This window comes from Dendropsophus ebraccatus, chromosome 12, assembly GCF_027789765.1.
Source record: "Dendropsophus ebraccatus isolate aDenEbr1 chromosome 12, aDenEbr1.pat, whole genome shotgun sequence".
NCBI classification, from domain to species: Eukaryota; Metazoa; Chordata; class Amphibia; order Anura; family Hylidae; genus Dendropsophus; species Dendropsophus ebraccatus.
This window is the reverse complement of record NC_091465.1, coordinates 74,819,353-74,891,441: the sequence shown is the minus strand read 5'-3', so window position 1 is coordinate 74,891,441 and position 72,089 is coordinate 74,819,353. Positions and strand designations below refer to the sequence as shown.

The 72,089-nt window shown below is 43.6% G+C and overlaps 2 protein-coding genes across 2 annotated transcripts in view; both read right to left on the bottom strand.

Annotated features, from left to right (window-relative positions):
* The window catches only part of LOC138769386 (cornifelin homolog), an 11,147-nt gene extending 2,672 nt beyond the window's left edge, over nt 1-8,475 (bottom strand). Inside the window, exons 1-4 of the mRNA XM_069947810.1 lie at nt 8,418-8,475; nt 8,142-8,243; nt 507-627; nt 1-91 (exon numbers count right to left, since the gene is read on the bottom strand). The exon at nt 1-91 is cut by the window's left edge and continues 46 nt beyond it. Of these exons, the coding sequence (XP_069803911.1) occupies nt 1-91; nt 507-627; nt 8,142-8,162 (233 nt within the window). The 5' untranslated portion in view covers nt 8,163-8,243; nt 8,418-8,475. The remainder of the gene's footprint in view (nt 92-506; nt 628-8,141; nt 8,244-8,417) is intronic.
* Nucleotides 8,476-27,268: 18,793 nt separating this feature from the next.
* LOC138768547 (cornifelin homolog) lies at nt 27,269-32,542 on the bottom strand. Its single transcript, XM_069946448.1, has 4 exons — nt 32,478-32,542; nt 29,450-29,561; nt 29,042-29,178; nt 27,269-27,964 (listed from the first exon to the last, which is right to left on the bottom strand). Exons 2-4 carry the CDS (start codon nt 29,553-29,555, stop codon nt 27,872-27,874), a joined length of 336 nt encoding a protein of 111 aa, XP_069802549.1. The 5' UTR covers nt 29,556-29,561; nt 32,478-32,542; the 3' UTR covers nt 27,269-27,871.
* Nucleotides 32,543-72,089: the final 39,547 nt, after the last annotated feature.

The following is a 72,089-nucleotide window of genomic DNA, read 5'->3' as shown; positions in this document are numbered from 1 at the left end:
GTGCCCCCTACCATCGGCAGACAGAAGCACTCCCCAAATTCCGAAGCCACTCTGCAAGCCAAGATCATAGGGCAAAATGTTCCACAAAGACCTGAAGCAGATGGAGACAAAAATATCAACCCAGGATTATATACTGGAGTACATGCACAATATCTAGATACAACTATTTCCTTTCTGCAAATGTAAGATAAGTTGTCATGCTTTAGATAGGCGTTTTGGTATACTTACACAAGGCGGCCATATTGCTATTTTTAGAAATCATGTAAAAAGACTATTATTTAGTATAGCAGGTAGTCTAACAGACTTGCCCTGTCGGATATGGTGTACTTCTTATTCATTATAACCATGATCCAGCTCAGAATAGACATTTTTAGGGGTATTGGGCCTACCCAAATATTGAGTTAATTTAGTTATGTGATGGATTAGAGGTAAATATTTGATACCTTTTTTTAAGAAAAGGTTGGCGCATGGAAGAGGTTGGTGAGTCAGACACTGGTAATACTTACAGATATTTGTATCCTTAAAACAGTCCATGACAGTAGAAGTCCACTGACTGGCTAGAGGGCTGGAGTTGGTGAATACTTGCACCACTTGAGGTTGTGCGGTGACCGGGTAAGCCATTGGGATCTGCCAAGACATGGATGGAAACAGATGAATATGAAGTCTTCAGTACCAGAGTAACATAGAAACAGGTTGTTGTAAAAAAAAAGCCCCCCCTGGTCTGTCTAGTCTGTCCTTTTTAGTATTTCCCTTAACTAAGTATTTGTTATAACTATAGCACCAGTGAGATACTCTATAGCACATGGTGTCTGCCTCAGTGGGAGGAAGAAATTAAAACTAACCAATATCCCAGTTGCCTGGACTGTAGGCCTGGCCATATGCAGGGCATGCTGAACTACAGGCCTTGTTGGGTTTGGAATGACGTGCACGGTCCACAAGATATTAACAGTTTGAAATCTCCCGGCATCATTATAAATGATGATGCCGGAACCTCCAAACTCTGTTACACAGCACATCGTCCATATTTTTGGACTGTTCACAGAATATGCTAATGCCTCCCAAGCTGTACTCTCTCTATTATCTAAGTCGCAGTGTATGAAGATTTTCCAATCAGAATGTTCCAAAATAGTGCACATGGCATGTCTAAAAAAATGACAAACCTTCCATACTGCTCCACAGCTTCCTTGTGTATCTGGAGTAAGGGGGCTCCCTACAAATGCAGCACAAATAAAGCTACTGACTTGTTATTCGATCCCCATTTTGCCGGCTTGTTAGAACAGGTCCCAATTACAAGGTCTTTGTGACAGACTTCATACAATCGCCTGTTAACAGTGAAAGGATTAGAGAAGTTCGGGTAGAAATAACACGGAGTGGATGGAATGTCTTCTTATTATTTCAGCCTCGATCATTAAGAGAAACCAGGAGAAGGGTAATTATAGGAGACAATGGCCCAATTCACTGAGGTCTCTTCTGAAACATGGCTACCAGACTGTGTTCTGTATTCTCACAGTGGGTATTCTCATGATGCACTGCATTTATACATTTAAGTGATACTGTGCCCCCCCCCCATGTGCCGTTCTCTGCACCATCCACAAGCTTAGATGCTGCACATATGATATACACCTGTATAATATGTGTTTGTGTCTTCTTTCTGCCCTAAAATCTCTTTATTTCATTGGTGGACAGTGTCACCTAGGCGGGGGCTTCTCCCTTTGGTTCCCATTGACGTCCACTGGCTGTCATCTCTGCTGAAAACTGTGTACATCAGTGACCCGGCTCTTCTAGCTGCAACATCGCTTCCCGTCTGAACAATTGGTCGCCCAGCCAGTCAGTGGCTGAGCCGGTGTCCCGCTCCAGTCACTGATTGGCTCAGTGGGCAGTTACTCACCCAAGTACATGACGCTGCAGCTAGGAGAGCTGTCAATTGGACCTGGAATCGGCGCTACGGGGCACGAAGATAGATAAACGTACTTTGTTTATTATTTCCCCACACCCCCTGCCTGTCTGCATTTTTTCAGTTTCGGGGACTACTTTGAAAGTCATTGTCTGCCGCCCGCCCATTGCTCAAAGTAATAGGTGATGCCGACAGCTTATTAAAGTAAGGGCTGCATGGACATTGCTAATGATCTCTATGCAGCCCTTGCCGCCCGATTATCGATCCGCCTAATAGGCTCAGTAGGTAAGTGTTAATCTAGCAGTTCGGCTCTCGCTTACAGCACAAGTTGGCCATCTAATACGGCCTTAAAGGAGAATATTTAGAAAATCCAGCAGCCAGCAGGGGCAGGAGGGAATTTGATAACAAGTATGAACTTACCTCTCCCTGTGCCCCCGGGGTGTACATGTCAGCCAGTCAGTGATTGGGGTGGAACGGCGCTCCATTGGCTCAGTCCATCAGCCGGGACAGGCATTTTCCCCCTAGTCGTGACATCATCACAACTCGAAGGAAAATGCCTCCCCGAGGCTGGTCCTGACGTTCACCGCGGGCTTAAGGAGAGGTAAGTGCCTACTCATTATCAAATTCCCCTGCCGGCTGCTGGATTTTCAAAATCCCCAGACTTCTTCTTTGCAGTAATTCAGCGCGACCAATACACCGAGACATACATACACACATAGTGTATGTAAGCTGGAGCCGCAGATCAGCGAGCAGCTGATCTGTGGGAGTGCTGGGTGTTTGGACCCCACTCATGATATTAAGGACCTATCCTGAACATAGGCCATGAATAAGTTTTGGCTTGTTTCACACATGCATAGTAAAGCCACATTCACGTCCATATTATTGCCGCACGTCCCAGCCCCACCAAGTTTCTAGTGACATAATCAGACCGGGACTTAACGGGTGTAAAATGTGGCTGTGTGATGCTCATGTGAAACCAGCACAATGTAGGCCCTTGTTCAACAGAGTTAGCACCATGCTTTAAACATAAATATGCATAGTCCCTGCTTGCCCCTCCTCTTCCTAGCTCCTCCTATTAAACTTAAAGGGGTTATGCAGAATTAGAAAAACATGGCCACTTTTTTTTTCCAGAAACAGCATGACTCTGGTCTCCAGTTTGGGAGAGGTTCTAAAATTAAGCTCCATTCTCTTCAATGGAACTGACCACATCCAGACTGGAGACAAGAGGGGTGCTGCTTCTGGAAGAAAGCGACCATGTTTTTCCAATCCTAGATAACCCCTTTAATACAGTTCCCAATCTTACCCAATACATTGGACATTTGCAACTAAACTATAATGTTTCACCATAGTAGCCCCGAGGGACATCTCCACGTGAAGCTTTACAGCAGAACATAGTAGCCAGTGGTCAACAAAGGAGCCTTTCTATGATTTATGCCATATGGGTCTTGTGACCATGGACCATTTATGGTGCACAATGGAATTTACAGTAAACCACTTGTATCACAACTAGAAGGGTTTCTAAAAATACTGCCAGAGTCAACAGGCCGGGAATGGCTGCATCTCTCAGCAGAACGGCCAAAAGAGGCATCGTCTCTAAAGACCCGCGAAGCCCCCAGACTAATAACTGAACCTACAGAGCTGATCTTTGGCTATTAATACTATGGATCTTGCCACCTGCCAGTTGAAGGCATTACCCTTGTCTCCATACATAAAAATAGAATGTATTTTAGGAACATGTCTGAAGAAAATGACATTGGATGAAGTCCTTGAAGCTGGACACTGACTAACAGATTGAGGATCCTACTATAGAATTCCATTGGGAACATTGGATTCTCTGCTACAGCTGAAGTGATACCCCCGTACATAGTTACATATCTAATAGGGGTGAAAAAAAGACAAGAGTCCATCAAGTTCAACCTATACCCTATAGTGTTGATCCAGAAGAAGGCAATAACCCTCATGAGGCAGATGCTTATGAACATTACAGGGAGAAAACATTTCTTCTTAAATCCTGATATAGCAATCAGGATAATCCCTGGATCAACGTCCTAACCCTCTGTGGTTACAATCTATGGCACCATAGCTATAGTCGTTTAAGGAAACCCAGTAAGTGACAATGAATATATTCTAATGCTTTATGGGGCTTTATGGCAACTTTAGTTTAGAAACTGGTAGACAATCCTGCCAATGGAGCTTAACCACTCTAGAGCAAACAAACATGTTGGAGGGTAAAACAATCAATACCTAATTTATCCAAAAATTTTGGGGAAAAGATGCTTTAAATCCCTTTAAGGAAAACTTTTGGAAAAAGTACATGTGTTGTTCCTTTAATGTCTAATGTCTTGAGTAATGACACAAGTGGTGAAAAAACACTAAAGATCCCCATACACTTTAGATTTTAGATGGCCAAACCAACTGCTTATGTAAAATTCAGCAGCCATGAATCTAAGGTGTATGGGGCTCATCCAAACAACCACCGACAGATGATGTCCCATCCCCATGTGCAGCCATGCTGAACATTCCTGTGTATTGGGCCGACAGCTAGCCAGGAAGGGTGGACGCGTGTGTGTGTGTGGGGGGGAATACAACTGACAGCGAACCTCCAGTACTTATCAGCTGCTGTATGTCCTGCAGGGAGTGGTGTATCCTTTCCTGTCTGACTAAGTGTTCTCAGCTGCCACCTCTGTCCATGTCAGGAACTGTCCAGAGCAGGAAAGTTTTTCTATAGGGATTTGCTACTGCTCTGGACAGTTTCGGTCACGGACAGTGGCAGCAGAGAGCACTATGTCAGGTTGAAAAGAAAACAACATTTCCTGCAGGACATACAGCAGCTGATAAATACTTGAAGACTTGAGATTTTTAAATAGAAGTAAATTACAAATCTATATAACTTTCTAATACAGGGATACACGGTGGCTCAGTGGTTAGCACTGTAGCCTTGCAGCGCTAGAGGGCAACATCTGCAAAGAGTTTGTATGTTCTCTCCGTGTTTTCATGGGTTTCCTCCGGGTACTCCGGTTTCCTTCCACACCCAAAAACATACAGATAGGTGAAGTGCTGCGGAATCTGTGTGCGCTATATAAATAAATAATACCAGTTGATTTGAAAATTTTGCCGAAGTACCCCTTTAAGAGGCCACTCCGGCTACAACGATTTACTGATAAATTCTGAATTAATTTTAATTTTTTTAATGATTTAATGATGCTGATTCCTCATCTCTTTTATTCCCCATAAAGGTATAAACATTTCTGTGCAGGTTATATAATGGAGACTAAATAGACTACTTTAGGGTCATAATTTGGTGGAACTTTTTTTTAAAGCCCACATTCACTTCATTTTTCTCCGCCAAGCTTATTTTCTTTCAGTGACATTCATGCTAAGGCAGAGAAGGGGACGAATCCGGCACACATAACAAAGAGAGTGCCCCCCGACCGTAATACAAAAACATTCCAGACCTCTTACCAATACAAGAAACCAACCTGAAGTATCACTAGGCATATATTACCACACAGATGCCATCATGTATTCCCTGCTGAATTGGGAAAGCTGCACAAACCTACTACCATTTATTTCGATGTCACAACCTTGTGGGATGTTTTCGCACATGCAGAAACTATTAAGTGACGTCACTTGACTTGTGAAGGTGAATTCTAGACAGAAAAGCAGATGGTTTGTTGCATATGGTTCCACCCAGTGGCCTAGCTACCATAATGGCAGGGTAGGCAGCTGCTATGGGGCCCTTGCAGCAGGGGGGGCCCCCGGGAAGAAGGTAAGAGCCGTCCTCCCTCCCTCTCTCTCTATGTGTATATATACTGTGTGTATATATATATATATATATATATATATATGCACAGTGCTTTGTGTTGTGGGGAGGGGGGCCCTTACAGTTTTTTGCTATGGGGCCCTAGCTACACCCCTGGTTCCACCCAATTAAATTAAGATATTTAAAATCTGTAGTGTGAACAAGCACATAGAATGTTAGGAACTCCGTTACTTAGATACGGCATGTCATGACATGTAATGTCATTGAAAGGTGGGAAATATTCTTTCAAGTTGAGTAAGACCATAACACAGTCACATTTTTGTATCCTGGCCTGACCATATATCTAGACACCAAGACTGATAGCTTTGTGGATGTCTATAATGCCATCAGTTCTGGTCATGAGACTCAGCGACTAGGAAATAGACCTTAATATCCTATGAACCCAAAACATTCGGGGGTATTAAAACCGGGCTTGCTCCATATAGGCGTTATGTTAAAGTGGTAATCAAGGGATAGAAAAAAAAAAGAGCGCCACTCCTGTCCTCGCTGAGGAAAAAAGCAGCCATGTTTTTCTAAGCCTGTATAACCCATTTAATCATCTTGTACTTATAAAGAGGTATTTCCATCTTATGAAGTTATCTCCAAGCTGATTGGTGGGGTCCAACCTCTCTGGTCATTCTGGAGGCAGTTTTTTCCCTATTCTCAGGATTAGTGGAATACCGAGTTTTTCGACCCCCGCTGACCGGCTGATAATCCCCAGCTGCTGTATACCTGGTGTTTGTAGTGCCGGTCTTCTTTTTGCTGTGAGCAAATCAAATATGCTAATCCGCTCCCTAGGAGCACTGGGGGCGTTCCTCGGCACCGCTGAACAGCCCCTCAACCCGCCCATTGCTTCTTTTGGTGACGCCTACTATGCATAATTATTAGGGGTGGCCGAGAGTTCCTGCGGGGCGGGTGCTGGATCAGCGAAGGCCATGTGGGCATGCTGGGGGAGGTGTCACCAAGCTGTGGGAGAATAGCGGTAGCGAGGCAGGAGCAGCATCTGTTTAAACTAGGTGCCAGCTGCCATGCGTAGTAGGCATCACTGAAAAAAGCAGTGGGTGGGCCCAGAGGGGTGCTCGGCATCGCCCCCAGTGCTCCTAAGGAGCCGAATAGCATATTTGATCTTAATCAAATTGCTCAAAAACTGTGTGAACAAAAGGAAAAAGAAGACCAGCACTGCAAACATCGGCTACACAGCAGCAGAGGGATATCGGCAGGTTCGCTTGCATGAACCTGCTGACAGTTCCCCTTTAAGGCTATGTTTCCACTACTACGGGATCATAGCAGGGGAAGGCAGCTGTCTTTTAATACTGATGGCCGCAAATAATGATCATGATAATTGTTAACAGCCGCCTTTCCCCAATATAGGACGACACGTTCTCATAGTGGGAACATAACCTAAGGGTCTGAGTTAATTAATACAATGTATATACAGAGCAGGACAAGTTTTGCGCTGTTTTATCCTCAGGCTCCCTGAAAACAGGGTTAAAATTGTCCCTGAAATGCATGGAGCGGTTGATCCTCTACAAATCAGACTGTTATCCCCATCTGTGGATAGGCAATAAACTGTTGAGATGGCAATACTCCAAGCTTAATGTTTAAAAAAACACAAAATACAGCAGAATTGTGAATGCAGCTCTGGAGTAAACTACAGGCTGTAATTCAGGTAAATATATCTATTTTATCATACTGCTAACCTGTATTTGAGGACATAGAAGATTACTAGGGCAGTGCATGACATGTTCTTGGTGGCATTTCTGCATGGGCTTGGCAGGCATGACCTTGTATCCTAATCTTACATTCACACATCTATAATAAATTATTGGTCTTCCATTGGTGTAACAAAATCATGAAAATCCAACACAAGTGATGTGTATAGCGACAATAAGGATTGGTGGTAATGCGATCTTCCAGGAGGGTGGGGTGGGGACGCATTTAACAAGCTTAGCTATGGCACCACATCGCCCCTCTCCCCACCCAAGTGAACAACATCTTCCTCCTGGTTCCTTGTAATCTCCACATTCCATCAATCATCACAAAGCTCCCTAGGAGACCACTTTCCTTCCTCCGTACATACAAGAACCAAAGACCCCCATTGTTCCCCTATATTTGTATATATTTTTTGTCTCCTTTTCTCGTCAGCCTATCTCCCAGTGGAGTTTCCATTCTATTTTCCTATAGACGGTGGTCAATTTTACGGAAACGTCTATCAGTGGAGGAGGAGACCACACCAAGACCATGGGGATGACTTGTGCCTAGGATTAGACATATAGCGTAGAGTCTAGTGGAAAACAATTGAAACTCTATTTATAGGAGGTCTCCAAGCGAGGAAAGAGAGTCTCCTATGCACCAAAAGTGGTGGTCATTCCTATTAGTAGTTTAATTCCCAACCACAATCCCAACCTCAATACATTTACACGCAGAACCTTTTCCCGCACTTACTTGTTGTGGAGGTGCAGACATGTTTCCAGGTGAAGATGCTTTCTAAGAAGTGAGAAGAATGTATTGCCCTTGGTACTGCTGTAGGGAACCACTCAATAACATCTGGGAAGGAATCCAACAAAGATGCATCAGTAGTAAAGTTACCAGCCCCCTCACTCATGCCTACTCCCAGCTCCGGCCCCTTCACAACCCCCTACTCAATGCACGGCATCTGTTTTTCATCTCTCTCTCTTTACAACTCCCCTCCCCATACCTTTGACGTATTTTTTTTCTAACCTTGTTTGAAGCTGTTAAATGAAACCTTCACTGCTTGTTTTTCTTCCTCACATACCCTAGAGAGAGGAGGATGACGGTCAGTCTTTTTTTTTTTCCTCCGTGAATGTAAACAAAATTCTGTAGAATTTCATCAAATAAAGCAGGTCTGGTGGTAATTATTAGGAAATTACTGGGGAAATCTGGCTTGAAGGGTTCAGTTAGCCTGCAGCACCTCCGCAGGGGAAAGGAAGTATTACATGGTGTCCAATGAAATCAGTAGGGTGTCTGTGGAATGGATGAACATGCTGGGTCCTGCGGAGCAAGAACACTTTTTGTTGCTAAGTTTCAATTGGGCAAATTGATAAAGGCTCCTATACATATTAGAGAAAAGGTCAGCCAGCCCCTCCAATTTTGCATGACTGGGCATCTATCTAATGTGAATGGGACTTCACAAAAAAGACTTTAAAAAAAAGAGACAAAATACAGGAAGTCCCAGTCCTTTGCGCACTCACAGTCATGGCTTGGTATTGACTTTCCTGAGCATGCTTGAATTGGAGAAGTCTTCACTGCATATGTATACAGCTCAGCTGCTGCATGTCCACATTCAGTAGCAGAAAATCCTGCTCGTACTCTATGGTCAGCTCTCCTGTCACACAACACCAAAACCTCTGTAACCACACAGTGACATTATACTGACTGAATTGTTGCATAACAGAGATCATTGTCTCCTGGTAAGCTGCAGAGCTGATAATTTGATTAGCAAAAGTTAATAATATAATATTATATAATAGGTAAAGCAAATGTACCATCAGGTTCATCACTTTTTTTTTTTTTACATTACACGGTTGGCGCCAGCGCGGGGATCCCCAAGGGTGCAGTCCTTTTTTCAAAATGCCACCTGGTGCCAAAGTTCTTGTGCATCGGCAAGGCTCTATGCCCTGGAGGCGGGTCCAGCGTGACGATATCTCCTCCCCTCTGTGACGCACCTCCATTAGAATCAACGGAGGTGCAGCACAGAGGGGAGGGGATATTGTCATACTGGGGGGCACCGCTCCCGCCTCCATAGAGCCTGACTGGTGCAGACAGTGCAGAGTGTGGGAACCTTTGGGCTCTATTACACACACAGATTATCTGACAGATTTTTGTAGCCAAAGCCAGGAACAGACTATAAACAGAGAACAGGTCATAAAGGAAAGACTTTTCTCCTCTTCTCAAATCCATTCCTGGCTTTGGCTGCAAAAATCTGTCAGATCATTCTGTTGGTGTAATAGGGCCCTTAGAATGATTTAAAAAATGAGGGAAATGGATATGGTGCTATTGAATTCCTCTTTCCCTCTTTATGCCACGGAAACTATGGTTTGTGCATGATATCCCAGACTAGAGTAGACCCTTTAATCAATAGATTGCTATATATTTATGTAACTGAGTGAGCCTGCCATGTCACATCTCCAGACCAGGAAGAGGCTGGACACCGGGGGACCTGAATGATGGATTATGGGCAACTGAGCTGGAGAGAGGGGGGTAAGTGGATGTTATTTTTACCCATCCCCCTCCCTGGGCCTTGCTGAAAAAGGGGTCCTGGCCAGAGCACCCCTTTAACTGGTATTGATTATTGTGGAATATTTTGGCCTAAAGCTACGAAGAACATTTTCAAACCCTTCTTGTTTCCCATAGAATGAGCGCTGCAGTAACTCGTGACATGCTAGTAGTGTGTAGTATAAGGGGCCCTTGTCACTGAGTAACAGGCTTGTATTGAGGAATGAGTAACACAAATTGTTAGGATTGTTAGGCAGTAACAGATTAGCAATTGCATTTATCTGTACTATACCTCATTAGAAATAACCCCTATTGGTGATGGTACGAGCCCACTGTCATGAGATTGTTTGTTTGTTTGACAGCCATCTTTGCCAATTCCCCCCACCCCCCACCCAATATACCTTCATACTGGCTCTAGATGTTTTATTATTAAGGAATGGAGAGAAAGTCATGGCAAGACTCCTTTGGTGGTAGATTAGTGTACTATGAAAAAATTATTGGCATCCAACACACATCTTAACCATTGGTGAAGAGTTGGCAGGCCACCATACACAATATGGTCGTCTAGTCCTGCTAAATCACTGTGCCTTACTAACACCTATCAAATGCTTATGGCTAGGTTTAGATTTCTCATATCACTCATGTATAACTGGACCATTCTTTTCCCAGTAAGGGATCCCCTGATGATCCGACTGGGTGGGAAGAAGACTGGGTGGGACAGTAATCTGCTACTAAGTCTCTTCTGTGTGACCATCTAATATTACAGAGGGATGATTCCACTGCGGCTTAGCTGTACTACGTTACATTCATTAATATATAATATCCTTTTTTTTTTTTTTGTTTCGCAACAGCCACACGCACCATATGGGCCTTAACCACAGCGTCAATTGAACGTTCCTTTCTAAGTGGTTATCCAGGGCTTTAATATTGATGCCTAATCTATGGTAGGGACCTGCACCAGTCACGAAAACACATGGGCTGAGGCTGCTTAGGACTTTCCTGTACAGCGGCAACTCCCTTGCAGGTGCTGTGCTAGGGGTAAACATGTCTGGGATACGTGACGGCAGTCAGTCCTCCTATCCTCTGGGTAACCTTCATTCTACTGTACTATGTAAATGTAATTTCTTATCCTAGTTATCTGGTTATAACTAGGGATGGTCCGAACCTGCCGAGGTTCGGGTTCGTATGAACCTGAACTCTCAGCATCAGATTCCCGCTGTCTGGCCGCTCCGTGCAGTGGGTGGATACAGCGGGAGGACCGCCTGGAAAACTAGGATACAGCCTATGGCTATGGCTGTATCCCAGTTTTTCAGGCGGTCCTCCCGGTGTATCCGCCCTCTCCACGGAGCAGGCAGACAGCGTGAATCATTGCCGAGAGTTCGTACGAACCCGAACCTTGGCAGGTTCGGACCATCCCTAGTTATAACCATGATATATTACATTATACAGACTGTATTGAGCATGCCCAGACATCCCAGCATACAATGGAGGCTGACCTTTATGCCTAAAGGGCCCAAGATAAGTTATTTTTAAGTTTCTAATAAAGGAAATTTTGGGCATTGAAGATCTATATTGTACCTCCAACTGGTCTGTATTCTACAAGAGCATTGTTGTTGTACCCCCTGGCCTGGAAACTAAAACATTACCTGACGCAATAAGGCAATTATAGGTGTTGTTCTCCGAGGCCTGACACCACAAGGTGAAGACGGTCTCTCCATTACTGCTGCACGTCTCATGGGAGTCACTACACATGGGCGCTCTCTTTGTTTTTTTCTAGTTAAAGTAGAAGAGTATCAACTCCATAGTCCTTCATGAAGGAACACACCTTAGGTAAACCCTGCTCCAGACAAAGCCAAGCCTGCCTCGGCCTTCATTGTGTTATCATTAATATTGGGAACTTTGATTTCTTACTTTTTTCAGGCAACATGCACTCGGGGCAGTATCCCATAGAAGTACTAATACCGCCCTACCCAAGTGCGACCCCCTCATCACTGCCCTGGCCCAAGAAGACCTGGTGCAAGCATTGTGATCTAAACCATGACTGGCAGAGGACTACAACCCTCAGCATTCTAAGGCTCGTTCATCAGGAAACTGTCAAAATCACATGTCATTTTATTCCTTTTTAGACCAGCACAGGCCCTATTAATGTTAATGGCCCAAGTGTAGTCGACCAATCAGCACTTTCAGGCCATTTTCTGAGACTGAGACTTGTGGTTTGCACCACTTTTCGGTTTGAGCCAAAAGTCATGTGGTATGAACCCTGGTTGGGAATCTATGGGAGAAAACCCACACAGAAAAATCATACGGGGGAGATTTATCAAACATGGTGTAAAGTAGAATTGGCCCAGTTGCCCCTAGCAACCAATCAGATTCCACCTTTTATTTTTCAAGGGATCTGTGAAAAATGAAAAGTGGAATCTAATTGGTTGCTAGGGGCAACTGAGATAGCTCTGCTTTAAACCTCTTTGATAAATCTCCCCCCATATCTCCACACAGGCATTTAAACCCAGGACCCCAATGCAGGGGACAACACTAACCACTAAGCCACCATACACAGCTGTGAGGCAAATTCCGAGGCGGAACTCGGAAATTCCGCCTGCCTCAGTGTGTCATAGCATCTCTATGGGGGAGTGCGCGCTCCTCCGCTGCCGCCACTCTCCGCTCAAAGAAGTGACAAGTCACTTCTTTGAGCGGACAGCCGCGGCTGTGGAGGAGCGCGTGCTCTCCCATAGACGGGCTATGTTCACACTGAGTAAAATAGGCGGAAATCCTGCAGCAGAGAGTTTTACTCAGTATGAACATACCCTAAAGAGAGGGAGATTACAAAGAAACTCCAGAGAAGACACCAGAGAGGCCTCGAAGAGGAGAGACCCCAAGAGGAGAGGCGGCAGAGAGACCACCAAGAGGAGAGGCAGTAGAGAGACCATCAAAAGGAGAGGCAACAGAAAGACCACCAAGAGGAGAGGAAGCAGAGAGACCTTATGAGGGGAGAGCTTGCAGAGAGACCCCCAAGAGGAGAGGCGGCAGAGAGAGCCCCAAAAGGAGCGGTGGCAAAGAGACCACCAAAGAGAAGAGGCAGCAGAGAGACCACCAAGACGAGAGGTATCAGAGAGACCACAAAAGGTGAGAGGCAGCAGAAATACCACCAAGAGGAGAGGCAGCAGAGAGACCACCAAGAGGAGAGGCAACAGAGAGACCTTCTGAGGGAATAGCTTGCAGAGAGACCCCCGAGAGCAGAGACAGCATAGAGACTTTGGAGAGGAGAGGCTGCAGAGAGAGCACCAAGAGGAGAGGCAGCAAAGAGACCACCAAGATGAGAGGCAGCAGAGAGACCACCAAGATGAGGGGCAGTAGAGACACCACCAAGAGGAGAAGCAGCAGAGAAACCACCAAGAGGAAAGCCAACAGAAAGACCACCAAGAGGAGAGGCAGCAGAGAGACCTTATGAGGAGAGAGCTTGTAGAGAGACCCCCGACAGGAGAGGCGGCAGAGAGACCACCAAGAGGAGAAGCAGCAGAGAGACCACCAAAAGGAGAGGCAACAGAGAGACCACCAAGAGCAGAGGCAACAGAGAGACCACCAAGAGGAGAGGAAGCAGAAAGAACTTATGAGGGAAGAGCTTGCAGAGAGACCCCCAAGAGCAGAGGCATCATAGAGACTTTGGAGAGGAGAGGCTGCAGAGAGAGCACCAAGAGGGGAGGCGGCAAAGAGACCACCAAGACAAGAGGCAGCAGAGAAACCACCAAGATGAGGGGCAGTAGAGACACCACCAAGAGGAGAAGCAGCAGAGAAACCACCAAAAGGAGAGCCAACAGAAAGACCACCAAGAGGAGAGGCAGCAGAGAGACCTTATGAGGAGAGAGCTTGAAGAGAGACCCCTGAGAGGAGAGGCGGCAGAGAGACCATCAAGAGGAGAAGCAGCAGAGAGACCACCAAAAGGAGAGGCAACAGAGAGACCACCAAGAGGAGAGGCAACAGAGAGACCACCAAGAGTAGAGGCAGCAGAGAGACCTTATGAGGGGAGAGCTTGTAGAGAGACCCCAAAGAAGAGGGGCGGCATAGAGACTTCAGAGAGGAGAGGCTGCAGAGAGAGCCCCAAAAGGAGCGGTGGCAAAGAGACCACCAAAGAGAAGAGGCAGCAGAGAGACCACCAAGAGGAGAGGCAACAGAGAGACCTTCTGAAGGGAGAGCTTGCAGAGAGACCCCAAAGAGCAGAGGGGGCATAGAGACTTTAGAGAGGAGAGGCTGCAGAGAGAGTGCCAAAAGGAGAGGCTTCAGATAGACCTCCAGAGAGAAGAGGCAACAGAGAAAGCAGCATCTGGAGAATGCTTAGAAGACGAGAGTCTAGAGCTGGGCAGCTGTGGGAGAGAAGCCAGAACCTACTGGGACCTTTCTCCCTGGTGTGTGGCAGGTGTAAGCTAAGGAAAACCCTATGTCTGTGATCTGTAGATCTCCTTAGAGACTGGTCGTGTGTCTCTCGAAAACCCACAATTACTGCTGTCATTGCCGAAGTCAACTTGCATACAATCTGCCACCTGCCTTGTTCCAGTGCTCATGTATCTTGCTGGTTGAGCCACACACACACTCTGGGAACAACAACCTGGTGCTCTTTATGGGGATTTTTAAGGTGATTTTAGTGAGCACTTCACACCTGTATACAGATTTGTTCCCAGCCAACAGCAAACATGGGTCTTGGTGAAATAGTGATGTAGCCTAATTTACGGATGTTCCATCAATAAAAAGTCCTGGAAAACTCCTTCAAAGAAAGAAAAATTTCCCGTTATGCTCCACAATGGATAATTATACGCTAGAAGAATTTATGCTCATTTCCAGCCATAACATTATATCCAATTATATCCAAATCCAATATACAAAATGTTACCATGGGGCTGTACAATGTGCAACGTATGTTACTTTCCTCCCAATCCTATAGAGATGTGTGTGATGTCATGATGAAGCATTCGTTCGATAATACTATTACATTGCCTCTGGGTATTATGGGTTTGTCGGCATTACTCATTCTGTAACCTTATCTTCAATCTTCTTGTGGAAAATGGATAATTATTCTGAGAACAGGACTTTTCGCACTTATCCCCTTATTGTAACTCTGGAGCCGGGTCAGAAATCTACTGCTATGGTGCTGGGTGGATCCTGAGGATTCCTGGTAATTATCCTGTGGTGCAAATAATTGTAATGTTTTTTTTTGTGGTTGTTGATGTTTTTTTTAACTTTAGGGCCCATTTACATATACAGGATCTGCTGCAGATAAATCATTGAAGACATCTGCAGATGCTGAAGGTGTGAATGGAAATTCTAGGCAAAAGTCATCTTCTACTAAGTCAGTATAGGAAATCATAATATAACATGGGGGATTGAGGTTGTGGCTGTGTGAGTCCTGCTGATGGAATGGAGCCATAGAGCTTCAGGTACATATACTGAATGATGTGGTCTTTTTATTTTAAAATTTGTAACTCACTCAGGTTCTCACAGTGGGATGAAAGAGAAGTGTATTATGTGTTTTTTCCCACTAGGTGTCACTTTTGTATTTCTTTTAGGTCTTATATTATGCACAGCTGAAGGAAGCATTGGGTTAACTATATTTGTAACATTTTTTTTTTATCCTGTCACAGATGCAGGCTTGTTCTCCCTCTTTTTCTATCCTATCATCTCTCTCTATATCTCTCTTTCTTGCACACACACAGCCCCACCAATCACAGCCTAGCTAAAGTAAACCCTATAAAAAGGAGCTAGTTCCAGGTGGGAAGGTCTTTTTGTCAGTAGAAGTGGAGAAAGACACACACAGAGCAGTTCCTGCTGCAGTTAAGCCAGGACCTGGCTTAGGCCAGGACCTTTGTCAGGGACCAAGAGACTTAAACTGATTTCTTTATGCAAGTAACTACCGCTAGCATGCAGCGCTAGACCCCTCAGGAGGAAGAGACGTCCTCTGAGGAGAACCTTGTCCACATCAGGGATACCATCTACACTACACAGGGCAGTACACTTGAGGCTAGGTACTGACCCCAGTAGGACAAAGCAGCAGTTAACGCCTACGTATCCTACTGTAACACATGGCTATTCTGGGAAGTTTTTGAAAGTCTAGTCAACCCAGCACAGGGACCTAGGACCTCATACTACCCTAGCAGGACGTGTATCCTGACATTATAGGGAATAAGGTGGTCAGATCACAGATATCTAGTGAGTACAACTATCTTCTCTTCTCAACTATGCTATCCCGGCTGAGAATATTGCTACATTGGACAGGGTTCTTAAGATGCTCCTCTACTCCACGCTAATCTTTCTGCAAAGTCTATCCCAACTACTTCTTGCCTGCGACTGCATCCCAAAGTGTTTCATCTTGTATTGCACTGGAGTTCCTAAGTAAACAGAAGTTGTCCTGTCACACTTGGGCTATCCAAACCATGAACGCAGTGCCTGTTTTTCTGGGGTGGGTTCCAACGCCACTTCGGCCTACCGTGACAAGTGCCCAAGTGACCTTACACCCACAAAGCTGCCACAGCACTGCACAACGGCAGATCTACTTTACAAGTTAGGGCTCTTTACATGGACCGAGTGCTGATCAGCGAGATCGACACTCTTTTGTGGAGCCTTTAAAAGGCTCAATCGATGGTGCTGCTGAACTATCATAGAATTGTTTGTGCGGTCTATCAACTTAATCAGTCAGCTGCACACTGTTGTTTATGTGCAGGTGACAAGGAATGGTTTCAATGCCCGAACAAAAGTTGAGGGGCTACATAAGTTTCGGAAGCCTTCCCTAGCAGCCTCTGGCTTTCCAGTAGGCTTGAGCAGTGCTCAGAAGAAAACAGGGGTTTGTAGTGGTGATGTGGCAGAGAATAAAGAGTGGCTGATAACTAGAGATGAGCAAATTTACAGTAAGTTCAGGTTCGTGAAACCCCAAACGCTCAGCATTTGATTCCCAGTGGCTGGAGAAGATGAATGCAGCATTAGGGCTGCCTGGAAAAGATGGATACAGCCATAGTCTCTTCAGGAAGCTATAGTGCTGCTTCCATCTTCTCCGGCCAGCCAGGAGTCAAGTGCAGAGCGTTCAGGGTTTCACAAACATTAACTTACTGTAGTTTGATAGGAAACTAAGGCAATCTCTGCTTTTAATTAATTCTTATAGCTTCACAGACTTGAAGCAAGAAAATAACTTGATGTATTATAGGTATCATTATCCTTCTTCAATTCAGCCCCGTAGCGTACTTAAGTAGGCTCTTACACTTACAATAACTTTTAACATGTTATCAGACATGTCAAAACTTATTGATCAGAGCGGGTCTCACTTCTGACTCAAGATATACTGTAGCTGGGAAAGATCATGGCTACGCGATCCACTCCCCAGCTGACAGCTCTGAACGTCAAAATTTCCCATAGACTTCTATAGAGAATTTTGACGGATTGTATTGCTGGCCAGGGTGCTCATGGTGAGATTTTGTTTCATGATGCAATGCTCAAACTGTGGGGTGCAGATTATTGTGGTGTAGGCAATGCATGTGCAGGCCGTGGACTCTGCAAGTAGGTTTTTAATGGGGTTGAGAAGGACGAGGGAAAACAACAATTACCGCGCATGGGCAGAAAAACACACATGAATGCGGAGACCAATTGCAATGCAATGTCTGTAATTGATATAATTATTGTGCCCTATGTGTCTGGGAATTGCCATCAAGCTACTCTGTTATCATGGCCATGAAGGTAGCTCAGCACTGTAATTGGTCATCTTTATCTGATCTGTATGTAGTGTCCCACTACGTGTTTTCTTTTCTCTTCTTACACCTTGGTAAAACTGTATCACTCTAGTGTCACAGGTTAGGACAGGTGACCGCTGTTCCTTACTCCAACCACTAGATGTCACACTCTCACAGCACAGCTGCAGCACTAGGTTTTAGCTACACACGCCCTTTGGTCTCTGTAGTCTGCACTTCCTTGGGTTAGTCAGTCTAGTTCCAGACAGAGAGGTGAGCAAACCTGTTACCCAACCACTATGGGTTGCTAGACAAGACCCCCAGGGAAACCAGAGCTAAGGGAGTCTTCACCCTTTGCCTATACAGTGGACAGGCTAGCTAAAACATGACAGTCGACCACCTTAGAAAAAGGGATGGACAAACTCAAGACTGTACCTGCAGTAGAGCACAGTGCTAGTAAGCCGCTCTCTACTGTCAAGACACTCAGCTTTGTGGGAAGGTTACTAAAAGCCAGTTTCACTAGTGTGATATTACATGTGTGATATTACAATTAAACTGCATTTTAATGGAACTGACCTGCAAAACCACATCCAAATTGTGGTGCTATTTCTGCAAGAAAGCAGCCATGTTTTTCTGAGCCTAAATAACCCCTAAATAACATGGGTGCTAGTGGGTATTCCCTTAGCATGGACAGCACCAGCTCTTATCCGTCCCCACTGGTCATTATTATAGCCCATTGATTATAATCCATGAGAGACGTGCACCGCATCCCGTATTGATTATAATAATGTAGAGCATGTTGGCATAGTCACGTTCAATATCTATATCACATTATTTAAAAGCCTCGAAAAAAAGAAGACTGGATGAGAAGGAGGTAAAAAGGTTATAAACAATTTACTTATACCGCAAAGTACTACATCAGGAAAACATGAGACACAGACGGATGTTACATACATGGGATAAGAGCTTCACCTTTCTGTATTCTTTTCTTAAAGAGGATGTACCACCAGGTACGTCCTCTTTAAACTGACCCATGGATGAAACGGCGCCATCACGGGGAAGTCGGTGCCACCAGTGGCGGATTAAATGTATCCTGGGCCCCGGGCTGTCTACGCAACCTGACACCCCCCCCCCCGGTCAATCCGCCCACATTATAATCCACTACTGCCCCCCCCCATCCCTGCTGTCCCCAATAAACACTGCCTGCCTCCCCTCCCTGCTGGCCCCAGTAAACATAATGTTTGGTCCCTTGCTGCTACCCCCAGTAAGCATTGTCCACCCCACCTCCACTGCCCCCAATAAACATATTGCCAGTTGTTTACCCGCTGTTGCCCCCCCCCCCTCACGGTCACAGCTGCACTGAGGTTGTCAGGAGAGGAGGGGGCTGATATTATAGGGGAGGTCATAGGGTCACAGCAGCACAGAGGATGTCAGGAGAGGAGGGTGCTGATCTTATAGGGGAGGTCACAGCAGCACAGAGGATGTCAGGAGAGGAGGGTGCTAATCCTTTAGGAGAGGTCCCAGCAGCACAGAGGATGTCAGGAGAGGAGGGTGCTGATCTATAGGGGAGGTCACAGCAGCACAGAGGATGTCAGGAGAGGAGGGTGCTGATCTTATAGGAGAGGTCCCAGCAGCACAGAGGATGTCAGGAGAGGAGGGTGCTGATCTTATAGGGGAGGTCACAGCAGCACAGAGGATGTCAGGAGAGGAGGGTGCTAATCCTATAGGAGAGGTCCCAGCAGCACAGAGGATGTCAGGAGAGGAGGGTGCTCATCTATAGGGGAGGTCACAGCAGCACAGAGGATGTCAGAAGAGGAGGGTGCTAATCCTATAGGAGAGGTCCCAGCAGCACAGAGGATGTCAGGAGAGAAGGGTGCTGCTCTATAGGGGAGGTCACAGCAGCACAGAGGGTGTCAAGAGAGGAGGGTGCTGATCTATAGGAGAGGACCGAGCAGCACAGATGATGTCAGGAGAGGAGGGCGCTAATCTTATAGGGGAGGTCACAGAGTCAGAGCAGCACAAAGGATGTCAGGAGAGGAGAGTGCTGATCTTATAGAGGAGGTCGCAGGGTCCCAGCAGCACAGACAATGTCAGGAGAGGAGTGTGCTGATCTTATAGGGGAAGTCGCAGGGTCACAGCAGCACAGAGGATGTCAGGAGAGGAGGGTGCTGATCTTATAGGGGAGGTGACAGCAGCACATAGGATGTCAGGAGAGGAGGGTGCTAATCCTATAGGAGAGGTCCCAGCAGCACAGAGGATGTCAGGAAAGGAGGGTGCTGATCTATAGGGGAGGTCCCAGCAGCACAGAGGATGTCAGGAGAGGAGGGTGCTGATCTATAGGGGAGGTCACAGCAGCACAGAGGATGTTAGCTGGCCCCCTCTTCCCCCCTTATAGATGGTCCCCCTCTTCCCTATTCCCCCATTATAGATGGTCCCCCTCTTCCCCCCTTATAGATGGTACCCCTCTTCCCCCCCTTATAGATGGGCCCCCTCTTCCCCCTTATAGATGGGCCCCCTCTTCCCCCTTATAGATGGGCCCCCTCTTCCCCCTTAAAGATGGGCCCCCTCTTCCCCCCTTATAGATGGTCCCCCTCTGCCCCCCCTTATAAATGGTCCCCCTCTGCCCCCCCTTATAGATGGTCCCCCTCTGCCCCCCCCTTATAGATGGTCCCCCTATGCCCCCCTTATAGATGGTCCCCCTCTGCCCCCCTTATAGATGTTCCCTCTCTTCCCTCTTCTAACGGAGCCACGTGATACAGGGGAGGGAATTCCCTCCCACTGGGGGCGGTCCGGCCTACCTCCAGTGCTTGAGCACGGCCGGTAACCGTGGATAGAACGACGCCGTACACGGAAACTGGGCCGCAGTTTGAAAAACGGACCGTGGCACCGACTTCCCCGTGACGGCGCCGTTAGATCTGTGGGTCAGTTTAAAGAGGACATACCTGATGGTACATCCTCTTTGAGGCTATGTTCACACTACGTATATGTCCGGCCGCATATTTTTCGCGGCCAGACATATACATGTTAAACTCCGGCCGGGGATTTACGTAAGTTGCGGCCGGCAAAGTACGGTCCGCGAACTTACGCCCGTAGTCCACTTACGCTTCCCAAGCACCGTACGTAGCGATCTGACAGCGGTCTTTTACTTGGAAATCTTCGCCTAGCCCCGGACACCCCACAGAACCTTTTGGATCGGCAAAGAAAAGTGCAAAAATGAAGACATCACCACTACGTACGGGAGCGCATGTTACGCTACGGGCGTAAGTTACGGCATTTTCGTCCTCAAACAATGGTCTGGTTAATTTTTCATGGCGCCGCATACAATCCTGGCGTAAGTTCTTACGTAGTGTGAACTGTCGTATACTTTCCATTGTACGCAAACTACGTAAATCTCCGGCCGCTTATTCACGGAACATGCTACGGCCGGAAACTTACGTAGTGTGAACATAGCCTAAAGCTGCAGATCCGTTGAAATTACCCCAATCTAATCTATGACTAGTGTGTATGACTAATCCCCCCAAAAAAACATGGGTGCCAGAGGCACCGACTCCTTATATCTGTACTGGCCACAGAAGTCCCATATATCAGACACTAAATTCAAGCTACAGTTCCTATTTTCTTATTTGGTGTAAGTAGTGGCACAGTGATGGTAGCAGTGACTAGTAGAGATGAGCGAACCGGGTTCGGGTTCGAGTCCATCCGAACCCGAATTTCGGCATTTGATTAGCGGTGGCTGCTGAACTTGGATAAAGCCCTAAGGCTATGTGGAAAACATGGATATAGTCATTGGCTGTATCCATGTTTTCCAGACAACCTTAGAGCTTTATCCAAGTTCAGCAGACCCGGTTCGCTCATCTCTAGTGACTAGCCTTTGTTAGTACCACCTGTAGGCAGCATAACTGCACATGTATACACAAGGGGGGAGCTTTATTAAACATGGTGTAAAGTGAAACTGGCTCAGTTGCCCCTAGCAACCAATCAGATTCCACCTTTCATTTTCCAATTAGTCTGTGAGGAATGAAAGGTGGAATCTGATTGGTTGCTAGGGGCAACTGAGCCAGTTTCACTTTACACCATGTTTGATAAATCTCCCCCATGGTTCTCTGCCACAAGTCTTGTGGTGGAGGTCAGGGGGCTGGTACAATTATGTTCTGGACTGGGTCCCTGACCTCCTATAAAATCTATGTACATCTTATACTCTATGCTAGCTATTAGTCTCATCTGCGTGTGATAAGCGTTATCCTTGTTTTCCAGTATCTGGTTTATCTGAGCTCTTCTCTCATCCTCTTTGGATTCTGACTTTGTACCACGTTACCCATCTGGTTTGACCCCTTCCTGCACGACTATCTCTTAAGGGGACATTATCAACTTTGCCCCCTTGGGTATGCCAGGGAGAAGGCACAGATTTGCCCCCCCCTCCCTTTCTCCCTGGAATTTGCCAGCCTCCTACCGCACTCAGCCAATCGGGTGCAGCAAGGCGGGAAGGAGGTGTGGCCTTTTCCCACTCCTGATTGACCATGATTTACACCAGGCGCAGTTCTCGCCGGTCTTAAAAAGTATACAAAAATAATTATAAAAAAAAAAATGTAACAGAAATGTAACAGAACCCCTACTCTTTTTTTTTTTTTGTTTATTTTTTAAATAGTTTTTATTGCAAAATTTCATATATTTTCAAATACATACCAATAAGAAAAATACTTTCCATAAAAAGAACCCCTACTCTAATACTCTAATAAAAGTTTAAATCCTCCCCCTTTTTACATTTTTTTTCTAATAGAGAAATAAACCAGTTAAGATCAAGATCAAGGTCAATTTTAAGAAAATTCCTTTAAATAACATATATTAATTAAATAGTAAAATAAAACAATAGGGGGGGGGGGGCTAATGAGAATGAGGATCTGTATATGGAAAAATTAGAGGGGTTATCCAGCGAAAACCTTATTTCTTCAAATCAACGGTTTCAGAAAGTTATATAGATTTGTAATTTACTTCTATTTAAAGATCTTCAGTCTTCATATACTTATCAGCTGCTGTATGTCCTGCAGGAAGTGGTGTATTCTCTCTTTCTGACACAGTGCTCTCTGCTGCCAAACCCCCATAGAAAACCTCTCCTGCTCGGGACAGTTCCTGACATGGACAGAGGTGACAGCAGAGAGCACTGTGTCAGACAGAGAGAATACACCACTTCCTGCAGGACATACAGCAGCTGATATGTATAGGAAGACTGAAGATTTTTAGATGGAAGTAAATTACAAATCTATATAACTTTCTGACACCAGTTGATTTGAAATAAAGAGATTTCCGCTGGATAACCCCTTTAAAAGACATATAATGCGTTAAAGGGTTAAAAATGGTGAATAATCAATAAATAGATATATAGTAATTAAAAAAAATCAGATCAGTCTTCTGAATGAAACTTGGGACTCTCGACAATTAGGACAAACGATTGGGAGCTCTATGCTCTTTCTTGGTGTTCTTTGAGCTTTCCCACCGGCCATCTTTGAGTTTACGAACTTAATATGAGGAAGAGAGTTTTATTGCAGTGTTTTGGGATGTAGACTCGTAAAGAGGGAGCTGCTTTCTAAAAACCTCACTTCCCTCCGGGTTATACGTCAATTACCCATGTCCTGTGCATATGGATCCGATTTCCTGCTCCTCATACAGGGGCCACATGGTTTTACTTAACATCAATGAACTTCCAAGGGTATTGGGCCGTGTCAAGCATTCCCAGCTTCAGAGGAGGGGCATATATATATATATATATATATATATATATATATATAGTTGGTTAGAATTACTGATGGCTCATAGTTAAACTATCTCTATGCAATGAGTAGTTTAGGTGCCCAGACCCTTTAAGAAATCCCTAATCATTGCTTATAAGCGTGACCCTTAGCCCCCAATCATACCGTTCCCAGAGACCCTTATTCCTAACTTAGCCTGAGGACGTCTTTCAACTTAATTAAAAGAAAGAACTGATGGTATTGAGGATATAGTAGTAATGGAGACCATATGGGAGATACCATGAATATTGGCCTTAACTCTTCTAGAAATGCAAAAATCCGCCATAGCTCTTCCTAATCTCAATATTCCACTGTACCCAAAAGGGATCCAGGAAGCTGAGATATATGGAGATGTTTGTTGGCTTTCTTAGTTGCCCCTGTATGATGAAAGAGAGAGGTTTCCATGGTCAAAAGAATTTAGTACATGAAAAGTTACTGTAACTAGTCGCTTGGTGGGGGTCTGGCCACTGGGACCCTCACTAATTATAGGAGCAGAGGTCAATGCCCAGGAATGTGCCTGCTGGGCCAACGCTGCCATTCTCTATGGGACTTCTGTTCATTGCAGAACACAGAACTTATCTGTGGCCAATAGACAGAAGTCCTGATTTATCAACCAGAGACAAACACGTGTCTGTTTTTTTGTCTCGGACAGATAACAACCATTCCCAGCTCAGTTTTCCTTTCTCACAATGAGCCCTGCTTGGTTGCTATCAGACACAGATTGATAAATCTGGGCCTCTAAATTTGAGGCATGACCCCTCCTCTGGGGATCACCTCTGATTGGCTAGTTATGTGATGTGGACCCCTACAATAGGTTAGTTATCCCCGATCGGTTAGTTATGCCTTGTCCTGTAGCCCCCCACTGATCGGTTAGTTATGCCTTGTTCTGTGGACCCCCACCAATTGGTTAGTTGTGACATGTCTTTTGGATTCTCACTGATCTGCTGGTTATTATCTGTTTTCTGGCCTCCCACCCATCAACTAGTTGTGCCCTTTCCTGTGGACCCCCACCAATTGGGAGTCTTGTATAACCCAGTCCTGTCTCCCCCACTCCCATCCTATACTCTCATTAATTGGCTAGTTATGCTTTGTCCTGTAAATCACCACTGATCAGCTAGTTATGCCTTGTCCTCCTGTAGACCAGTGCTTCTCAATTCCAGTCCTCAGGCCTCACCAACAGGTCATGTTTTGAGGATTTCCTTAGTATTTCACAGGTGCTATGATTATAGTGAATCCGATACCATCACAGGTGATCTTTGTATGGGAAATCCTCAAAACATGAACTGTTGGGGAAGCCTGAGAACTGGAATTGAGAAGCTCTGCTGTAGACGACCACTGATCAGCTAGGTATGCTTTGTCCTGTAGATCACCACTGATCGGCTACTTATGCTTTGTCCTGTAGACCACCACTGATCGGTTACTTATGCTTTGTCCTGTAGATCACCACTGATCGGCTACTTATGCTTTGTCCTGTAGATCACCACTGATCGGCTACTTATGCTTTGTCCTGTAGATCACCACTGATCGGCTACTTATGCTTTGTCCTGTAGACCACCACTGATCGGTTACTTATGCTTTGTCCTGTAGATCACCACTGATCGGCTACTTATGCTTTGTCCTGTAGATCACCACTGATCGGCTACTTATGCTTTGTCCTGTAGATCACCACTGATCGGCTAGTTATGCCTTGTCCTTTAGATCACCACTGATCGGCTAGTTATGCTTTGTCCTGTAGATCACCACTGATCGGCTAGTTATGCTTTGTCCTGTAGATCACCACTGATCGGCTACTTATGCTTTGTCCTTTAGATCACCACTGATCGGCTAGTTATGCTTTGTCCTGTAGATCACCACTGATCGGCTAGTTATGCCTTGTCCTGTAGATAGGAGTTGGTTTTTATTATTGGGATAACCCGTTTATCCTAGTGTGAATCATGTTTAATGAAATTAGGTGCATGGCTGATACAGTACATGCTCTCCTGGCCTATCTGCTAAAGTAATTGTATTCCCTGTGAACCAACAGTTCTTAGAACTCAGTATATCACCCATCTGTTATTCCCCTCGGGAAATGTATGTATTTAAATGGAGATTCTCTGAGTGTATCATAACCATCTATCTCTCTATTGTAACAACCTGTAGATAATCAGGACTGGTTGCCAGAAGAATTTTTTTTGCACTTTATGTGGCTTTTATGCATTTTTGTGGCATTTTTCCAGAATATGTTTTAATCACATTGATCATTTGAATTAAAGGGGTATTCCGCTCAAAAATAAGTCTTGATATGTTGAGAAGAACGTACCTATCCATACTCACCCGGTGTCCTTCTATGGTATCTTTGGGTCCTGGCTTATAAACTATTCTGCCTCCATTTCTGAGCCAGTAATTGGTTATGCTCCCACAACGGTTTTCCTGTACCGTTTATTATTTTTTAAATCAGTGTAATGATGGCTGTTGGGACATTATTCTAGTCCAGGTGGGCTGGTTGCCCTTTGGGTGTGTCTGACTTTTTAAGTCCATTAAATTTAAAGATTTTTTTTTACTTTCAGATCAACTGGTTTCACAAAGTTATATCGATTTGTAAATTACTTCTATAAAAAAAAGTCTACCAGTCAGCTGCTGTATGTCCTGCAGGAAGTGGTGTATTCTTTCCAAACCGACACAGTGGTCTCTGCTGCCACCTCTGTTCATGTCAGGAACTGTCCAGAGCAGGAGCAAATCCCCATAGAAAACCTCTTTTGCTCTGGACAGTTCCTGACATGGACAGAGGTGGCAGCAGAGAGCAGTGCGTCAGACTGAAAAGAATACAACACTACCTGGAGGACATACAGCAGCTGATTAAGTACTGGAAGATTTGAGATTTTTAAATAGAAGTAAATTACAAATCCATATAACTCTCTTAAACCAGTTGATTTGAAAGAAAAAAAAATTTTGCCCTTTAATAGGACGGTGAAAAAAAAAAAAGTGTGTGTGAGATGTCCATTGTTTGCAAAAGACGTCCACGAATTGTCATGATCCTTATTTTACCGTCCGTGCAGCACTTCACACAATGGTTCTCCTTTTTTTAAAAAAACAAACAAAAAAAACAAACAAACATGGCTGCTTTCTTTCACAAACAGTATCACCCTGGTCCATGGGTTTTATCTGGTATTGTACCTCAGCTCCATTGAAGCAAATGGGGTTGCAATATGCATAAACGCTCAACTTATGCTCAGGTGAAATACTGATGTTGAAAGAAAGGAACCATGTTTCTCTAATGCTGGTCAACCCCCTTATAGTATTTATCCAGGATTATAAAAACACAAGCAATTTCATTCAAAAACAGCGCCACCCCTGGCCTCAGGCTATGTGTGCTATTGCAGCTCAGTTTCATTGAAGTGAATGGAGCCAAGTTATAATACCACGCGCAACTTGAGAAAAGGGGTGGAGCTGTTTTTAGAAGAAATTTGCGCTTTTTGTCCAATACTGGATAATCCCGACATCCTGAACAATCAGTACTAATCTCGTTATTTGAAGGATTTATCTAGGATTAAATAAATCATAGCTACTCGATTTAGGTTTGGTATTACAGCTCTATAGAAGTGAAGAGAGCCGAGTTGTAATACCACACACAACCTGAGGACATGAGTGGCACTGTTTTTGGAACAAAGTAGTTGTATATATAATTTTTTTTTTTTACTAATCCTTTACAACGTCACATATATACAAGTCGTCTTGACTGATTCAGGCTACATGCAGTCCTATTGATGTAACCTATGTGATGGAGAATACAAGGAACTAATTTTTCATGAAGAGTACAAGGAAGGTGTTTTTTTTTCTATAGTAGTTTGCAAAAAACCACAATTTACTAAATAGACAATTTTTATATAGATATTTTATTAGAATCTTTTTTTATACAGTGCAAATACATAAAGGTATCACAAAAAAAAAATTAACAAAAATAGATTTGCAAACATTTAACACAAGGAAAGTAACTTTTGGTAGATTTTGTATGCAGTGCCGCAATGCTGTCCGATCTCTGGCTGTACAGCTGTGGTGAAACTACAACTCCCAGCATGCCCTGACAGCCTGCGGCTGTCAGGGCATGCTGGGAGTTGTAGTTTTACCACAGCAGGGGAGCCACAGGTGAGACCATTGCGCTGCAGGAGAATGTTACACATGGGTTATATGGAGACAATCCAGGAATTTCGGAATGTTTTCAGACATCCTTATAAATGTGGCTAATGGGATGTAACAAAAGATTTATGGGGGCCTGTGTTGTAGGGTGGAGATCCTATATAATAAAATGCAGCTTCTTCCGCCCAAACTGGAGACTGTGTAAAAGATGGAGTGGTCAGTGGTCACGTCACACCAGCTCCCTCCTCTCCTCCAATCAGACAGGATTTTACAGCATTTCATCTAGTGAATATGTACACAGTCCTTTGATGCTCGGCATGTCTTGAAAAACCTTTGCACAATGTTAACACTTCCTGTCTTTCAGCTCCCGCGCCATTTGACAGAGCGTGCAGGGTCCGCAGAATGTGAGACACACACAGTCATTGCAGATGCTTCCCTGTAATGCAAAATAAGAGATCGTTTAGATAGGGAAATAGGATCCACACACATCCTGTCATCTACCGTATATAGGTTTGTTTTTTGTGTAGTCCCATACAACCCCTTTTTAAATAAAATGTCACCCTGTACATCTACATATAAAGCTGAGCCATTTTGTATATACTTTGCTTTACTGGTTTTCTACCAGTTTTGAGTTATTTTAAAATTCTATTGGTTGCCCCTGGAAACAGACTACAACTTAGCTCAAACTTAGTTGTCAGATGTGTTCTAATAGCTCAGCTCTAACTGTCACTTGGGTTCCCACAATGCTTTGCAGTGAATCAGGAGAATGCTTAATTCAGATTCAGAATTAGAAGGATGAGAAATATTTTATGTGGAGTGTTCCTTTAATGGGATTGCCCCACCCTTTTTACTATTTTAACCTGTCGATCAAACAGATTTTGGGTAAAGTTGTGTGAATGGGTGGCAGGAGGTATCCTTATATTTGGTCAGAGTGCAGGACAAACAAGATACTATAATGGTGAATGGCAGTGGAATAGCTTTTTGGTCAAGTAGTAATGGCAGAGTCAGTCCTGCCCATCAAAAAAAGACGGGTTCCATAGATCCATTAAAGGACAATACCATTTGGTGCAGACTTTGGAGCCAATGTATTGATTGGCAAAATCTGGATATTTAAGCCTTAACCCAGAAATACCCCCACTTAAAGAGGTTATCCAGGCTTAGAAAAACATGGCCGTCTTCTTCCAGGAACAGCACCACTCTTGTCTCCAGTTTGGGAGAAGGTTTTGCAACTCTGTTCTATTGAAGTGAATAGGCCTAATTATAAAACCAGACCCAAACTAGAGACAAGAGTCATTTTAATCCTAGATAATCCCTTAAAAGGTCTGTTTATTACTAGTGTATTATAGAACCCCCCTCTAGTGGCCTTTAATACATAATGTCAGGGTATAGGGGTGGGTTGCAGTTTTAGAAAATCCAAAAAGTCAAAGGTTGCAGATAAAGAAAGCGGAAAGCTCACAATAGATACCACAGATGAATTAGCCAAATAAGAGAAGCTTGTCTAAGAAAAACTTACCGGGATATGATATCTTTCCCTAATGCCTGTCCTCATGGCGAGTACAGTGCCCCCTAGCATTGGCAAGCAGCAGCACTCTCCGAAGTCTGACGCTACTTTACACGCAAGAATGCAAGGAACAAATGTTCCACAAAGACCTAAAAACAAAAGAAGATATATACATTAATGAACTGGCCTGTACAAGCTATATGGAGCATCAGACTTGGGATCTCCAACTATTTGCTCTACTCTTCAAATGAGACCCCCAATGGAAAACATGAAGTCCCATGGGCATCTTAGTACAGTAAGTGTATAGGGTAATTTTTTGCACTCTATTGTTTTGCCCACTTTTATTTCACGTATATAGTACCAATATGGTGGCTATCACCAAGTGTTTAACATTTACAAGAAGAAAAATTCCACACTTACAGATTCCCATGTCTTCGCAACAGTCCATGACCTCGGAGTGCCACTGGCTGCTACTGGTGGCATAGCCTTGCATGGCTTGGGGTTGAGCGCTGATTGGGTAAGACATTGTGATCTGAAAGACAAGAACATACAGTCCGTGAACACACCGTAGCCATAGCATGACAAGTTCGGCATAAGCCACTAATCCCATGGGATAGAACTCTCACAACAACACAGACTTGCTTCCAGGAAGAACCGAGATGTGTTATTACTCCAAGTCCCCAAAGAAGTCTAATTCGGCTTCTTAAGGTCACTGGAATTGCCCCTTGTTTCCATACGTTCTGTTGCTATAGATAAGATGTAAATTAGACGCAGAAAGCTGGTTCTTCCATATTATCATGCCCTATGAATTAGTGAAGAATAAAATGTGTGGTCCTAATGTATGAGTGACTTTGGATAGAGAAGAAACAATCATACGTTCAGTATGTAAGTCCTTCTTTCCAGACTAGGTTTTCACAGTGTATTATATTTCCAGTTGACTATTACTATAATCTGTTATCCGCCAACTCTATCTTATTATAGTTTATTCATGATAAGTATAAGATCCTGTAGACATGGGCAGCGAAGTCAGGTCTATAGAAGAATACGAATGGTAGGGCCACACCTAGTCACCGGTGGAGGAACTAAAGGGGGAGGGAAGGCTGCAGTTACACCTGGCAATGGAAGGAGACAACAGGATAAATAGGAGGGGGGGGGGGGGGAGATTTTGTATTGGGGGCTCACATAGGTATATAGAAGAATCTAAAACCCAGCCCAAACCTCCAGTAATGCACTATAAAATTGGAATTCTGCAGACTATCATGTTGTAATACCTTTTGGGTTGCAAAGTGACCACATTCACTATTATTAGTTGTGCGACAGCTTAATCTTATATTGCGCAGCCACAAGTCTTTGAAAAGCCCTAGGTAGTGTTGAGCAAAGATGCTGAACTGTTCAGGTTGGGCTGAAGAAGTTGAATGCCGTCCTAGGGAGTCCTGGAAAGCATGGATACAGCCTAAAGCTCAAAACTAGCCCTAGGCTAGGGGTAGGAACCAGCTAAATGTTAGGCAGAGAGGTGAGAAGGAGGATTAACCCCCTCTACAATTAAGGGAGCAACAACACTGTGGTTAGCTCTCCCCTTATCTACCTTCTCTTAATAGGGTCCATTCCATTGCCATACATTTAAGTTGGCTGAGCCTGCCAAGTAAGGTGGGAATGGTCAACTCTCTAATGTGTATGGGGTCATCCTGACTTTTCCCCAATATAGGGTTTTTGATAAGAGAAGGAAAAGGCATGTTGGATTTCAGCTCTAATTCTGGGAGAAACAAGCCACTGCCTGAGGAGTCGGACTGGTTTACCCCTCCTCTCTCTCCATTGAGAACACATGAACATTGCTGTGTAGGGGATGAAGAGATGGGGGCTGGACAAATGTTCAGCTAATAAAGGGGCCTCCTTAAGGTTAGGGGGGTAGGGGGTACTAGAAATGATTAGTGAGGTCCCATAGGAGACCACTTCTTCATCTATAGACCACCCAGGTTGACAGATTTCCTACATTCCTGGTTAGTGAAGGATAAAGAAATCTTTCACTTATTAGCCACATAGCATTGAAGGATGAAGAAATCTATGACATATTAGCCACATAGCATCAAAGGATGAAGAAAAGCACGGAAACTGATCACCTATCACCGCCATACGTGGAGCTATTAGCTGAAAATTACCAGCTGCACTAAACCACTGTTTGCCTATTAGCTCCCATGTAATTCCTCATATAGCCAGGGTAAATACAGTAATCCCAGTGACCGGGGCAGGAGGGGAGTGAATGGAAATGGAGGCAAAAGCAAATAAATCATTTTCCAGAAGCATTTACAGGTGGAGTTAACCCCTTCTGAACTGGTGTACACGTAGAACAGAAACGTTCTACAATGTTCCCACTGACCTATTATGTGATTGGACAATGCCGGTGGACTCCATTGATTTCAATGGGGGTGTCCAAATTTTTTCTTATGGTCATGAATAATCTAAATATTTTATGTTAGATATTAATCGTCCTATACACACAGAAACTTATCACTAAAAAGATGATTCATATAGCGGGTATCACCCGGAGATCTTCACATATACTATCTGCATGCAGCTCCTAATGACTCACTAATCTCCCTACAACATGACACTGTGAGAAAACTACTATCACAAGCAACACAATCATTACTAATGGTTTTACCTGCGAATATCCAATGACCATCTATACATATAAATTCACCCAATACCATCTATACATATTAATTCACCCAATACCATCTATACATATAAATTCACCCAATGACTGTCTATACATATAAATTCACCCAATACCATCTATACATATAAATTCACCCAATACCATCTATACATATAAATTCACCCAATACCATCTATACATATACATTTACTCAATGACCATCTATACATATAAAATTCACCCAATGACCATATAAATTCACCCAATAACAGTCTATACATATAAATTCACCCAATGACCTTCTATACATGTAAATTCACTTAATGACTGTCTATAAATTCTCCTTCTCCAGTGAAATATAAACCAGCAAACAGTGAAGACAGATTTATCAAAACTGGTGCAAAAGAGAGTTGCAGAGAGAGAGAGAGAGAGAGAGAGAGAGAGCAACCAATCAGGTTAAAGCTTTTACATTTTTAAACTTAAAATGAATAAAAAAAAAAACTGCTGACATCTGATTGGCTGCTTCAATTTTGATAACTCTGTTCCCAAAGTTTCCAAACTTTTTTTTTTTGCAGAAAATCCACAATCCCTGATCCAGAGTCTTTATCCAGGAATCCATTCATAGCAACTTGTCTTTGCGTTCAATTTCAAAGGGATGGATACATTATATAATAACAAAGGGAGAATTCTCAGTGCAAATAATACAGTCCTGTAAGGAGTCCTATATCCAGTGTATAAAGTGAAGACCAGAGCGATAGGCAGAGGAGAGTGGTCTGAAGAGCTGACACTTACTTGTGCTGCAGAGATGTCTCAGGGAGAGGATGCTGCGGGGTGAGCTTTGACTACTGTGCTCAGGTTAGGCTATTTATACAGACCTGGGAGGATACTGCGGAGTTACATCACCGCCCTGCCTCCATAGAGTTTCCTCACAGTTTTTGTGTCACACTTCTTCTCCTCCTTGTTCTGTGCCAATCACATTCCAGCCGCTCCCTCTGCATCCTGTCACCTTTGCTTATCCCCCCTCCAGGCTGACCCTTCCTTAACCGGTATACCTATTACTTCTGGACACGTAAAACTTGATTTTCTACTTTGTAAGCCAGATGGAGATACAGCGGAGACTTTATCCTAACAGTTTTCCCAATGGTCACCTTGTCGTTATACGGAGAGAGTTACAAGTTCTCTATATACTCATATACATAGTCTGTAGTTAGATAAACTCCATCTTTGCCCTCCAAAAGTTCGTAATTGATGGATAAGTAGAACGGGTCTATTCTAGTGTTATTCCAAAGGGCTAGCCGTAAAAGAGAATTACTTCCGATAAGGTATAGCTCAGGACCATGGAACCTTGGCTCTCCAGCTGTTGCAAAACTACAAATCCCATCATGCCTGATAGTCAAAAACTTTAGTTTTGGCTGTCCAGGCATAATGGGAGTTGTAGTTTTGCAACAGATGGAAAGCCAAGGCTCCCTACGCCTGGTATAGCTGAAGCTACCGCGTTTCCCCCCAAAATAAGACACCCCAGCTAGCCTACAATAAGGCACCCCCACCTTAAACTAAGGCACCCCCTGAAAGTAAGGCACCCACCAAAAGTTAGGCCGCTAACCACTCACCCAACCCAGACCCCCCCCCCCCACTCAACTGATCCCCTTGGGGACTTTGACAACTGGTGCCACAGCTGGTCCATGGCCCCCAGATCTGTCCGCACATCCCAACGCCATGCGGCACCATCACATGTCCTTACGCATGTCCTGACGAACGCTCCGGGTCCTGCTGCTCAGGATGTTGGCGAATATGCCGGGGGGTTCCGAGAGGAGAAAACCAAGGGGGGAGGGAGACACCGGGGGGGGGGGGTCAGAAATAAGACAGTCCCCATTAATAAGACATAGTGCCTCTTTGGGAGGAAAAATTAATATAAGGCAGTGTCTTATTTTCAGGGAAACACGGTATATTCACCACCAATGTTTCTACGGATGGTACAGGACCATGGACGTCTAGTGTAGTCACCAATGTAAAGGAGAAAGAAAATATTCAATAGACTCTGAAAAAGAACTCTCCTAGGATTTGAATACTATATCAGTTTCGATCGCTGTTCTATTCTTATGAAAGCCACAGATGTTCCTATAGAGGCCGAATCCTCGGGAGACCTATTATTACGGGCACAGACGTAGAGGTTTTTACTTGACCGGCTTTATAAGACCCACATCATGATGAATAGCGGAAAAGGTTTCCTTCCCTACCTACATATTACACATCTGAAAAGATCATGGACTGTTCGAGTTCGGCAACAGTCCTGAAAAACATGGATACAGTCAATGAAAATTCCATTAAAATCAATGCACAACGTCCGGAAATAATAGACATTAGCTCATTATTTTGATGGCCATATCAAACAACGGCCAACACTTTTCACTATGAAAAGAATGGTCATTGTTTTAATTGGGAAAAAACGTCCATTCTGGTCATAAAAGGTAGGTTGTGTGAACATAGCCATAAGCTGTATCCATGGTTCCCTGACAGCCATAGGGCGGCATCCAACTTCTCCAGCCAAATGCTGAGTGTTAGGGTTCGAGAATGTTGCCGAATCTGAACAGTCCGCAAGTTTGCTCAACGCTACCGTTGACTATTGTAACCGGATGGGTTTATTTCAGATTGTTAAAGTGTCTTATTCATGTGATAGGAAGGAATGTAGTGTTTTCATGTCTTATTTGTATCTATCTATCTCTCTCCTATCTATCTCTCTCCTATCTATCTCCTATCTATCTCCTATCTATCTCCTATCTATCTATCTATCTATCTATCTATCTATCTATCCATCTATCTTAGCTGGCTGTGTAAGTGGGATTGGTTTGTATTTAGCTATGTGCATGGGAATAGGTAGATGTATTGTTATGTCAACTGTTCGGCCATAAACCTCCCCAGTAGTGTCAACATTGGAGGACACAGTTGTTGTTATTGCCCAAATGCATGTAGCTGAAATTGAACAACCACATTTTGCTTGATAAACATGTACAAAGCCTGGGAAACTTCCATTCATGGTCATCAGTGGTCTACATAGACATTTCTGGAAGCACATCACCCCCCACCCAAACTTACTATAAAGATCGGGGGTATGTAGCTTCTAGTCAGCCTCAGCTGGGACCATGGATGGAAGGTGCCCAGCACCCTGTCATCGAGCAAAATGGGTGTATATTAGTCCATAATATACAATGGGGCTCCCCATTTCATTGTGGAAGGAACATCTATGCATCTGTACCATCTGTAACTGCAGCTAAGTATTGTTTTCTGTAATAAACCTCTTATTTTTCTATAATTCTGTGTGGTTATAGCCTTCTCAGACTATTATCAAAAGCAACCGGTTACATAATGGTGTCAGAAGTGGGATAATAGTCCAGGAATTGCTATAACTATATAATAGAAATATAATGTATGTGTTAGCTGAGATGTGTAGTTGTGGGGTAGATGACAAAGCGAGTCCAGTCCCCTGGTGGGTGTATAGTTCGCGACCCTGGGCACCCAGCACTCGAGATGGTGACACCATTTCAGCTGACAGACCCCAGTCGGCTGGTGGTGCCTTGTTATGTTTCTTGAATGGCGGAAGACCGCAGCAGATGTGGGATGGATCTGTCTGCTGGCGCGAATTGAGAGAGACATACAAGAAAAAGAAGTGAAGCAAGTGGGCTTCATGGATGTGGAGATTGTAGGGTGGGAGCAGGCTCCTCACCAGGTTTTGGCCAATGAGTGGCCGCAGTGTGTTGGTTTATAGGTTTGAAATAAATCATTTTAAGAGTTTGAGAGATGTGAAACCTGTAGTAATGTGTTTGCAAAGAGGATGAGTAGAGGTTGTGTGTTATTGGCAGGTAAGAATGGATGTTATTGTTTTACCGGTATTGGAACGACGAATGTGTAAAAGATAACAGTGTGATAGTGAAAAGTGTAACTTCCAGCCTTAAATGAAGGCTTGTATATTTGTGTTGTAATGGCTTGTATATGACGGTGCATGTGTATTTGCACTGCAGAAAAGTTTTTCTATCTCTGTAATTAGGAGAGCAGAGTGAGCAGCAGCTTGTCAGGTAACAGTCTGTGTTCAGCCCCTGAAGCTGATGTATGGCTTATATTATTAGCATGGAGTTGGTGGAGTTTTAAGTGTAAATATTACTAGATATTCACATTTGAAACAAATGAAGATCATGAATATATTAGCTAGAAAGATATCAAGGTGGTTTGTATGTGATTGTATTATAAATCCTTAGAATATCTGACTTTGTGTTTTGAACAGTATGCCATTCTGGAGAGCAGGGTGCAGACAGATACCCCTGCTTAGTAATATCTATACTTGTAGAGTCTAGATTTATAATGGTTTGTGGGAGTAATGAAGTTCTGTGACCACCCTGAGTGTTACAATTAAGTTTTGGACTGTATAGGAAGTTTTTGCAATTCTAGAGTTAACTTATATTGACATCTTTTTAGTTGGGCCTATTTTGTGTTTGAGAGCTATAGACTTAAACTCTGTGCAAAGTGTTGTACTCTGTCCATTGTTTTAGTGTTTGTATTTTCTGTATGTGGACCAGTCAGATAAAGGTTAATCTGATGGAACATGATGACTTCATGGGATTATTTAATCTATGATATAACTAATAAGTCTGTGTTTTATCTGCAGGTTCTTGGAGTATTGCTATATATAGTATGTGTATAACCTGGGATGTAATGGATATCCTTTAACATTAATTTAAATCCACGTGGTAACAAATTGGCCAAATGTCAGTACTTTTGTATTGTGTACATGTTGTGTTTTCCTTATTGTTTTGTATTCTGCAGCTGTTGAGAGAACAGAAGTGAAGAGACACCCCCTGCTTATGTTTTTCTTCCCCCAATTACAACTAATGATTTGTTTGTTTGCAGGAGTAAGTGGCCGTCCTAGCAGAGAAGCCATGTTTGGTATCACCTGTTGAGTCCTGGCCAGAGTAAAACTTAATGTTCTTTTTTGTAGTACTACCCACATGTGTTGTTTGGGTATACTGGGGATTGTAGTTCAGTGAGACACCAGACTGAATAAAAATGCGCATTTAGGTTTTTGGTTTTTGTTTGGAGCTCCAGTTAGAGTTGATAAGAACTCTTTTGTTTTTGTTTTTTTTGGAAGTGACTTTTGCGCTTCCTGTGAGACTGTTGTGAATGGGCCCATGTATGTCTATTGTTTGTCTGTAGTGCCATATGTTATATGTTTCTAAACGTTTGCGCAGCGATTTTGAACTCAGCTGAAAGCAATAGAGTGATCTATTTAGATCATTCTATGAGCTGCATGTATAGTTGTATTACCTGTATGGATGGATGGTTAAAGACGAACACCCCACATGATTTAATGAAAATGTATATATGATATGATCTAAAATGTGATGTACTTAATTGAATCAAATTGGACAGATGGTAAAAGAAAGTTGACATGTTTTATACTCCCTCTTGCTATAACAGAAGTATATACTTTTATTGATATGGATGAGATATCTGAAATATGAGCCTCATAGTATTTAGCAATAAGAGTAGAATGACTAGAGACATATAGGAGGACAATGTGTGTTTATCTTGTTTGTTCTAGAACAGAAATCCTCAGGTGCTGACTGGGCAATGTTACTACAAGAAGGTGTTGGATTGACAAAATTAGAGTGTGACATTTGTTACTTTTGTTTCATTCATTTAATGAAGGGGTGGTGAAGAACAAACAAAGAGATACAAGAGCCACCAAGGACGCTGCAAGTCATGATATTCTGCTCTTGTGTGACTGAGACTGAGTTGCTGAGCCCACCCCATACAGCTTGAATGTTTATCTGCTATGGTCTGTCTCTAACTCCATCTTCAGAGGAAGTGCAGAGGAGCCTGAAGAGGCGACAACCTGAGATGACTGTCTGCCAAGGTGCCAAGATGCCAAGATGATGGAGAAAGATGGCCCTCACCCGGCACAACACTGCCACAGAAAGGGGCTCTAGAGTCTGCACCTCCAGCCATATCTGCAACCCCCCTGACCTGAGAGAGAGGAGGGGGAAGGACTGAGACAGACCAATCAACTTGCAAAGACATCTATAAAGAGAGACATTTACGAACTAAAGAGGAATTTTTTCAGTGCTATGACTGATAATCCAGCACACCAGTCCTTTCCAGTTTTGGTTTTTAGCCCAGTCAGTGCCGAGGTAATTTCTGTGATAGACAAATAAGAAATAGTGAAATACACTATTTGTCCTACAGCAACCTCATGTCCATTATGGACCAAGGGGTGGGAAGTGTCATTACTTATATGTACTTATATGTCATGGTCTCAAGCTTAGCTAGTTTATTACACAAAGGTTTAGAAACAGGAGGTGAAGTATAAAATGAAGAGAATAGTATGTGAATAATTACATGTTCAAATGAGGATGATACCAAATCTATGACATCACAAATAATGTTTTGTAACTTCCTTAAATCACATCAATAAGACAAGGGGTGGAGTGTAACCGGATGGGTTTATTTCAGATTGTTAAAGTGTCTTATTCATGTGATAGGAAGGAATGTAGTGTTTTCATGTCTTATTTGTATCTATCTATCTCTCTCCTATCTATCTCTCTCCTATCTATCTCCTATCTATCTCCTATCTATCTCCTATCTATCTCCTATCTATCTATCTATCTATCTATCTATCTATCTATCTATCTATCTATCTATCTATCTATCCATCTATCTTAGCTGGCTGTGTAAGTGGGATTGGTTTGTATTTAGCTATGTGCATGGGAATAGGTAGATGTATTGTTATGTCAACTGTTCGGCCATAAACCTCCCCAGTAGTGTCAACATTGGAGGACACAGTTGTTGTTATTGCCCAAATGCATGTAGCTGAAATTGAACAACCACATTTTGCTTGATAAACATGTACAAAGCCTGGGAAACTTCCATTCATGGTCATCAGTGGTCTACATAGACATTTCTGGAAGCACATCACCCCCCACCCAAACTTACTATAAAGATCGGGGGTATGTAGCTTCTAGTCAGCCTCAGCTGGGACCATGGATGGAAGGTGCCCAGCACCCTGTCATCGAGCAAAATGGGTGTATATTAGTCCATAATATACAATGGGGCTCCCCATTTCATTGTGGAAGGAACATCTATGCATCTGTACCATCTGTAACTGCAGCTAAGTATTGTTTTCTGTAATAAACCTCTTATTTTCCTATAAATCTGTGTGGTTATAGCCTTCTCCGACTATTATCAAAAGCAATCGGTTACAACTATGTAAAGCTATGTTCACCAGCCGGTGGCAAAACTATAACTCCCATCATGCCCTAAAGCATAAAGGATGGAGATTATTCTGATCCTGGCGGTATAGTCTTCTAGATGCCACAGTCAAATACTACAACAGAATTGTGTTTTTTAGAGGGGGTCTGTCTCTCTCATCCTGGTGTTCCCCCCACAACATGGTCACAGGGGGCTAAGAAGGTGGCATGGCAGGCGGCTGGGGCTAATACTGCTACAAGTATATCCTGCCAGATGCAGGGTGCACAGGGACCATCACAACACTATGGGGGAGACTGATCAGACTGGTGTAAACTGGCTCAGTTGCCCCTAGAAACCAATCAGATTCCACCTTTCATTTTTCAAAGAGTCTGTGAGGAATGAAAGGTGGAATCTGATTGGTTGCTAGGGGCAACTGAGACAGTTTAACTTTACACCATGGTTGATAAATCTCCCTCTATATGCTTCAAAAATGTATATATCTTTTTTTTAAATTCATTTTTTGAACATTCACATCCATAAACTACTTTAAAGCAAAACATATTTTTAAATATTAAAAAATTATCTTATGTCCCATAAAATGGAGTAAAAAGTGATTAAAAGTGTACCCCAAAAAAGTACCAACAAAAAATAATATATCCTGGAAAAAAAAAAAAAAAAAAAAAAAAAAAAAAAGTGGCTTTATTAAAAGTGGTAACTGAACCGATATAAGCATCCTATCACCGTAATCACCAGCCCAAAGGCTTACATGTGGTTTATGCTATGGGTTGAATAGGCCGTTGCCTGGAAACGCTGTAGCAGTATAGGGTTAAACATAGAGCTCTTTTCACCACTAGGACCTCCCATGAGGCTCTCTAAATGGATTCATGGTTGCACAATAAACTTCATTAGTGTTTTCCCTTAATTCAGACCATAGAATGTAAAAGAAAGAGCGAGGGGTAATTACGGGACTGTAAAGAATGGTGTGGAATTTCTTGACTTACAGGAAAGCCAAGCTGCATGACACGATTCCTGGAGGGGCAATGCCAACAGTGCTATGTTCACACAACATACGGACAGCGGCCATTGTTTGGCACTCAAACACAACGGCCATTGTTGCATTTAATATTGCATTGAAATGAATCGACAATGGCTGGAAATAATTGACGTCAATTATTTCAACGGCCATAGCAAAGAACAGCTGTTGTTCAATACATTGTGTGAACAACGGCCACTGTTTGCATTGACTTCAATGCACCACATTTTTAATGACAAGAACGGATCTTGTTTTAATTGCAAACAATGGCCGTTTTTGTCATAAAAAAAAAAAAAAAAGTGTGTTGTGTGAACGTAGCCATTCTGCCGAAACAGCTGTTATATAATGCTAACTACACACGGAACGACTGTTGTTTTTACGGCGTGGGGACATGGTCTTAAAGTGTACCTGTCATGACAGACCGCTGCCGGATCAGTTCGGAAGTTCAGATCACCATGGTTATGAATATGCCATGAGGCTATGTTCACACTACGTAAAAGTACAACGCCAACAACGGCATTACTTTATGCAGTGTGGAACATTGCCTCTTGTTCTATGGGATCTTGGCCAGAGTGTATACACATTGTATACGCTCCGACCGGGATCCTGTGCGGCGCCGCAAAGAACTGACATGTCAGTTTTCTGCGGCCGCAATTCAGTAAATTGCGCCCATAGGAAACCCTGTCAGTTCACACAATGAAGCAAACGGCTCCGGCCGCTTGCTTCATCGTGTCCTATGGGGAGTTCTGATGCAGGCGTGCGCTGATGCGCCCGCATCAGAACACTACGGGCTTAAAAGATCATCCGGTTGGTACTGCAGTACCAGCCGGGATGATCTTTGCAGAGACCGGCCGTTCCGTGACCGGGCCAGGTCACGGAGCGGCCCGTCTCTTACATAGTGTGAACATAGCCTGAGACTGTAATGTACCTGACCCAATTTGGGTGTGCATTAAGATCTTATGTCGTCTTTGAGTTTATGGAGACCTGAACTTGGAAAACATGGATACGACCATAGGCTGTATCCATGTTTTTGGGACCCCCTAGGGCTGCATCCAACTTCTGCAGCTGAGGGTAATTAAATGCTGCAGGCTCAGGTTTGGATAAACCAAGTGTGCTCGAGGTTCACTCATCTCTACTGAGGGCTGATCGATATCTCTCCTGCCCTCCCCATAGCCATAGAGGCTAATCACAGCTGAATATCCATGTCTCCTGTACAGACAGACCGCTCTAGTCCTAGAACATTAGGATTCCAACATGGCCGACCCTTTTCTCCACTAACCTCATCTGTGGAGGGAGGGTCAGGAGGCCACCATACACTGACATTTGGCTGACGTATTCTGAGGTGTGCTCTGTTTGCATCCACTTCTGCTTTAAAAAATAAATAAATAATAAACTGCCAAAAACAACATTAGTGACTTTACCGTTTTAGATGTAAATTTATGGCTGGACAAATGACAATGACTGTCTGTAACATAAGCTATTGTGTGTTACACTAATATCAACCCCTTCTAAATGAAAGACGTACTGTATGTGTTGGATGGGGAAGGATGCCAGTTGTTTAACCAACTAGATGCTGTGGTCAATACCAACTGTGGAATCTAAGGAGTTCTCTGATAAGCGCTAGTTCTGTCAGGGGTTTGAGTGACACCCTTGAAACACAATAACAGGGTGCTGGTTGGTTGTCATGCCAGCCTGAGACCTTTTGAAGGTCTTCTTGGCTGCCATGTCAGCTCTACTATTATAGCCTGGCATAGACAGTCAGTAATAGTGATCACTAAAATGAGAGTTCACTGCATAGTGTTGCAGTGTACTGTATAAGCGATCAAAGTCTTACAGGAAAACAAATAAAAAATGTAAAAATATGTTCTTATGATATAACAATCTCCCTAATACATATGTTATCGCTATGTACAGAAACTGAAATATAATGATATTTATCCCACTTGAACACAGTCGCATCTCTAAAAACATGATTGTGACTTTTCAACAAGCCCTATTACCCCAAGCGATTATCGGCCTAAATACCTTAACTTGCCCCAAGGGTAAAATATAACTTGATCGCCAACTTTAATAAAGTCAGTGCCACCGACGAAACTAGTCAGCAAGCAGGCAATGGCTATTTTAATGTAGTTAGCTCTAGGGGTACGATTATTTCTCTCTAGTTCTTACGGACAATAACCAGCGTTATTACAGACCACTGCAGCATGTTGTAGTACTAACAGGCCAATATTGCGGTATATACCGCTCGCCGTAACAGATAGCGATTCGGGCAAGCACGCCTGTGCACCCACTCTATCGCTGTATACTACAACCCAGCAGTGACCTGACTGTGATCAGTGGTGTACCTGTATACGCAAAAGACAGTTTTGGTTACTACTATACTTAGAGAGAGTAACCATCGTTGCATATTTATCTGCGATATAGCTCACAACTTATTCCTCGTAGCGCCGGCTGGCAGAGGATAGTTGTAGTCACTACTATTTCCAAAAGCTATAACGCACCTTGTCTGTCAGCCACTAGTTCATACCTATATACGGCAGTGTATACTGATCATTAACTGCACCCTACACAGGGACAGGTATCGAACTGGTACCATTAGTACACCAATATCTCTAGCTGGTGGACGCACCTCTAGAAGAATATTGAAGGTTAAGTACACCACCAAGGATCAATAACGCGATCATCTACAAACGACTCCTAGCACTACTACTTTTAATTAACACTGTATATACACTTTACATGGGTTATTTTTACATGCAATTAAATAAAAAGTTATATTTTACCCTTGGGGCAGGTTAAGGTATTTAGCCTTCGGCCAATTAGTTGAACAATATGGAATTACGGCGGAGATTTCAAGAGGAATCCGCACGATGGTCTCCTCTTGGAGTTCCGCCTGCCTCATTGACTGTGATATTATGAAGCTCAATCCACCGTCTGCCCAAAGAATTTCCATCCAAATTGTGTGGTGTGCACATACCCTAATAGAGCCTTTACTGTTGTTGTAATTGAACAGAACCGCAGAATAAAGTAAATATGTTTGTCTCTCAAAATTGTGTCATTGTTCGGGATTTTTATTCCATTTTTCCTGGTTTTGCACTATATTGTATAAAACCTGAAGGGTGCCAATAAAAAGTGCAAATTGTTCATTGAAAGGGTTAAAGAACCATTGGGCCCAAGCTAAAAAAAGAAAAGCTTGGTTGGAATATTCTCAGGAAGCTTGTGTTTCCAAGACCCTGTCAATTGGTTGTCAGAGCAGCGGATAACACCACTTTCCAGGAACAATAGGAGACTAATGGATTTTTTTTGCAGTAAGACAATTCGTGTTGACTTTACTTTTGTTGTGTTTTTTTTTCTTTTTTTTGGGGGGGGGGGGGGGGATGGGAGTGGAAAACCTTTTCTTCTCTATTCAAGAGGACTAGAGAGGTCAATAATAATAATAATAATAATAATAATAATAAAAGCAATAAAAAAACAAAAAGGGGGACTGGAGGGGTCAATGTGATTTAGATGCTTCCAATTATCTTTTTTTTTTTTTACAAGGTGTCTCAGGCGGCTTTGAGGTCCATATTAAAAGGGGTACTCCATTCAGGACCCCTTTTTTCACAATGCCCAGGGAGGGGCCGGGTGAAAGTAATAACATCTACTTACCTCCTTGGCTCCATTTCTGCCACCCAAATTCTGACTATTTGGCCCCCAGTGTCTGACCACTTCCTGGACTTGAGACATGCCATGGCAGCAGAAACACTGTCTGACATGTTGTCATTCATTGGTGGGCCCCCAGGATCATTTCCACTGGTGGGCCCCAGATACCCCAGTCCGACACTGCAACCAACCCTGCACCTTCCATAACCAGCCAAACAATCGTTCAGACGACCGTTATTTCTCCCTCCTTTGCCATAGACCCACAGCAATAACTATAGCCAAACAGTTTATTAATCTGTGTTATTTGGATGTACAGTATTTTGAAATATTTATATTTATAGAAAAAAAGGGCTGTAAAATAGACTATGTGAGAAGGAAGGGCTGTTTATATCGGCATTTTTCTAAGAATGGCCTAAAAACTTGTGTGTGCATAGGGGGAGATTTATCAAACATGGTGTAAAGTGAAACTGGCTCAGTTGCCCCTAGCAACCAATCAGATTCCACCTTTCATTCCTCACAGACTCTTTGGAAAATGAAAGGTGGAATCTGATTGGTTGCTAGGGGCAACTGAGCCAGTGTCACTTTACACCATGTTTGATAAATCTGTCTCCGAGAGGTCTGCTGTGTTCCTTATCAGCGCTCGTATATCCCTTTTATAGATCATAGCCAACGTCATTCAGATAATGATCACTATTGTATTTTTATGAAGCTATGTGACTGTTCTTACTTTTACATTTTGTTTACTCAATAACATTTTTGTCTTCTAAACACGTGCTCAATCATGGTGCATCCTGGAAAACTAAAATGACTTCTCCCCCAGTACAGGGACGGGGACTTTGGTTTCAAAATGCTGCCCCTGTAGACCTCAATGCAAGTCTCTGCCGTTGTAATAAACTTGTGTTACTTGGATTTGCTGTTGAGTGACAAAAGCTCCAGCCCTTAAAAGGGTGCTCCAGAAAAAAATATTTTTCTTTCAAATCAACTGGTTTCAGAAAGGTATATAGATTTATAATTGAAGTCTTCCAGTACTTATCAGCTGCTGTATGTCCTAAAGGAAGGGGTGTATTCTTTTCAGTCTGACACAGTGCTCTCTGCTGCCACCTCTGTTCAAGACAGGGGCTGTCCAGAGCAGGAGAGGTTTTCTATGGGATTTGCTGCTGCTCTGGACAGTTCCTGATATGGACAGAGGTGGCAGCAGAGAGCAGACTGAAAAGAATACACGGCTTCCTGCAGGGCATACAGCAGCTGACTGGAGATTTTTAAATAGAAGTAATTTACACATCTATACAGCTTTCTAAAACCAGTTGATTTGAAAGAAGAAAAACAATTAGATGGATAGCTCCTTTAAGTTTCTTGGTAGTTTTCACAGTTTTTTTGTTTTGTTTTATGCTTTGGATTAATATCATGCATGTTATATCTAGATCTCACTCTTTTGATGCCCGTAGATTTACTGCTAGGATTGTTTAATGGTTAAAGCAAATGTACCGCTTCCCACTTCCGTGTAATAAGAGCGGTGGCAGCAGACGGCCGCTGACTTCAGATCTAAGGATCATCTGGGCTGCCCTTCCCGCAGCTCCCTGCTTGCTGTCTGTGTGTAATAGCATAGACAGCGGATGGGGAAGAAAGGGGAAGCGAGCGCTGACCTGACAGGTAGGCGCTTGCTTCCTCCTGGAAATCGTGCTATGTAATACGGCCTTAAGGAGGTATTCCGCTCAAACATAACTTTTGATATGTTGCTGTCCATGGTGAGACTAACAATTCCTTCCATACTTGTTATTTTCTATTCAGTCTCCTTCCTCCAGTTCTGAGCTGCTGTTTTCTGCTGAAGACACACAAAAAAAATCTGCGTGCGAGCTTTTCTCTCTGTCTCCCCCTACCCCTCTCTTCTGAGACAGCACTGAATGGCTTTATCTGCAACATTGTAATTTCTTTGTAATGCTGGGAGCATTATTCTGAGGTCAAGTTGCCATGAACTGTGATTAACCCTGTGATTACAAAGAAGCTACAATGTTGCAGATAAAGCCAGTCAAGGACTTGTTTACATCAGCTGTCTCAGAAGGGAGGGGGAGACAGAGAGAAAAGATTTTTATGTTTTCAGCAGAAAGCAGCAGCTCAGAACTGGGAGAAGGAGACTGAATAGATAACAACAAGTATAGAAGGAATTGTTGGTCTCACCATGGGCAGCAACATATAAAAGTTATGTTTGAGCGGGATACCCCTTTAAGGCTGCGTTGAAACTATGGGGCCTATTCCACCGGATGATTACCGTTCGCATAATCATTAATGATAAACGATCTCAAATGACTGCTATTGCGAACGACCTGAAATTGTTCACCCATTTACACGGAATGATGATCGTTACTTACAATCGTTCTTGCTGTCATCTTGTTGTCACTACTGCGAATGACTGGACATCTTATTCCATGCGAACAATTTGCGAACGAGCAACAATAAAAATAGGTCCAGGTCTTATTGAGCGATCAACGATTTCTCGTTCATCGTTTAATAATTAACTGCTATTCAACCGAACAATTATCGCTTCGTTCCGATTTAACAATTATCCGGACGATAATCGTCCCGTAGAATAGGGCCCTATATAATTCAAAGCCTGATTGTGTGAACACACCCTGAGGGTATAAACCCACACACCGTATATGCAGCGTATTTACTGCTGCGATACGCAGCAAACTCGCAGCATATTAGATCTAAATAACTGAACACAGCATCAAATCTGTACCAACAAATCTGCTGCGTATTTGTTGCGTATCTGCTGCATATACGGCGTGTGGGTTTATACCCTGAAGAAACATGTGCGTCTATGGTCAGCTTTAGCCATTGCCTGGGGATATTTCTTTCCTATGTGCGTGCCTCGCCCGCACACCCGTGAATTGATTCGAGAAGGCTGCCCCCTTCTCTTTGTGAAGCCTAGTCACGCCTGTGTTCCACACCTAATCACTTGCTCATGGCTCTTTGAGGCTACACAGCTACCGCTTTCATAGATGGCCCAGCTCCGTCCGGCCGACATGTGACGCTGCAACAGCTATGGGACAAGCGGCCATTGATTTCGTTTGTCCATACCATGTCGCGTGCCACATGGGCTTTGAGGCTGTGTAGATTCTATGGGTCATGACTGGACGCAATGGCACGTAACCAGAGTCATCTTTTCCGATACCTTATAAATAGATTCTTGAAGCCTTCAGATAGGGTTTGTTTTCATAGTTTAGGCTGTGGTTCTCGGCTTTGCATTTCATCAAAACACAAACCTGTAAAACAGGTAAAGGAGTCTCAGTGAGACAGACTATGGAGAGTCATGTAGAAGGTCATGTGTTCTATGAATGAGGGGCACTGGGGAAATGTGGGGGGGTTGGTAGCCCATCATAACATATGGTATGGCCCATAATGCTGGGCCTCTGGAGCGTCACTCCTCACAATGAATACATGAGGTGGTGAGTGTTCTGGTATTGGGAATTCCCTGGATGCATCATAGATACTGAAGGGCTCATGACCGGCTGGGATTATACATAATAAGTTATTGCTATGATTCAAGTCAGAATGTTAAAGTGTAACTGTCTTAAGAGACATGTGAGGGAAATCCAAGTGCCGGGACCCTTAAAGGGGTTGTCCAGCGAAAATCTTTTTCTTTCAAATCAACTGGTTTCAGAAAATTACATAGATTTGTAATTTACTTCTATTTAAAAATCTCAAGTCTTCCCATACTTATCAATTGCTGTATGTCCTGCAGCAAGAGTTCTTTTCAGTCATACACAAAGCTCTCTGCTGCCACCTCTGTCCATGTCAGGAATTGTTCAGATCATGAATGGTTTTCTATAGGAATTTGCTACTGCTATGGCCAGTTCCTGACATGGACAGAGGTGGCAGCAGAGAGCACTGTGTATGACTGAAAAGAAAACACCATTTCCAGCAGGACATACAGCAACTGATAAGTATGGGAAAACTTGATATTTTTAAAATAAAAGTAAATTACAAATCTGTATAATTTTCTGAAACAATTTGATTTGAAAGAAAAAGATTTTCGCTGGACAACCCCTTTAAGATAGATAACACCCCTGTGTTTTCTAAGAGGAGGGAAAGGCTGTGGCTTATTTCTCCACGAACAAAGGGGTTTGGTCAGTGATTTTCACCAGTCCTTTTACATGTAACAATCTTCGGCTATTCATGGCCGCAAGCAAGTGGCGGTTGGCACGAGTCGCCTTCAGCAGAAAAGAAACATTCAGCTGTTTGCTTCTCCCGCTTGTTCTATTGATCGGTGAGGGATCCACTATCTGGATCTCTACTAATAAAAAACATTTGACAAGACACTTCAAGGTGGTATTCCCATCAAAGACCACATCTAGCCTCAGAATTGGGGACCCCTACCAGCCTGGTATAGCAGCCACTAGTCCTGGCAGAGAATGAACTGACAGCGACTGCCTCACCAGTCACCATCTTAGGCCTTTATGGCACAGGACCCCAGTTCTGGAAACGGGCAGACATCTCAGAGGTGGAACCTGCATCTATGTCCAGAACTGCGGTCCCTTCATCTCCATCCTGCCAGTGTGGTGGTCTCTGGCCAATGCCATAAATCCCCAACATCGGAGTGCCCCTTTAAGTTGTACATATATGACCCTTGAAATACTGTCTTTATTTCAGGCCTCAGTGACAGACATTGTATTGTACTGGAGATACACTGACGGCATCTTCTTCTTACAGAAAGGCAAGGAATCCGATACACAGAGGTTTACTGATAACTTACTGTCAATTCCTGGTACTCACCAGCCCCAACTCGCCATTGCTGCCCCACTCTCTTTCTCTGGATGCCGCCATGTTGCTTTCTTCTTCAAGGCTGCTTCTGTTGTGTCCCATAGTGGGCGCACGCGTGCCCTCTCTGTTCTTTATACTGGTTGTATAAGTAACCAAAACCTGCCAGGGCTCAGCTTCTCTTATTTAAAGGGGGTTATCCAGCTCTACAAAAACATGGCCACTTTCTTCCAGAGACAGCCCCACTCTTGTCTCCAGCTTGGGCGGGGTTTTCTTGTTCAGTTCCATTGAAGTGAATAGAGCTTAACTGCAAACCGCACCTGAACGTATTGTCTCTGAAAGAAAGTGGCCATGTTTTTGTAGCACTGGATAACCCCTTTAAGGCTGCCCCACCCATTATCTGACATTTCAGCAGTTTTGTTGTATACCACAGCAATGGTCGGTTTGTAGGTTCATGTGTTACCTGTAACCTTGTTCCGGCTTCTAATCCCGCTACTTGAACTATTTGAGCTCTGCTACATCATCAGCTTGTAAAGTGATTAACCTGTGCTGATCTCCTGCTGTGAGCTCAGGCTGCTATCCCCTGCTCCTCCCTCCTCCTGTGGATTACCTGGCCTGCTGACCATGCCGGTCTCTGGACTCTACTGGCTCTGGATCAGTGCCAACTACTACCTACTCGTTGCCTGCACCTGGTGCAACTATCTGGTGCTTTGCACTGGTTTTACTGGGCCGGCAGCTGCCCACACCAGTACCACTCAGGAGGTGACCTGCTATCCTCTGGCAGTCACGACCAGTTTGCACGTCCTGGAACAGCATAAATGCTCAAAATCCAGATGGTGCAGAGACCTCAGTCCTGGATCCGGCCCCCAGCCAAACTGATACCGCAGTGGGCCCACTCCTATTATATATAGCCAGCCTTATTAAAGGGGTTGTCCAGTGAAAATATTTTTCTTTTAAATCAACTGGTTTCAGAAATTTATATAGATTTGTAATTTACTCTATGTAAAAATCTCCAGTGTTCCCACACTTATCAGCTGCTGTATGTCCTGCAGAAAGTGGCGTATTCTTTCTCTACGCTGCCACCTCTGTCCATGTCGGGGACTGTCCAGAGCAGTAGCAAATTCTCATAGTAAACCTCTCCTGCTCTGGACAGTTCCTGACCTGGGCAGAGGTGGCAGCAGAGATCACTGTGTCAGACTGAAAAGAAAACATTTCATGCAGGACATATAGCAGCTGATAAGTATTGGAAGACTTGAGATTTTTAAATAGAAGTAAATTACAAATCTATATAACTTTCTGACACCAGTTTATTTGAAAGATTTTATTTCCCACTGGACAACCCCTGGGCCTTTCCAATAAGAACTAAGGGTACATTCACACGTCTGCAGTGCATCGCAGACTGCTCTGTGAATGGGGCCTTTGAAATCTCTTGGTCCTATGTTTTGTATATTGCGGACAGAAATACAGAAGTGTGAATAGGGCCTTAGTGATGGCTGACCGAGGATTGGCAATCCATATATCATCCATGGGGGTATGGTACCAGCTGTTCACCACATCTGTGGCACCCACAGTACATAAAGCTGGAGGTAGACACACTCAGGGGGGGAGATTTATCAAACATGGTGTAAAGTGAAACTGTCTCAGTCGCCCCTAGCAACCAATCAGATTCCACTTTTCTTTCCTCACAGACTCTTTGGAAAATGAAAGGTGGAATCTAATTGGTTGCTAGGGGCGACTGAGCCAGTTTCACTTTACACCATGTATGATAAATCTCCCCCATACTGTACATCATGTAGTGGCCATGCTGGATTATTCCAGTCCATCCCTCATTCCGTCTGTCCGCCATCCATTCTGGTTTCCGTCTCCTGCAGGCGTGTCTGGGCCAGTGTTAAGTTTCTCTAGTAAGTTTTGATCTTGTGCCTCTGTTGTGGCTTTTGTCCTTCATCATCCTCGCCCTCTCAGCGGCAGCGTCCGGTTTCATTAGTTACCGCTTTGTTTTTATTTTGTTTCTTGCTCCAATTTTGTATTGGATTACATGGCTGGTAACTCTCACCCGGCTCTGTGGCTTCACACCATTGCACACACAAGTTTACTCTACTATAGATCATCAGTGATGCCTGTGATCCCGGCCGCATAGTTGCGCTCACGGGAATATGCCACCAGGATATTCCAGGGAATCGCTGTTGAATTCCCTGGAATATCCTGGCCGCATATGCGGCCGGGATCACAGGCATGATGAGAGAGCGCCGATGCCGTCAGACCAAATGTCCGACGGTCCGCTCATCTCTAATTACGATGTTGCGTATGTTACACGTATACATCAGCAACCTGTCAAAAAGTGATACTGACACTTAATGCATGGACAGACATGGGCTAAATTGACTTGTACTACTGCAACTCCCAGCATAACTCCTTGTGCACTACAACTCGCAGCATACCTCAGTGTGCACTACAACTCCCAGCATACCTTCAACTCCCAGCATACCTTCCTGTGCAGTATATCTCCCAGCATACCTCCTTTTGCACAAGGAGGTATGCTGGGAGTTTTAGTGCACAAGGGGGTATCCTGGGAGTTGTGCACAAGGAGCTATGCTGGGAGGTAAAGGGTAATTAAAAAGTTTTTTAAAATTAAAAAAATCATAATAAAAGTTCTAATAATCCCCCCCCCTTTTCCCTTTTGCCAAAAAAAGTAAAAAAAGAAACATATTTGGCATCATTGCATACGTAATTGTCCGAACTATAAAATGCAACAAAAAAAGTGATCAAAAAGTCAAATAAATAAAAATGTGGTACATATCATATCCACATCCTGTGCGGTGGAATTATATTTGTATTTTCAGCGTTTTTTTTTTTTCTTTCCAAAATTTATTAAGTGTCAAGTATTGAAATAAAAAAAAACATGGTATCGGTATCGAACTCAAAATTCTGGTATCATGATATCACTTCAATGAATGGTAAAAACAGATGCAGTTGCATGCCATCCATCAGAGTCTGTTTATCACCATGGCGGTTCATCATATTTTGTTGCACGTTAAGGCTATGTCCCGTAACATCTTGTTTTTACTATAACGGTCATTATTGATGACCATCATTATGAAAAAAAAGCTGTTTTTTCACCTAAAAAAGGATCAGTTAAACAGAAGGCAGTAAGACACTGTGGCCCTAACACGGTATTGCCGCTCACTTCTGTTGAACTAAATGGAACTGAGTTTAGTTAAATACACATTATGGGGACAAGAGTGATGCTGTTTTTGAAAGAAAGCGGCTTGGTTTTCCTTAATCATAGATAATAACTAGAGATGAGCGAATCGGGTTTGGGTTCGGGTTCGGGTTCGAGTCCATCCGAACCCAAACGATCGGCATTTGATTAGCGGTGGCTGCTGAAGTTGGATAAAGCCCTAAGGCTATGTGGAAAACATGGATATAGTCATTGGCTGTATCCATGTTTTCCAGACAACCTTAGGGCTTTATCCAAGTTCAGCAGCCCCAGCTAATCCAATGCCGATCGTTCGGCTTCGGATGGACTTGAACCCGAACCCGGTTCACTCATCTCTAATAACAACCCCTTTAATATAATGCTGGTAAAATAGAAAAAAAACAACAACTGTACTTACCTACTGCAGTCCCACTGTGGTCCCTCTGCAGCTCCGGTTCTCCTACAGTACCTCCAGTTTCCACCACACGTCTATACATCCTGCTATTAAGATGGGCGCTTGGAGCAGGACCTGCCTGTTCAGCAAGTCACTGGCCATAAAAATCTTGAAAGCAGACCTTAAAGGAGAAGTCCGGCGAAATTTTGATTAAAGTATTGTATTGCCCCCCAAAAGTTATACAAATCACCAATATACACTTATTACGGGAAATGCTTACTACTGCATCAAGGCTTCACTTCCTGGATAACATGGTGATGTCACTTCCTGGATAACATAGTGAAGTCACTTCCTGGATAACATGGTGATGTCACTTCCTGGATAACATGGTGATGTCACAACCCGACTCCCAGAGCTGTGCGGGCTGTGGCTGCTGGAGAGGATGATGGCAGAGGGACACTGAGGGACACAGTGGACTGAGCATCCCCCTGCCATCATCCTCTCCAGCAGCTACAGCCCGCACAGCTCTGGGAGCCGGGTTGTGACATCACCATGTTATCCAGGAAGTGACATCACCATTTTATCCAGGAAGTGAAGCCTTGATGGAGAAGTAAGTGCAGGGAAAAAAAATCACTTTTAGAATTTCCAGTAATAAGTGTATATTGGGCATTTGTATAACTTTTGGGGGCAATACAATACTTTAATAAAAATTTTTGCTGGACTTCTCCTTTAACACCACTTCAAAATATTATATATACAGGATATATATTTTTAGAGCACAGAACAAACTCTTTAATGCGCTAAAACAATAAATAAAATCACTGAAAGTATCACACATAAATATGTTTTATCCCTGGTAATGCATCATACGATCACATACAATAGCAGGGCAATCATTAGACTTAGTCTTAGTATGCGGTGTCGTCCGGCATCCATGAAGTGTCAGTTTCTAAAACCTATGCATCCTGACAGCCTGGATATGTACCATAGTAATGGATGTAGAGATAGGTTGCAGGCTTCCATTATTGAACAGGTCTGTGATCTTTACAAAGCCTCTGGGAAAATGGTACATAATGAGGTACTGGAACACACCTGTATATTGACTGATAGAGAGCTTAGTCATCATGTGGATTCCTCTCTACTGAATGAGGATGCAATGTTATATCTATAAGAGAAGATACTATAAGCCATGACCGCATTCAGACCCCTAGGGATGAGGGTTTTCAACTTGAAAATCCAGTTTTTCCTCTTATATAACTAATAAGAATGCACTCCTTGATATTGTATAATAACTGGCAACCCAAATCAAATATAGACGACCCCTTAAAAGGGTATTCCAAGAAAGTCAATTTTTCCCCTATCCACAGGATAGGGGAAAATTAGGAGATTGCGGGAGGGGTCCAACCTCTGAACCCCCCGCCAATCTCTGTATCGGGCCCCAGTTTCTGTATTATGAATAGACACACTGTACGGCACAGGACCCGCTCCTCTATTCATTCCTATAGAGCAACGAAAAGAACCAAGTACGCCGGAACAGCGCTGTACTCAGCTCTTTTGATCAGCTCCATAGGAATGAATACATAAGTCGGGGCCCAATACAGTGGCCCCGGCATTACAGATAGGGGAAAAGTTGATTTTCATGGAACACCTCTTTAATGTTTGCTGGTACTGTCTGCTCCTAAAAAAATTCTCAAGGGAAGTTTAGAACCTGCGGTTACTCCTCCTACAAGTGAGCACTGACCTGTCCGGGGAAGGTGGGAGGATGCAGGCAAGCTGCCCGGATGATCTCTAGATTGCCCAAGGAGCCCATAAAAGATTGCGGCGGTCTGCTGCCACTGCTGCTCCTATTGCATGGAGCGACGGCAGCAGACCGTTGCTCTCCACGTCATCTATCTTTCAACATTTTGAAAGACAACGATTAGCCGACATTGTTCATGTCAGCTGATGGTTGCCTTTTATTACACAAAGAGATTATCGTCCTTAACTACCCCCACCACTTCATCCCTTTACAACTTGACAAATGTTTGTAAGCTTTATCCTTGGGTTGATTTCCCCTATAACAACCACCCTATAGATTCCACCGTTTTTTTTCCAATCTTTATTGTCTTTAGCCAACATCCACCTGTTTCTGTCCCAGTTCCAGCTTTATAGACATTTTCTATAGATTTAGCAGGAAGCCAAGTTTATCGAGCTGTATCCTGTATGAAGAGAATTGCTTACCAGAAGTGACTCTTTCTCAACTTTTTCCTGGATTTTCTCCAAAAACTCCTACTGAAGCCAATCGATGCATTTCCATACCAGCTTTAACTGCCCTCTCCTTTACTGGTCCCCACCTCTGTCCCTCTCTCTCTCTGCTTAGGACTCTGGTCCTTAACAGGTACTCCTGGTTCTCCTTTGCCATGTCATATCCAACTAGAAAGTTGGAAAAACTACTTTTTATTTAAAGTGTCACTCCCACCATAAAAAACTTGTGACTTCTGACTTCATAGAGACATGTCTAAAGTTTTCATTGGTCCAGGTCTGACCAGTACCAATCATGAGAACGAGGCAGGAGAAGACCCCACTAAGCTTTGTCACGTGATCAGTCGGGCTCATAATGTAAGTCTATGGAGGCCAACTGATTATGCTGTCCTCTCCACGCTTGTTCTGATGATTCTCAAAAGTTTTCCACGGTGACAGTGACACTTTAAAGATCTTGAGATCTTGGCCTGTGGAGCACGTCACTTTTCTTTGCCAGCTTTCTACCTGTACCCAAGCTCTTTTTCTGCCTGACCACCAGTGTCTCTAAGCTCACAAGGTCAGCTGATACATACACCAGGATCACACCTAGAGGTAAAGACCAGGCAGCCCCCTGCATTGAAGTCCTGAACCCCATGTAGGGGCTAAAAGTTGAAAAATCAGGGGACCATTAAAAGTGGCCCAAAGTTAGACTAGTGAAGTGACACCTGCTGGTTGTTATTCACTGTTTGAACCTAATCTTTGATCCTAGTGATTTATGACCCTATTGTCTTGTCCTTTTTAATCCCTGTTTATTATTTGTCATTCGTATTATAAATCCTGTTGGGCAGGATCCCGTCATCGTCTATAGCAGTCTGTATTCTTTATTTTTGTTTACTGTACTCATTTTTGACAAAGGACAAAGGACCTGAGATACTTCCAGTGGGGTTCAGGTTCTGACGTAATAATGGGTCCCTGTGGTAGATAGAACATAGGTGCCGAAATACCAGTAGACCTGAAAGCGGAATCTAATAGTAGTATTACACTGCCCGATAATAACTGTAAACAAGCTCCGATCTGCTAGATCAGCATTCGTTTACTGGGCCTATTACACAGCCCGATTATCGCTAATGATGTCCATGCAGCCCTTGCTTATCTTTATACATTACCTGTCTAGGCTGCAGGGCTCCTCTTGCGGTCTTCTTCTCTCCGGGTCCCACGTGCTCCAGCTTCACAGCAGCCTGTCTCATCTGACAGGCCGCTCAGCCAATCACTGGCCACGGAGGTCCTGGCCATTGATTGGCTGAGCGGCCTGTCAGCTGAGACAGGCCGCTCTGGAGTGTGCGGGACCCGGGGAGAAGAAGACCACAAAAGGAGCCCTGCAGCCTGGATAGGTAATGTATATCATCAGTCGGCGGCGCGCACCGCTATTGCACATAGCGATGGGCGGACGGCGCCCGACAATTATAGGTTCAGAACTATATCAACGATCAGCCGATGATTGTTGTGCACAGCTGATTGTTGTATTTATTACACGGAGCGATAATTGCCCGAATCAGGCCGATTCAGCTGATTATCATTCAGTGTAATAGTACCCTAAGAGACCTGAATTTACGAGACGCAAACTTATAGTAAGTATGGGTTCACACGAACCCAAACGCTCCTTATTTTACTGGTGGCTGAAGAAGATGGATGTAGTCCTAGGGAGTCTGGGAAAACATGGACACAGGCTGTATTTTCTCTATCCGCTGGGCTATCCTCTTGGCCCCTCAGACCTTGAGTGTCTCAGCTATCCTTTCCTAGTGAGGTTATTGGCAAGTCATATACAGTAGGCACTCATAAGCCGAGCTGAGAATGACTGATCAATATTGCAGTTGTTCAGGTACTGATAGTTTCTTGTGTAAATTTAATCTTTACAGTTTTAGGCTTTCGTTATTAATTATTATTTTCTTTTTTTATGCTTTCGTGTAGCCCAACAAGTAATGGCACAGCCGTATAGTAATGAATATACCAGGGCATTGTGGCCTTTGTGTTTCTAACTAATCTACGTAAGTATTTTCTTCATCACTCTTGTATCTCCCAATCAGATAATCCATTCGGTTTCTGTATGTAAGAGCCTCATTACTAATCCTTCACATCACTTTTAGATTCCATAGGATAAGTCACTTTTATAAACTATCCATTGGTTTTTCTTTCCATTAATTCTGTCATGTTTGGTGCCTTTCAGGCAATCTTAGGGCTTTCAGTGTTCAATGTTTTCCGTGTTTTCTTCGCTGGCCATATATTTGAGGTAACCACTGGGCTGACCCATATTAATTTTTGTAATGGAGAAATAAATAGTGGCGGCTATTTTCGCTAGGAAGTAGGTTAGTGCAATCGGATAAGTTGTGCGATGGATGGGTTCGTTCCCTCATATTAGATATTGAGGGTAGTAGCTCACCATTGTACATTAAACTAAGGTAGGATTTGCTACCTGGTATATGTTAACTGATTATTTATTTCATATCATATCTCTAAGGCAAACAAAAGGTGCTATTTGTTTTACAAGCCTTAAGCAACAAGTGGATGGATTGTTTATGTAGCCTCTTATTTTCATCATAGCCAGCTGCACATTCCCGTTTACATGGGAAGATGTGGTCAACTAACAATAATTTAATGGCTGTACAAAGGATGCGATTAGCCGACGAACAAGAGATTTGTCATTTGTCATTTGTCGGCTGATTGCTGGTCCCTTTACAGGGGCCAAATATTGGCAGTGAGTCTTCCTCCCTGACCATCATCAGTCATTGTAAAAGGAACTTTACTTGCAATGGCAGCAAGGATAACTAGTGTAATATTAATCCACAGCCAACCAACTGCAAAACTGCAGGAGAAATCTAAGGATTTGCCTAGGATTTCTGCTGACAACTGCACAATTATTTTTTCTGATGGAAAAACCTCATTCTTCACTCATATATACTAATGTGCCTTCATTGATTGCTTTTAGATGGGTACCGCAATGGGGACAAAATTCACCCCTAATTTTAGTCTTCTTCTTTTTTTGCCACATTGGAAACCTCCATATGCTCAAGTTTTGTTATTTTTAACTAAACTCCCCATCTTCTGTAATCTCTACTTTAAATATTATGGTAATTGTTGGGGTACTCTAGCACCTCTTACCCTCTCACCTCTTAGCATTGGTCTCCCTATACTGTATGTGACCTTTTGGGCTCCTTTTAGATTCCAACAATATAGGTTGGTATTCAAGATGAGCGAACCGAACTTGCCAAAACCAGATTCCTTTGAAACTGAACTCTCTGCAAAGTTTGGAGAGGGTCGGCAAGATGGTGTCGCTCATGTAAAAAAAAAAACATAAGCCCGTGATTGGATGAGCAGGCCTTCACCGTAGAAAATAACAGAGTGGCACCGGAGAAGAAGGAGTGCGGACATGTAAGTGTAAGGAGAGGCCTTTAGAAACTGCATTAAAACAGTTAAAAACCTGCAGTCATTTAGTTGTTTTAATGCGGTTTGTTAATATTCGGTTTGGCACAAACCCAAACTTAACATTAAAGTCGGTGAACCTGTCAAACCAAACTAGTGAAAAGTTTGCTCATCTCTACTTGGTATCTTTCTAATGAGTATTGTTCTATTATGATATCACTGCCACAAGGCTTACACAGCTGTATCTTGTAGTCATAACAGGATGCTAGTACTGTCTGTATGCACTGCCATGCAATATTGGCCTCATAGGGGTGGCTCTTATTTTTCCTGTATTCTTGCCTAGGCATTGGGTTGTTATGTTTCAGCCAATCAGAAACCCTTCGTGTCTGGGCAGAACCGCCAACGTATTGATAAGGGTATCTAAGATAGTAAAAGCCAAAGATATATCAGTGTATATTTGACAGTCAGATATCTTTAAATCATGTAAGGGTGTATGGTTTGCAAAACATGTTTTTAGTTTCTTAGACATGAATACTGACCTTTAAAAGTTATCTCTTCTATTATCTTTATGTTACGCATGGGTGATGCCAGTTGGATCTTTATAGGGATTTTTAGATGCATTGCCTTGAGCATTAATAACTATTAATAGGCTTCCGCCTTGCATGTCCTGCCAGATACACCTGCACTATTCAAAGAGAGCAAACTATGACTAACAAGGTCTATATGGACCACACCTTATCCATGCTGCTTGGTAGAAAACCGGACTTTTCTGTCAATGTGTTTGTGCCCAAAACAAGGGGAAATGGCAACTTTTATTATTTACAGGAAAATCCTGCATGGAAAGCATCACATACGAGCCCTTAGGAAGAAGAGGTCAATGCTACGGGACTCTCCCGAGGGTGTAGTTGGTGTCAACATACAGTACCTTGTGTACATGTGATGAGTAGTCTATTTAGAAGAGAGGGTTTGGATTTGCCATGAAGAAGTGTTTTGCTATTCCTTCCCCTACAAAACTGCAGATAATAGGAACCAGAACAGACCAGAAGGATCCGTGAAAAAAAGGAATGGAGATGGATGGGAGTGTTCATTGGTCTCATAAAAAATTAGTTTTTTTTTTTCCTTCTTCTGGATCAACACAATAAAAGTCGAATTTGACTTGTATTGTGTTGATCCAGAAGGAGGGGGGAAAAAAACAACTAATCTTTTATGGGACTGATTCCAATTTGTCCTCATAGAAGCAGCATTAACTCATTGGTAGTAACACCGGCTTATCTGTGTGACACATCCCTCCCTCCTTGTGTCGTGCCTACTCCCAGATTCTTCTGTTGGGTCTTGGCCAGGATGACGACACTCACAAAACAACTTTTTAGTTTGGCTATTGCCTCATATTGTAGAAGGAACACGTTTGGCCGGAGTTATGTCATTCTAATGGTTGTTGTAGGGAAATATGTTGCAACTTTGCTGTAGGAAATTACTTTGCATTCGGCAATTTGTTAATTAGATCTAAAGTGACTGGAGAGATTGCATTTGTGTAATGTTATAGGAATTGTTCCGTCTGTGTATGATAGAGATGACGTCCCCAGACTGTATGAGGACACTCTGTATTCTTACAGGCTACTATACAGCCTGCTGCTGGATATGTTGATACCATGTGTTTCATGACAGCTGAGGTTATGATGCCCATACACATTAAAGGAGAAGTCCGGCCATTTTTAAAATCTGACAGCCGGAAGGGGGGGGGGGGGATTTATCAATATGAACTTACCTCTTCCTCAGAGAATGAACTTACCTCGGCAGGAACGGCCTCTGGACCCCCACCAAAAGGCATTGTGACAACATCATGACTTGGGGAGGGGGGGATGCCTGTCCCGGCTGATGGACTGACCGCTAAGCCATCAGTGATTGGAGCGTCACCCCGCCCCAGTCACTGTCTGGCTGAGCGGGCAGTCCATCAGACGGGTCATGACGTGTCAGTGCCGGAGATCCCGGAGCCCGGCGGGGGTCCTGACGCCGGTCCTGCTGCTCACCATGGGCACGGGGAGAGGTACGTTTATACTCCTTATCAATTTCCCCCCTGCCCTTGCCGGCTGCCAGATTTAAAAAAATGGACGGACTTCTCCTTTAAGTAAACAGCAGTTGAACCTGACAATTTCATGGGATCATCCTTAAGAGCCCCTCTGCCCAAACTGTAGGGAGAGAGAAGGGTTCGGCATGTTGTATTTCAGTATGCTTAATCCTTTGTACCCGTGGGACTAGACATGAGTAAATCTATTTGGCATCAATCAAATTCATTTTGAATTTCTCTAAAATTTCACAATCCTGCAAAACTTTTCAAATAAATTTTTCAAAATCTCCTGTCCTCTCTATACTGAGCAGGAGTTCCATACTAAACTCCTGCTCAGAACCCTAATGAGTGGGGTGGGGGATTATCTGGGGACTGGGGTCTGGGGACACAATAGGAAGGGCTCTTTATAGGGATCTTGATGGTGATTATTGAGAGTTAACAATAGTATCCCTGATACCTTAAGAGTAGAGATGGGCAAAGCAGGCTTTGTAGGGTTTGTACACATCCTAACGATGAGGCTTCTGAATCCCACTGTCTACCCGATCCATGGAGAAGGTGGATACAGCCCATGAACCGCCTGGAAAACATGGATACAGCCATAAGCCATAGGTTGTATCCATGTTTTTCAGGTGGTCCTTGGGCTGTATCCACCTTTTCCATGGATCAGGCAGACAGTGGGATTCAGAAGCCTTATCATTAGGCTTGGTACCAACCCTATAAAGTTTGCTTTGCCCATCTCTATGTAAGTGCCATACATTTTTATTTCTGGTGATCTATGGAAATTGAAACAGGTGAAAGGTCGAATGGTAATACCCCTGTTGGACTAGGGTTAGGCAGCATTGTTCTGTTGCCTGCAAAGGGTAAAATTCAGGTTCTTCTTCCTGCATTGATGAATACCTTTTACCACTGATGTGGATAGAAGGGTCAGAGGGATAAACCAACACCATATTAGTCTGGCTATTCCTCCCTTCCCATAGAGAACATATTTATCTGTATGGGAAGTCAGGAGAAAGAACGGTCGGCGGAAGGGGGGGCGTGCAACATATGAAGAATCTATACTTCCCCACCCCAATGACCTGCAGCACCGTTTCACAGGCTCACCGACCGCCACCAGTGTCCTGGGTCTCCCGCTTCTGCAATGTCATGACCCAGGCTTATGTCACTGACTGGCTGAACGGGCCCTTCCCACCGGGAACCCGGGTGAAAGCAGAGCCCAGCGGTGGTCATTGAGCCTGTGACATGGCGATGCAGGGGCACAGGGACAGGTAAGTACAGCTTCTTTATTAAGTTGCCACACACCCCTGTTCCCCTTTAAGTGATAGCAATGACTGTATAGCTGCTATTGTAGTTGTCTCTTTCATTGGGAAGGTAGAGGTCTGGCAGCTGAGGGGGCGGGGGCGGGTGTGGCAATCTTTTCTTAGAGGACAAGAAAATAGTGACGAATCTTGACATTTGGAAACCAAGGAGCTCTTCTTGTTATAACCTGTTTTGTCTCCGATAACTTGCTCTCTGCTCATTGTCCCTTCAAGTAATATAAATCTTTTATAGTTTGCATTGGCACTGGGAAAATACAATTGAATGAGAAGGGCTGGAGTAACAGGAGGAGTGGGATGTAGTAAAACTTCTGGGTGGTATATGACCGGTGTCAGATACTTCCCTGTTCCTGAGAATTTAGCTTTAAAGGATATATGAGGGAGTATGGCAGCCATACATTCTTCCTCTATAGGGCGTTCATGCCTCGACTTGTCACTTATTTGCATTCAATGTATGAAGAAGTGTTTCCCTTAGGGATTAGCTGCATTGTGACATCTATTAGGAAGGATATAGAGGGTAAGTATCTGGGATCTGTAAATGTGTCATCCGATCGGCTCCCATTCCACAGCTAACAAGTAGTTTACTACTTTTTACCAGTATAGCGCCAACGTATTCCACAGTGCTGTACCCAGATTGTCTCCATTCCCATCAGTCTCTGTTCCCAGTGGGACCGATAATAGGCCCGATAATAACTGTAAACGAGTGCCGATCTGCTAGATCGGTCCTCGTTTACTGGGCCTATTACACGGCCCGATTATCGTTTAACAAGGGCTGCATGGACATTGTTACCGATGTCCTTGCAGCCCTTGCTTAAACTGTATACATTACCTATCCAGGCTGCAGGGCTTCTCTTGCGGTCTTCTTCTCCCCGCGCCCACGCGCTTCAGCTTCAGAGCGGCCGGTCTCAGCTGGTCCCGGCCAGTGATTGGCTGAGCGGCCTGTCAGCTCAGACAGGCCGCTCTGAAGGGAGGGTGCGGGTGGCGGAGAGAAGAAGACCGCAAGAGAAGCCCTGCAGCCTATACAGGTAATGTAAACCCTCAGCCGCCGGCCATGCACCGCTATTACCCGTCGGCGCCCAACAATTATAGGTTCAAACCTATATCAACGATCAGCCGATGATCGTTGTCATTGGCTGATTGTTTTATTTATTTACGAAGCGATAATCGGCCGACCCTTACAGTCTAAAGGAGTGCCTATATAAAAACAGAAAGAAAAAAACGCTTCGGAAGCGGTGGGAACAGGACTCTAGGAAATCACTCAAAATTGGTAAGTGATGAAGCTTCACCACTCACTGTAGACCAATGCCCAAGAGATTAACAACACAATTCTGTCGGGATCGCTACACCCTCCGGAGGATCACCGGTCCAACATGGAAAGGCATAAAAAGCGAAATATTGGGGAGCAATCTATTCTCTAGCAACCAACATTTAACCTTGATATCATTGAAGTAAGTGGGTTACTCACATCTCGGAGGGGAGATTGCTCAAACTCCCCCCTCGACTCCAGGAAATCTCGTAGCCGCAATACAGCCAGTCGGTGTCGCACTTCTCAGTGAAGGACAGGATTTCTCCCCAGATCTTCTATGCGCAGCCTATTGAGTCTTCTGGCGTGCTCTACAGCTTGGACCGGAGCAAATTCCTCGATCGCAGTGATTTGTAGATAAGTTCAGTAATAATATTAAAACAACAACTTTATTCCTTGTCCCACGCGTATCGGAATACCCAATTTCTTCATCAGGGACATAGCAGCAAATAATTGACATACACTTTAAAAATCCCACTAGCTCCTTATTCCTCCTCCCCTTTACATCACTTCTGGGACAAAACTTGTAATCTAATTCATATAACATACATCTATAAAAACACACAAATACATAAATATCTCCACTCCATTAGACCACAAATACCTATATATATATATATATATATATATATATATATATATATATATATATATGTCAATAAAATTTGTACCCTTTGTATCATCTCATGAAGGCCACTGGGTACCAAACTGTCTAATTTGAATATCCAAAAGCTCTCTCTTTTGCATAACCTCTCTATGCAGCTAGAAATTTATCGTTTCTATTGGAAATAGTTTTAATCCACTATCATCTCCATTGTGAAATTGTGATTAAAAATAGGAACCAATAAAACCTTTAGGACCAGCCTATTTTTGGGACTTAAAGGTATTTTTTTTTAACAAAATTTATTAGGATAGGTCATCAATATCAGATCTTTGGGTGGCCGACATCAATCACCCATGCTGATCCGCTCTAGGTGTAAAAAACATGTTTTTTTACGTGTCTTTCTGAATCCTCTAATACTACATACTGTATGTAGACATTTTCCTACTTTTCATATATCTTTTTTTTTTTTTTACTTTTTAACTTTTTTCATATTATCTTTTTTAATATAACATTTACATAAGATTTCCATTACTGTCATCATTGATAATCCTCTGATTGCTCATATAATATTGTGTTGCAATCTATCATTGCTTGCCATTGTTTTATTGACAGTCTGTTATCCCGCTGCCTTTCTCTGTATTTATGGCTTTAATTATAGCCAATGAATATTACAAATGTATTTACATCTGAACATATGACTGATCCTACATGTCATGAGCTGGTTATACACATAACCCAGCTGTCAGGTGAATGCTCATCTATTCACATTACATTCATGTCGCTGGAGGGATGGGTAGCATCAGAATGTCTATTCATATGGAGATTAGTAACGCAGGTCTTAGATGTGTAACCTTTAACCTTAAGATCCTAGGATGCCAGGATGACACTATATTACACTCAATGAGGCGTGGCCTAGAGCTTCTTTGCCCTAGGCCACGCCTTATTGATTGACTTATTGATGCCTTATATATTTATTTTTTTTATTCATACTGTGCTTATTCAGGAAATATAAGTTTTCTGCAGGATTTGGTATATTTCCTGTTGTATGGGCGGTACCTGCCTCACATTTCCATGGCACTGGCGCTGCAGTGAAGCTGGATTAGCTATTTCTTTTGTAATAAACATATAGATATATAGATGTGTGTGTGTGTGTGTGTGTGTGTGTGTAAAGTAACGTGGGAGTCCCTGGGATGACTTGTTAGGCCGGTAGTGGTTCTGCAGGAAGCCGTTCTGGGAAGTGTTTCTAGCTTTGCATGATAGGACGAAGCTGTGAGAAACCTGCATGGGATAGGACTTACAGGAAAAGGGGGGGGGGGGGAGTGAAACCTGAGACAGTCCTAAATTGCTGTGTACAGAATGGGGAACTTAACATAGGACTGATGAATGGTTGGACCTAAATTTAGTTTTCACTAATCCAGATCTGACAAGGGGGATGACAAATAAACAGATTAAGGCTATGTTCACACTGCGTACGAGTCCTGCCGTACATGTGCGGCTGAAACTACGGGCCGGATGCGTACAAACCGCGAACATATGCCCGTAGTACAGTTATGCTTCCCTAGCTTGTTTCAAAGCGATCTGAGGCAGGTCATTTACTTGGAAATCTTCGCCCAGCCCCGTAAACCACACAGAACCTTTTGGATCGAAAAATCAAGTTCAATTTGGCTGAAATAAGTACTCCGTACGGGACCGCATGGAAATCCACGGCCGTGAGTTTCAACATTTCCGTCCTCAAACAATGGTCTTGTTCATTTTTCACGGCGCCGTATACGATCCGCCTGTAAGTTCATACGTAGTGTGCATTGTGCGGCCGGAAATCGTATACTTTCAAGCGAAAGCATCAACCTCAAAACTACGTGCGTATGTTCGCGGTTCGCACTACGTCCGGAATCATACGCAGTGTGAACATAGCCTAAATGAACATTGGTTGTCAATAAACTATATCTAGACTTGGTGTTATTCAAGCAACCTGTCAGCTATTGATATGGGAATACTTGCACTGGAACCATGGTCCCTTCTCTAGATTGTCTACATCAGCGGTTGGGAACCTGCGTCCCTCCAGCTGTTGCAAAACTACAATTCCCATCATGCCTGGACAGCCAAAGCTTTAGCTTAGCTTGATGAGAACTTTAGTTTTGCAACAGCCTGAGGGCTGAAGGTTTCTCATCCCTGGTCTACTCGGACATGCGAGATATGTGCTTGTTTCTGGATCAGAAACTACAGTAAATGACGTAGTGATATGGGCCAGTGCTCTCAAAACTGTGAACTTTAAGTTGGTGGAAAACTATAAGTCTCAACTTGTGGCAATTATGTCATTTTGAGTGTTGTTGCTTCCCAACAACTGAGGAGTCAGAAGTCGGAGCACTTCTGACTGTGGTCATGGTAGAGAATAAGTTCTTCATTATAGTTGGCCATACACATTGGGTAGAAATAGTCTGATAGTTGAAAATCTACGTATATGATCAATGACTAAGACTTTTTTGAGAACATTCGTTCCTTATTTAAGGATGATGTTCTTTCCTGAACAAAAGATCTTCCGCCTGACTATCAGTTGAAAATTTCCAAGACAGCTGGCTTCTTTCTAGCTAAAGACAGTCCATCGTAACATGACTTAATGATTGTTTGTTTTACCCAAGTGATGCTTTTTGTTAAGATTCTCCATTTTCACAAAAGCTTACAAAAGCTTGACCAATCTCCTCTAAAAACAACCCCAAAGGTTGGGCACTGTTTTTGGAAGAAAGCAGCCAAGACCCTTTAAGAAGTTTCAAAGGGTGGATATTCTTTTAAACAACTTCTAAGGCCTTATGCACACGTTCAGTATTTTTTTCTGGTCCTGAAACAACCCGTGAGAAATTGCGGATTGGACATCCGTATTCCATCCGCATTCCATCCGTTGCTGGACCAGACTTCAACTGAGCAGTGAATGAATGGCAGACCCCCTCTGCGGCATCAGACCCCCTCTGCGGCTGCATCAGACCCCCTCCGGCGGCATCAGACCCCCTCCGGCGGCATCAGACCCCCTCCGGCGGCATCAGACCCCCTCCGGCGGCATCATCAGACCCCTCCTGCGGTAAGGATGCGATCTCCTATGCGATCCTCCTGTGCAGTTCTGCCTTCAGTGCTCTTAATTGATTCATTGATACTTTCCTAACCACATAGTAAACACCAATTTATTGAGCTAATTGGTAATGATGATTGGCAGCTGGGCTACAAAGGTACAAGTACCAATTACCTCAATAAATTGGGGTGTTGATTGTAAACACCCCAATTTATTGAGGTAATTGGTACTTGTACCTTTGTAGCCCAGCTGCCAATCATCATTACCAATTAGCTCAATAAATTGGTGTTTACTATGTGGTTAGGAAAGTATCAATGAATCAATTAAGAGCACTGAAGGCAGAACGGCACAGGAGGATCGCATAGGAGATCGCATCCTTACCGCAGGAGGGGGTCTGATGCAGCCGCAGGAGGGGGTCTGATGCAACCGCAGGTTCAGACTGAGGAATTCTCGCGGAAAATGTCCGCGGAATTCCGTCAGCTGTCTGCCCGGAGATCCGGAGAACTATAGATCCCAGCACTTCTATATACTGCTGTGCACAATAGGAGCATGAGTTATCCATATTTTTCTACGGAAATACGGATGCCAAACATGTTGCAATCCGCAAACAATCCGTAGACAATTGATGTCAATGAGAGCATCCGTGAAAAAATCTGGGTCCGCACCCGGTCCGCACTAGGACATGTCCTTTTTTTTTTACGGATTGATTTTCATCCATTTCTGCTACTGATCGTGTGAATAGCCCAATAGACTTCAATGTGCACTAACTCGGATACGGAAATACGGATCCGTAAATTACGGAACGTTTGAATAAGGCCTAATGGTTTCACCTTGAGATTTTTTAGAAGGAATCTGGCAGGATGTCACACCCTGTTAATTTCAATGGCGGTGCCTTCAACTTTGCTTGAAGGTATCTAGACATCCGCGAGTAAATCAAATGGAAGCAGAAGGCACATGACACTTGTCAGGACAGGGGTTATAGCTCGGAGGTTACGTGGAATTGGAATGTATTGTATGTCAATTTCTTTCTATATTTAACCCGTTTATTTTTTTTTCTATGGAAATTGTTATAAATGAGTCTTCTTGATGGAGATTACCTTACCTGTCTCTGACATACCTGGCATACCTCTTCAGTCACTGTTTCATCATCACTCCTCACATGAGCTGCTTCCAGATATCTGCAGATAAGGACATCTCTGGTGGCTTTTAACATGGTCCCTTGGTTTTAAATGTGTTTTTCTTTCCGAGAAGAACCCTCAGGGCTTACTGGCCCTTGGCAATATACATGGCCAAGGACACCAAAGTCAGTGGTTTTACGCTACCTTTTATCTAATGTCTATGGGGGGTCTTTACTTTCCTTGGAAGACAGACCTAGGACACGGGTCTACCAAGCCAATAGACAAGTATTTGCCCAGATTTATTTTGGTTGCACAATAGGTATTCAAAAAGCAAACTTATGATTATGGTCTTAGGGTTCCCATTTACCTATACTAAGGTGTGTGGCAGCCTCCCAACTCTCCACCGATGGATGATGTTGGTGGAGACAAGGGTCAGGCATGATGGATTTCAGTGCCCCACCTTGTTCTTGGATAGATGAGCTGGCTGGAGCTTACCCCTCCCCACCCCATGTAGAGGGCGGTTGGGAGAGATAACTTGTATCCGGCTCCTTGAGGAATGTTAATGTTTTAGATTCAAGATGTCCATTAAAACATTAAAGCTGCTTAGTTAAAGAAAACCCCTTAAAAAAATATCCAAACAGTTAATTGCCCCAATCAGCTTAATATTTAGTCAGTCGCGGTGGCAGCTAGTGGGGGAAATTTAGTATTACAGTACATGATGAATGGGCATCCATGTATTACAATGATAGATCCATTTCTCAAGGATGGGGGTCACTTGTACTTACTGGCTCTCCATTCTGGTTAATATTAGGGGCTGTCTAGCAGGAACAGTAGTGGATTATAATAGGGGAGTTTGTGGCGGCAGCCCGGGGCCCTGAGCTTCTGGTGTACTGTCTCCTGGTTATACTTCTGCCATGATTTGCAAAAAATCATAGTTTTTTTTATGGCAATTTTGCACAAATCAGGACATCATGACATTATCTGTCCTGTACTATGAACGCCAGGCTAGTGCTGCCATAGTTACAGTGGGGTGGGGGGGCCCAGGCTTGGTGAACAGCCCGGGGCCTATGGTAAAGTTAATCCGCCCCTGAGCAGGAAGCCCATGTTTTGATCTCCATGGGCCCTAATTGTGAGTATTATTGCCAAATAGTCAAAAACCTTTTGAGTAGAAGAATGTCCCCCCCGAGGCTATGTATTCCAGCACAAACCTGACACTAGGCACTTTACTACTCTTTGTGGTGGATTGCTGTGTATCTTTTATGGGATGTTGCTGTTATAAAGGATGCGGAGGTGCTCCATGGCTTCCCCATGCCTCATAAGTAAAGGCCGGTATTATAAGTAATGGGTGGAGGTGGGAATTTTACATTTAGGCTTTATGTTACACCACTGTACCCGGTTATCTATATCTCATGTTCCACAATGAGAAGAACCCTAAAGATTGCCGTAAAATTTTAATATCTGTCAACAGCTCTCTCTCTCCCTATCTGCCCATATACTCGAATGTTCATGTATTTAGAATAGAGAGAAAGGGATACCAAAAAGATTGTGCAGATGAAATCCAACATTCCCCAACCATCTCTCTATGGAATCCTCTATTGGAGTAGAGTTGAGAGACTATCATATACATGAGATGATTGACTGATCAGCCAAAACTTGTGTAATGTATCTGGGGGCCATAACTCTTTTCCCTCTTGTCGATTTCTACAGTATATCCTATGCAAGAAGGTATATCTGCTCATTATGTCTTTTTGTGTTGCTACGGTATGTTGTTTGCTCACAGTGGGCACCATTGATGGTCTTCATGGTTGCTTATCACCTTCTGATGGTTCTCAAGGCTTTTGCTTATCACATGGTAATCTCCCTTTGCTTGAGACATACTGATAACAAGAAGCCTTGATGGAGAACAGGATGCTGCGGTCTTATCTGAACACCATGCACAGCTTTTTTTTTTAGTGCTTTGAGGGGGTGTTAGGTATTTGAGCTGTTTTATGTCAATAATCAAGTTTAAAGAGAATCTGTCATGTTGGTACCAGGTACAGAGCTGCAGACGCAGGCAGATGGGCTCATGCGGAGATAAAACAAGTCAACACTTTGGGGGACATTTACTGTGGAGTCAAAAACTTGCGAGTATTATTTATTTTTATTTTTTTACTCAGCCAAATAGGAATAATTTAACAAACTATTCATAAATTTGTGAACAGAATTTTATCAGAATATTTGCAAAAAAATGCCCCTCTTTGTCTCAGCTAATGGCCTTTTGCAAACTTTTAAAATTGCGTTTTTCCTTCAAAGCTGAAGTGTCACCGAAGTGATGCTGACCCACAGCATGCACGCCTCTTCCGTCAACCACCTCTCCCTTCCTTGGTAGTTGACATACAGGACTGGGGGCTTAGTCCTGTTAATCAGTCAGTTGAGGCAGGAAGAGTGTGGGAGGGAGAAGGCGTGCATCCTAAGGCTCAACAACATGGCCTCTTTGACCCTTACATAGTTACATAGTTAATAAGGTTGAAAGAAGACAAGAGTCCATTAAGTTCAACTTGGAGAAACCCTACTGTGTTGATCCAGAGGAAGGCGAAAACCCCTATGAGGCAGATGACAATTGCCCCATCACAGGAAGAAAATTCCTTCCCCACTCGAATGGCATCAAAATAATCCCTGGATCAACGTATCACCGGAAAACTTATGCTCATAACTTGTAATATTATATTTTTCAAGAAAAGCATCCAGGCCTCCCTTGAACTTATTTAATGAGTCAGCCATGACAACATCATGTGGCAGAGAGTTCCATAGTCTCACTGCTTTTACAGTAAAGAATCTGCATCTGTGCTGGCCGTGAAACCTTCTTTCCTCTAGATGTGGAGGATGCCCCCTTGTCATGATTACAGACCAAGATGAGCAAAGTGAATCTAGTGAATTCTAATTCCCAGCGAATCGGGCGTTTAATTCGACTCGTTGCAATTTGTGAGTTTTCCAGATTGGCTTAGCAAATTCACTAAACATGGCAGCCACAATAGCGAACGCACATGTTTGCTGACAGTACTGTCTTTTGGCAGCAGCAAGGGATTATCCATAATCCCTAGCGCCCTTCCAATCAGCTGCAAACCTCACTGTGATGTCAGCAATCCCCCTCTCTATATAAGGTGATTGGCTTCCTGGAGGCGGCCAGTCGGCTGTGTGTAGCGGAGAGCAGGTTGCAGCAGGCAGAGCAGGGAGAAAAAAACAGAGAGATAGGGACAGAGAGGAGAGTGGATTGTGGGTGCTTTTCTGTAGGAGCAGTGAAGCCATTGTCCAGTATACCAAGTAACTGGGTGACTGTTGTTCATTATACCAACTCACTGGATGCTGGGTGTGTATTATAGGAAGTCACTGGGTGCTGGGTGTGTATTATAGGAAGTCACTGGGTGCTGGGTGTGCATTATAGGAAGTCACTGGGTGCTGGGTGTACATTATAGGAAGTCACTGGGTGCTGGGTGTGTATTATACCAACTCACTGGGTGCTGGGTGTGTATTATAGGAAGTCACTGGGTGCTGGGTATGTATTATAGGAAGTCACTGGGTGCTGGGTGTGCATTATAGGAAGTCACTGGGTGCTGGGTGTGCATTATAGGAAGTCACTGGGTGCTGGGTGAGCATTATAGGAAGTCACAGTGAACACGGTGTCCATTTTAATAACTCACTGGGTGCTCATTTACCAATGTCCACTGCTGTCCTGGGAGAAAATTTAGTTTACGCCGCTGATCCACCAACGTCCGCTAGTGTCCATGGAAGAAATTGAATGATTGACAGCAGGGGCGTAGCTAGGATTCATGGGGCCCCATAGCAAAAAACTGTACGGGGCCCCATGAATCCTGTACTCTCCCCCCCCCCCTGCCAAACACAGACAATGACGCATATATACACACACAGAGGCACCATTAACGTATATACATATACACCACTGTTATACACACATGTATACGCTGTGATGTGATTACACTAGTGCTGATGTATACACCATGAATAGACTGTACACAGGGAAATCATCTCAGTGTAATAAGAAATACTCAAACAGAAATAAAAGAAAATGCAGCAGATATTAATGGTGGATTCTTTTATTAGAGCCCAACATTAATAGAAGCTGCTGCAGAACATCTTTGGGAGCAAACCTGTCAATCACTTGAGATACAACTAATATACACACACACACATATACACCAGTGTCAAGGCCCTATTCCACCAACAGATCTGACGACATATTATCTGCCAAAGATTTGAAGCCAAACCCAGGAACAGACTATAAGCAGAGAACAGGTCATAAAGGAAAGACTGGATTTCTCCTCTTTTCAAATCCACTCCTGGGTTTGGCTTCAAGTCTTTGGCAGATAATCTGTCGTCAGATCTGTTAGTGGAACAGGGCCTTTACAGACATTGCTGACATACACACACACATATAGCCACAGATACATACACATACTGACATATACATATACCCACAGATACATATATACACACACTGACATATACATAAACCCACAGATACATATATACACTCACTGACACACATACACAGCACTTACAGATCCCAGGCTTACCCCCTCCTCCTCCTCCTGTAGTCCGGGCTGATCTTCACTTAGAAGTATTCAGGACCTTTGGGTCATGTGACCATAAGGTCCTTCATCCCTCTCCTGTGCCGTGCAGGACCTGGCAGGTCCTGCTCCTCTGTTCAGCCCACTCACCCGGCACTTCAGTGAGGGGGCTGAACAGTGCAGTGGCGGGTCCCTCTTCCACTGGACCCCTGGGGGTACAGTGGTCGGATGTCAGTGTCAGTACCTACCATGAAGGCAGGGCAGGCTTCCTCGGGCCCCCTTCCTGCAGGTGCCCCATAGCAGTCGCCTTCCCTGCCTTCATGGTAGCTACGCCACTGATTGACAGGCTGATTGACATTTTCTACGGCCCATATGCATAACTTTACATTTATCCACATTAAACTTCATTTACCATTTATCTGCCCAAGCCTCCAGCTTCTCCAAATCCCTCTGTAATATGATATTATCCTCCTCTGTATTAA

Excerpts from the sequence above, each read along its gene's own strand:
- LOC138768547 (XM_069946448.1), bottom strand. The coding sequence starts at position 29,555 with ATGTCTTACCCAATCAGCGCTCAACCCCAAGCCATGCAAGGCTATGCC. Across the intron at positions 29,179-29,449 it reads TTGCGAAGACATGGGAATCT|GTCTTTGTGGAACATTTGTT; the intron begins GTAAGTGTGGAA and ends TTTTGTTTTTAG. Across the intron at positions 27,965-29,041 it reads GGGAAAGATATCATATCCCG|GGAAGCATCTGCAATGACTG; the intron begins GTAAGTTTTTCT and ends TTTGCATTACAG.